We start from the raw sequence: 72,089 nt of genomic DNA, 5'->3' as shown, positions 1-72,089 counted from the left end.
TGTGCAAACATTTATACAGGTGGTGTGGGGAGGAGGGGGAGAGGAAGGAGGGGGGCTCAGTCTGGGAAGGCCTCCTGGAGGAGGTGAGCTCTCAGTAGGGCTTTGAAGGAAGACTCGGACTTCCCAAGCGCTTAGTACAGTGCCCTGCACACAGTAAGCGCTCAATAAATACGACTGAATGAATGAACAGGTATCCAGCTTTGTCATCCTATGATTGCAGTCTTGATTAAAAAACAGCCACTCGGCTTGACTTCTTTTCCTCCTCCTCCCTTGACGGAAACAGCGTGGGAAGGCCTCCTGGAGGAGGTGAGCTTTCAGCAGGGCTTTGAAGGGAGGAAGGCTTGGACTTCCCAAGCGCTTAGTACAGTGCCCTGCACACAGTGAGCGCTCAATAAATACGACTGAATGAATGAACAGGTAGCAACTCAATAAATACGATGGAATGAATGAATGAAAGGATCCAACTTTGTCATCCTACGATTGCACTCTAGATTAAAGAATAAGCGCTCAGCTTGACTTCTCTTCCTCCTCCTCCCCTGAAGGAAAGGAGAAAGGATCATCCAACTTTATCATCCTAAAATTGCACTCTAGATTAAAGAATAAGCACTCAGCTCGACTTCTCTTCCTCCTCCTCCCCTGAAGGAAAGGAAAAAGGACACTTTATCATCCTAAAATTGCACTCTAGATTAAAGAATAAGCACTCAGCTTGACTTCTCTTCCTCCTCCTCCCCTGAAGGAAAGGAGAAACGATCATCCAACTTTATCATCCTAAAATTGCACTCTATATTAAAGAATAGGCACTCAGCTTGACTTCTCTTCCTCCTCCTTCCCTGAATGAAAGGATCATCCAACTTTATCCTAAAATTGCACTCCAGATTAAAGAATAAGCACTCAGCTTGACTTCTCTTCTTCCTCCTTCCCTGAAGGAAAGGAGAAAGGATCATCCAACTTTATCATCCTAAAATTGCACTCTAGATTAAAGAATATGCACTCAGCTTGACTTCTCTTCCTCCTCCTCCCCTGAAGAAAAGGAGAAAGGATCATCCAACTTTATCATCCTAAAATTGCACTCTAGATTAAAGAATAAGCGCTCAGCTTGACTTCTCTTCCTCCTCCTCCCCTGAAGGGAAGGAGAAAGGATCATCCAACTTTATCATCCATAAATTGCACTCTAGATTAAAGAATAAGCGCTCATCTGGACTTCTCTTCCTCCTCCTTCCCTGAAGGAAAGGATCATCCACCTTTATCATCCTAAAACTGCACTCTAGATTAAAGAATAAGCACTAAACTTGACTTCTCTTCCTCTTCTTCCCCTGAATGAAAGGAGAAAGGATCATCCACCTTTATCATCCTAAAATTGCACTCTAGATTAAAGAATAAGCACTCAGCTCGACTTCTCTTCCTCCTCCTCCCCTGAAGGAAAGGAAAAAGGACACTTTATCATCCTAAAATTGCACTCTAGATTAAAGAATAAGCACTCAGCCTGAAGGAAAGGAGAAACGATCATCCAACTTTATCATCCTAAAATTGCACTCTATATTAAAGAATAGGCACTCAGCTTGACTTCTCTTCCTCCTCCTTCCCTGAAGGAAAGGATCATCCAACTTTATCATCCTAAAACTGCACTCTAGATTAAAGAATAAGCACTAAACTTGACTTCTCTTCCTCTTCTTCCCCTGAAGGAAAGGAGAAAGGATCATCCAACTTTATCATCCTAAAATTGCACTCTAGATTAAAGAATAAGCGCTCAGCTTGACTTCTCTTCCTCCTCCTCCCCTGAAGGAAAGGGGAAATGATCATCCAACTTTATCATCCTAAAATTGCACTCTAGATTAAAGAATAAGCGCTCAGCTTGACTTCTCTTCCTCCTCCTCCCCTGAAGGAAAGAAGAAAAGATCATCCAACTTTATCATCCTAAAATTGCACTCTAGATTAAAGAATAAACGCTCAGCTTGACTTCTCTTCCTCCTCCTTCCCTGAATGAAAGGATCATCCAACTTTATCATCCTACAATTGCACTCTAGATTAAAGAATAGGCACTCAGCTTGACTTCTCTTCCTCCTCCTTCCCTGAATGAAAGGATCATCCAACTTTATCCTAAAATTGCACTCCAGATTAAAGAATAAGCACTCAGCTTGACTTCTCTTCTTCCTCCTTCCCTGAAGGAAAGGAGAAAGGATCATCCAACTTTATCATCCATAAATTGCACTCTAGATTAAAGAATAAGCGCTCAGCTTGACTTCTCTTCCTCCTCCTCCCCTGAAGGAAAGGAGAAAGGATCATCCAATTTTGTCATCCTAAAATTGCATTCTAGATTAAAGAATAAGCACTCAGTTTGACTTCTCTTCCTCCTCCTCCCCTGAAGGAAAGGAGAAAGGATCATCCAACTTTATCATCCTAAAATTGCACTCTAGATTAAAGAATAAGCACTCAGCTTGACTTCTCTTCCTCCTCCTCCCCTGAAGGGAAGGAGAAAGGATCATCCAACTTTATCATCCTAAAATTGCACTCTAGATTAAAGAATAAGCGCTCAGTTTGACTTCTCTTCCTCCTCCTCCCCTGAAGGGAAGGAGAAAGGATCATCCAACTTTGTCATCCTACGATTGCACTCTAGATTAAAGAATAAGCGCTCAGCTTGACTTCTCTTCCTCCTCCTCCCCTGAAGGAAAGGAGAAAGGATCATCCAACTTTATCATCCTAAAATTGCACTCCAGATTAAAGAATAAGCGCTCAGCTTGACTTCTCTTCCTCCTCCTCCCCTGAAGGAAAGGAGAAAGGATCATCCAACTTTATCATCCTAAAATTGCACTCTAGATTAAAGAATAAGCGCTCAGCTTGCCTTCTCTTCCTCCTCCTCCCCTGAAGGAAAGGAGAAAGGATCATCCAACTTTATCATCCTAAAATTGCACTCTAGATTAAAGAATAAGCACTTAGCTTGACTTCTCTTCCTCCTCCTCCCCTGAAGAAAAGGAGAAACAGCTGCACCAAAAGCACATTTACCAACCTGCTTCACGATCAGAGAAAAAAATCCTCCGCCTCCTCCACGTGGTTTTCGTCTTTTACAGCTTCCAATCTCACGTGGCTCAGTGGAAAGAGCCCGGGCTTTGGAGTCCGGGGTCATGGGTTCGAATCCCAGTTCTGCCAATTGTCAGCTGGGTGACGTTGGGGAAGTCCCTTCACTTCTCTGGGCCTCAGTTCCCTCATCTGGAAAATGGGGGTGAAGACTGTGAGCCCCCCGTGGGACAACCTGATCTCCTTGTACCCTCCCCGGCGCTTAGAACAGGGCTTTGCTTTTTATTTTTATTTTGTTAATATGTTTTGTTTTGTTGTCCGTCTCCCCCTTCTAGACTGTGAGCCCTCTGTTGGGTAGGGACCGTCTCTATATGTTGCCAAATTGGACTTCTCAAGCGCTTAGTACAGTGCTCTGCACACAGTAAGCGCTCAATAAATACAATTGAATGAATGCTTTGCGCGTAGTAAGCGCTTAATACAATGCCATCAATATTATCTTCTGGACTGTGAGCCCGCTGTCAGGTAGGGACTGTCTCTATATGTTGCCGACTTGGACTTCCCAAGCGCTTAGTACAGTGCTCTGCACGCATTAAGGCTCAATAAATACGACTGAATGAATATATGTCGCCAACTAGTACTTCCCAAGCGCTTAGTACAGTGCTCTGCCCACAGTAAGCGCTCAATAAATACGATTAGATGAATGAATGCTTTGCACGTAGTAAGCGCTTAATACAATGCCATCAATATTATCTTCTAGACTGTGAGCCCGCTGTCAGGTAGGGACCGTCTCTATATGTTGCCAACTTGTACTTCCCAAGCGCTTAGTACACTGCTCTGCACGCAGTAAGCGCTCAATAAATACGATTGAATGAATATGTTGCCAACTTGAACTTCCCAAGCGCTTAGTACAGTGCTCTGCACACGGTAAGCGCTCAATAAATACGATTAGATGAATGAATGCTTTGCACGTAGTAAGCGCTTAATACAATGCCATCAATATTATCTTCTAGACGGTGAGCCCGCTGTCAGGTAGGGACCGTCTCTACATGTTGCCAACTTGTACTTCCCAAGCGCTTAGTACAGTGCTCTGCACACGGTAAGCGCTCAATACGATTGAATGAATGAATATATGTTGCCAACCTGTACTTCCCAAGCGCTTAGTACAGTGCTCTGCACGCAGTAAGCGCTCAATAAATACGATTGAATTTATGTGTTGCCAACTTGTACTTCCCAAGCGCTTAGTACAGTGCTCTGCACACGGTAAGCGCTCAATAAATACGATTGAATGAATGAATATATGTTGCCAACCTGTACTTCCCAAGCGCTTAGTACAGTGCTCTGCACGCAGTAAGCGCTCAATAAATACGATTGAATTTATGTGTTGCCAACTTGTACCTCCCAAGCGCTTAGTACAGTGCTCTCCCCACAGTAACCGCTCAATAAATACGATTGACTGAATGAATGAATATATGTTGCCAACTTGTACTTCCCAAGCGCTTAGTACAGTGCTCTGCACGCAGTAAGCGCTCAATAAATATGACTGAATGAATATGTTGCCAACTTGTACCTCCCAAGCGCTTAGTACAGTGCTCTGCCCACAGTAAGCGCTCAATAAATACGATTGAATGAATGAATATGTTGCCAATTTGTACCTCCCAAGCGCTTAGTACAGTGCTCTGCACGCAGTAAGCGCTCAATAAATACGATTGAATGAATATGTTGCCAACTTGTACCTCCCAAGCGCTTAGTACAGTGCCCTGCCCACAGTAAGCGCTCAATAAATACGATTGAATGAATGAATGAATGCCATTATTATTATTAGTAGTAAGCGCTTAACAAATACTATCATCATCATCATCATCCCCGCCCCCAAAGCACGTTCTGCGCCCTCAGAAAAACTACAGAGCCCTCGCGCGCATGCGCGGACACGCAAAGTCGTCAATTACCTGAAGTGCATCCCGCCCTGCCCGCCGGGGAGCACTTCCGGGGGACGTCTAGGCGGCAGGAGGCTTTGCTGTCTCTATGGTCGCCGGCTGCGGACGGCCCAAGGGGGCGGGCCTCAGCGCCCGGCTGCCCAATCGGAGCGGCCCCGCTCCTTCAACTTCCGCCGGAAGGGGGGGTGCGCGCGCGCGTGTGCGAGACGGGGTGTGCGCGCATGCGCGCTCGGTCGCCTGACGTCATCAGGGAGCCCGAGGTGGGGGGGGTAGCGTGGCTCAATGGAAAGAAGCCGGGCTTGGGAGGCCGAGGTCGTGGGTTCGAATCCCGCCTCCGCCACTTGTCAGCCGTGGGACTTTTTAACAATAATAATAATAATGATGGCATTTATTAAGCGCTTACTATGTGCCCAACACTGTTCTAAGCGCTGGGGAGGTTACAAGGTGATCAGTTTGTCCCATGGGGGGCTCACAGGCTTCACCCCCCTTTTACAGATGAGGGAACTGAGGCCCAGAGAAGTCAAGTGACTTGCCCAAAGTCACACAGCCGACAACTGGCAGAGCCAGGATTAGAACCCATGACCTCTGACTTCAAAGCCTGTTCTCTTTCCACTGAGCCACGCTGCTTCACTTCTCTCTGGGCCTCAGTGACCTCATCTGGAAAATGGGGATGAAGACTGGGAGCCCCACGGGGGACAACCTGATCACCTTGTAACTCCCCCAGCGCTTAGGACAGTGCTTGGCACAGAGTAATACGATTTAATGAATGAATACTACAGAATAAATGAATGAATAGATCAGTGCTTTGCACATAGTAAGCGCTTAATAAAGGCCATTAAAAAATAATAAGTGCTTAACAAATACCATCATTATTCTTCTTCTTCTTCTCTGTGCCTCAGTGACCTCACCTGTAAAATGGGGATGAAGACTGTGAGCCCCACGTGGGACAACCTGATCACCTTGTATCTACCTCAGCGCTTAGAACAGTGCTTAGCACAGAGAGTAATACGATTGAATGAATAGTTCAGAATAAATGAATGAATAGAATAGTGCTTTGCACATAGTAGGCGCTTAATAAATGCCATTAAAAAATAATAAAAGTGCTTAACAAATACCATCATTATTCTTCTTCTCTGGGCCTCAGTGACCTCATCTGGAAAATGGGGATGAAGACTGTGAGCCCCACGGGGGACAACCTGATCACCTTGTAACCTCCCCCAGTGCTTAGAACAGTGCTTAGCACATAGTAATACGATTGAATGAATGAATAATACAGAATAAATGAATGAATAGATCAGTGCTTTGCACATAGTAAGCGCTTAATAAATGCCTTTAAAAAAATAAGTGCCTAACAAATACCATCATTATTATTCTTCTTCTCTGGGCCTCAGTGACCTCATCTGGAAAATGGGGATGAAGACTGGGAGCCCCATATGGGACAACCTGATCACCTTGCAACCTCCCCCAGCACTTAGAACAGTGCTTAGCACATAGTAATACGATTGAATGAATAGTTCAGAATAAATGAATGAATAGAATAGTGCTTTGCACATCATCATCAATCGCATTTATTGAGTCCTTACTATGCGCGGAGCACTGTACTAAGCGCTTGGAAAGTCCAAGTTGGCAACATCTAGAGACAGTCCCTACCTAACAGTGGGCTCACAGTCTAAAAGGGGGAGACAGAGAACAAAACCAAACACACTAACAAAATAAAATAAATTAGTAAGCGCTTAATAAATGCCATTAAAAATAATAAGTGCTTAACAAATACCATCATTATTCTTCTTCTTCTCTGGGCCTCAGTGACCTCATCTGTAAAATGGGGATGAAGACTGGGAGCCCCATGTGGGACAAGCTGATCACCTTATAACCTCCCCCAGCGCTTAGAACAGTGCTTAGCACATAGTAATACGATTGAATGAATGAGTAGTACAGAATAAATGAATGAATAGAACAGTGCTTTGCACATAGTAAGCGCTTAATAAATGCCATTAAAAAATTAGTAAGTGCTTAACAAATACCATCATTCTTCTTCTTCTTCTCTGGGCCTCAGTGACCTCATCTGGAAAATGGGGATGAAGACTGTGAGCCCTCCGTGGGACAACCTAATCACCTTGTATCTCTCCCAGCGCTTAGAACAGTGCTTGGCACATAGTAATACGATTGAATGAATAGTTCGGAATAAATGAATGAACAGAACAGCGCTTGGCACATAGTAATACGATTGAATGAATGAATAGTACAGAATAAATGAATGAATAGAACAGCGCTTTGCACATAGTAAGCGCTTAATAAATGCCTTTAAAAAATAAGTGCCTAACAAATACCATCATTATTATTATTCTTCTCTGGGCCTCAGTGACCTCATCTGGAAAATGGGGATGAAGACTGTGAGCCCCACGGGGGTCAACCTGATCACCTGGTAACCTCCCCCAGCGCTTAGAACAGTGCTTAGCACATAGTAATACGATTGAATGAATGAATAGTACAGAATAAATGAATGAACAGAACAGCGCTTGGCACATAGTAATACGATTGAATGAATGAATAGTACAGAATAAATGAATGAATAGAACAGCGCTTTGCACATAGTAAGCGCTTAATAAATGCCTTTAAAAAAATAAGTGCCTAACAAATACCATCATTATTATTATTCTTCTCTGGGCCTCAGTGACCTCATCTGGAAAATGGGGATGAAGACTGTGAGCCCCACGTGGGACAACCTGCTCACCTTGTATCTCCCCCAGCACTTAGAACAGTGCTTAGCACATAGTAATACGACTGAATGAATAGTTCAGAATAAATGAATGAATAGAATAGTGCTTCGCACATAGTAGGCGCTTAATAAATGCCATTAAAAAATAATAAGTGCTTAACAAATACCATTATTCTTCTTCTTCTCTGGGCCTCAGTGACCTCATCTGTAAATTGGGGATGAAGACTGTGAGCCTCACGTGGGACAACCTGATGGCCTTGTATCTACCCCAGTGCTTAGAACAGTGCTTGGCACATAGTAAGCGCTTAACAAATTCATTCATTCATTCAATCGTATTTACTGAGCGCTTACTGTGTGCAGAGCACTGTACTAAGCGCTTGGGAAGTCCAAGTCGGCGACATATAGAGACGGCCCCTACCCAACAGCGGGCTCACAGTCTAGAAGGGGGAGACAGACAACAAAACCAAACATGTGGACAGTTGTCAGGTTGTCAGAATAAATAAAAATAAAGCTGGATGCACATTATTAACAAAAGAAATAGAATAGTAAATATGTACAAGAAGTTCAGTTCAGCCATCTTAATTACTAAAGGACTTGGACTTCCCAAGCGCTTAGTACAGTGCTCTGCACACACAGTAAGCGCTCAATAAATACGATTGAATGAATGAATGAAAAGGACATGCTTAGCTGGGATGGCAAAGTGCTTTGGAAAAAAATATATAATAATAATAATAAGAAGAAGAAGAATGGCATTTATTAAGCACTTACTATGTGCATAGCACTGTTCTAAGCACTGGGGAGGTTACAAGGTAATCAGGTTGACCCACGTGAGGCTCACAGTCTTCATCCCCATTTTACAGATGAGGAAACAGAGGCCCAGAGAAGTGACGTGACTTGCCCAAAGTCACCCAGCTGACAATTGGTGGAGCCGGGATTTGAACCCATGACCTCAGACTCCAAAGCCCAGGCTCTTTCCACTGAGCCATGCTACTATATATATATAGTATATATATATACTTTGTATACATATATATAGTATCTATATAAAGTATATATATAAAGTTTATAAAATATACTATAAAATATATAAAATATACTATAATATATAAAATATACTATATTATACTATAAAATACATAAAGTATATATATAGTATATATATGCTATATATATACTAGTATATATATATGCTTTGTATATATAGTATATATAAAGTATACGTATATAAAGTATATAAAATATACTATAAGATATATAAAATATACTATACTATATAAAATATACTATATTATACTATAAAATATATAAAGCATATATATAGTATATATATGCTATATATATACTAGCATATATATCAGCGCTTAGAACAATGCTTTGCACATAGTAAGTGCTTAACAAATATGCTATATATACGATTCACACAGTGCCTTACCTCTTAAACCAGATTTAATATATATATATATATATATATTAGGTTCACACAGTGCCTTACCTCTTAAACCAGATTATTTGGAAAAGTAAGCTTTTTAGTCGTCCACTGGGGTGTAACTTGGTGGAAATGTAAGTTTGGTGAGCCATCCTAAGCAACACAATTTGGAGCTGGCAGAGACCGCCTCGCCTCACCAGAAATAATAATAATAATAATAATAATAATAATAATAATAATAATAATAGTGGCATTTATTAAGCGCTTAGAAATGTTGGGGCAACTGTCCACGATGAGGAACTTCACTTCTCTGGGCCTCAGTTCCCCCACCTGTAAAATGGGGATAAATAAATAATAAATAATGATGGCATTTGTTAGGCGCTTACTATGTGCCAAGCACCGTTCTAAGCGCCCGGGGGGCTACGAGGTGATGAGGTTGTCCCACGGGGGGCTCACAGTCTTCATCCCCATTTGACAGATTCATTCATTCATTTATTCAATCATATTTATTATAATAATGATGGCATTTATGAAGCGCTTACTCTGTGCAAAGCCCTGTTCTAAGTGCTGGGGCGGTGACAAGGTGATCAGGTTGTCCCACGGGGGAGCTCCCAGTCTTCATCCCCATTTTCCAGATGAGGTCACTGAGGCCCAGAGAAGTGAAGTGACTTGCCCAGAGTCACCCAGCCGACAAGTACAAGCCAACCTGGACTTCCCAAGCGCTTAGTACAGTGCTCAGCGCTCAATACGATTGATTGATTGGTGGAGCGGGATTCGAACCCATGACCTCTGACTCCCAAGCCCGGGCTCTTCCCACTGAGCCGCGCTGCTTCCCTGGGATGAAGACTGTGAGCCCCCCGTGGGCCTACCTGATCACCTTGTAACCTCCCCAGCGCTTAGAACAGTGCCTGGCACATAGTAAGCGCTTAACAAATCCCATCATTATTATTATTACAAGATTATTATTAAAAGAGAAGCAGCGTGGCTCAGTGGAAAGATCACGGGCTTTGGAGTCAGAGGTCATGGGTTCAAATCCCAGCTCTGCCAACTGTCAGCTGTGGGACTTTGGGCAAGTCACTTCACTTCTCTGGGCCTCAGTTACCTCATCTGGAAAATGGGGATGAAGACTGTGAGCCCCCCGTGGGACAACCTGATCACCTTGTAACCTCCCCAGCGCTTAGAACAGTGCCTGGCACATAGTAAGCGCTTAACAAATCCCATCATTATTATTATTACAAGATTATTATTAAAAGAGAAGCAGCGTGGCTCAGTGGAAAGATCACGGGCTTTGGAGTCAGAGGTCATGGGTTCAAATCCCAGCTCTGCCAACTGTCAGCTGTGGGACTTTGCGCAAGTCACTTCACTTCTCTGGGCCTCAGTTACCTCATCTGTAAAATGGGGATGAAGACTGTGAGCCCCCCGTGGGCCAACCTGATCACCTTGTAACCTCCCCAGCGCTTAGAACAGTGCCTGGCACCTAGTAAGCGCTTAATAAATGCCATCATTATTATTATTACAAGATTATTATTAAAAGAGAAGCAGCGTGGCTCAGTGGAAAGATCACGGGCTTTGGAGTCCGAGGTCATGGGTTCAAATCCCAGCTCTGCCAACTGTCAGCTGTGGGACTTTGGACAAGTCACTTCACTTCTCTGGGCCTCAGTTCCCTCATCTGGAAAATGGGGATGAAGACTGTGAGCCCCCCCGTGAGACAACCTGATCATCTTGTACTAATTCCATGATTATTATTAGGCGATTAGTACAGTGCTCTGCACATAGTAAGCGCTCAATAAATACGATTGATGAGGATTATTATAAATACGGATGAACAACCTTGGTGACGTTGTAACCCCCTCCACCCCCCCCGGGCCGCCAGGGGGCGCGAGACCGGAATAGACGGCACCTCCAGAAGGGCGCGCGACCGGAAGGGGCGGGGCCTCGTGAGGGGCGCGCGCGACCGAAAGGGTCGGGGCCTCGTGCGGTGCGCGCGACTGAAAGGGGCGTGGCCTGCTCGCGAGACGCCTGGGGGCGTGGCCCGCGCATGCGCACCCCGACAGCGGGGCCTGTGAAAGGAGGACGAGCCTTCTTTTTCCTGAGGAGAGCAGACATGGCGGCCTTTGTTCCCGGCAGCCTCCACTGCCCTCCCTGTGGGGATAATAAAAATAATAATAATAATGATGGCGTTTGTTAATTGCTTACTAATGCTATTATTATTATTATGTGCAAAGCACTGTTCTAAGCGCTGGGGGATACAAGGTGATAATAATAATAATAATGATGATGGCGTTTGTTAAGTGCTTACTAATGCCATTATTATTACTATTATTATTATTATGTGTAAAGCACTGTTCTAAGCGCTGGGGGGATACAAGGTGATAATCATAATAATGATGGCATTTGATAAGCGCTTACTAATGCCATCATTATTATTACTATTATTATTATGATGTGCAAAGCACTGTTCTAAGCGCTGGGGGGATACAAGGTGATAATAATAATAATGATGGCGTTTGTTAAGCGCTTACTGATGCCATCATTATTATTATTATGTGCAAAGCAGTGTTTTAAGCACTGGGGGGGATACAAGGTGATAATAATAATAATAATGATGGTGTTGTTATGCGCTTACTAATGCCATTATTATTATTATTATTATGTGCAAAGCACTGTTCTAAGCGCTGGGGGGATACAAGGTGATAATAATAATAATAATGGCGTTTGTTAAGCGCTTACTAATGCCATTATTATTATTATGTGCAAAGCACTGTTCTAGGCTCTGGGGGATACAAGGTGATAATAATAATAATAATGATGGCGTTTGTTAAGCGCTTACTAATGCCATCATCATTATTATTATTATTATTATTATGTACAAAGCACTGTTCTAAGCGCTGGGGGGATACAGGGTGATAATAATAATGATGGCGTTTGTTAAGCGCTTACTAATACCATCATTATTATTATTATTATGTGCAAAGCACTGTTCTAAGCGCTGGGGAGGATACAACGTGATAATAATAATGATGGCGTTTGATAAGCACTTACTAATGCCATCATTATTATTATTATTATTATGTGCAAAGCACTGTTCTAAGCGCTGGGGGATACAAGGTGATAATAATAATAATGATGGCGTTTGTTAAGTGCTTACTAATGCCATCATTATTATTAGTATTATTATTATTATGTGCAAAGCACTGTTCTAAGCGCTGGGGGGATACAAGGTGATAATAATAATAATGATGGCGTTTGTTAAGCAGTTACTAATGCCATCACTATTATTATTATTATGTGCAAAGCACTGTTCTAAGCGCTGGGGGGATACAAGGTGATAATAATAATGATGGCGTTTGTTAAGCACTTACTAATGCCATCATTATTATTATTATTATTATTATTATGTGCAAAGCACTGTTCTAAGCACTGGGGGATACAAGCTGATAATAATAATGATGGCGTTAAGCGCTTACTAATGCCATCACCATTATTATTATTATTATTATTATTATGTGCAAAGCACTGTACTAAGCGCTGGGGGATACAAGGTGACAATAATAATAATGATGGCGTTTGTTAAGCGCTTACTAATGCCATCATTATTAGTATTATTATTATGTGCAAAGCACTGTTCTAAGTGCTGGGGGGATACAAGGTGATAATAATAGTAATGATGGCGTTTGTTAAGCGCTTACTAATGCCATCATTATTATTATTATTATTATTATGTGCAAAGCACTGTTCTAAGCGCTGGGGGGATACAAGGTGATAATAATAATGATGATGGCGTTTGTTAATTGCTTACTAATGCCATTATTATTATTATTATGTGCAAAGCACTGTTCTAAGAGCTGGGGGATACAAGGTGATAATAATAATGATGGCATTTGTTAAGCGCTTACTAATGCCATCATTATTATTATTATTATTATGTGCAAAGCACTGTTCTAAGCGCTGGGGGATACAAGCTGATAATAATAATGATGGCGTTAAGCGCTTACTAATGCCATCACCATTATTATTATTATTCTTATGTGCAAAGCACTGTTCTAAGCGCTGGGGGATACAAGGTGACAATAATAATAATGATGGCGTTTGTTAAGCGCTTACTAATGCCATCATTATTAGTATTATTATTATGTGCAAAGAACTGTTCTAAGTGCTGGGGGGATACAAGGTGATAATAATAATGATGGCGTTTGTTAAGCGCTTACTAATGCCATCATTATTATTATTATTATTATTATGTGCAAAGCACTGTTCTAAGCGCTGGGGGGATACAAGGTGATAATAATAATGATGATGGCGTTTGTTAATTGCTTACTAATGCCATTATTATTATTATTATGTGCAAAGCACTGTTCTAAGAGCTGGGGGATACAAGGTGATAATAATAATGATGGCATTTGTTAAGCGCTTACTAATGCCATCATTATTATTATTATTATTATTATGTGCAAAGCACTGTTCTAAGCGCTGGGGGGATACAAGGTGATAATAATAATACTAATGGCATTTGTTAAGCGCTTACTACGTGCAAAGCACTGTTCTAAGCGTTGGGGGGATACAAAGTAATCAGGTTGTCCCACATGGAGCTCACAGTCCTAACCCCCATTTTCCAGATGAGGGGACTGAGGCCCAGAGAAGTGAAGTGACTTGCCCAAGGTCACACGGCTGACAAGTGGCAGAGCAGGGATTCGAACCCGTGACCTCTGGCTCCCAAGCCCGGGCTCTTTCCACTGAGCCACGCGTACTTCCCAAGCGCTTAGTCCAGTGCTCTGCACACAGTAAGCGCTCAATAAATACGACTGAATGAATGAACAGATGAGGGAACTGAGGCTCGGAGAATCATCATCATAATAATGATGGCATTTGTTAAGCGCTTACTATGTGCCAAGCACTGTTCTAAGCGCTGGGGGGATACAAGGTGATCAGATTGTCCCACGTGGGGCTCACAGTCTTCATCCCCATTTTACAGATGAGGGAACTGAGGCACAGAGAATACTACTACTAATAATAATGATGGCATTTGTTAAACACTTACTACGTGCAAAGCACTGTTCTAAGCGCTGGGGAGGTTACAAGGTGATCAGGTTGTCCCACGTGGGGCTCACAGTCTTCATCCCCATTTTACAGATGAGGGAACTGAGGCTCAGAGAATAATAATAATGGCATTTGTTAAGCGCTTACTATGTGCAAAGCACTGTTCTAAGCGCTGGGGGGATACAAGGTGATCATGTTGTCCCACGTGGGGCTCACAGTCTTCATCCCCATTTTATAGATGAGGGAACTGAGGCTCAGAGACCAGTAAGTGTAAGTCTCACACTTACGTCCACCTTTAGCACTTTTATATGTATATATAAATATACATATAGGGACTATGTGTATGTGTATATATATATAGGGACCGTCTCTATATGTTGCCAAACTGTACTTCCCAAGCGCTTAGTACAGCGCTCTGCACACAGTAAGCGCTCAATAAATACGACTGAATGAATGCCGCCATTATTATCGTCATCATCTCAAGTGTGTAACAAACACAATTATTAATCATATAACAGTAGCTTTGAGAGCTAGTGGAGTGCTCCGCATTTAGAAAGTGTATTTGTTGAGCACATTATAATACAATTATTTAGACAACATTTAGAGGTTGTCTTTGTTGAGCACGTTATAATACAATTATTAATCATATAACAGTAGCCTTGAGAGCTAGTGGAGTGCTCCGCATTTAGAGGTTGTCTGTTGAGCACGTTATAATACAATTATTAATAATATAACAGTAGCTTTGAGAGCTAGTGGAGTGCTCCGCATTTAGAAGGTGTATTTGTTGAGCACGTTATAATCCAATTATTAATATTATAACAGTAGCTTTGAGAGCTAGTGGAGTGCTCCGCATTTAGAAAGTGTATTTGTTGAGCACATTATAATACAATTATTAATAATATAACAGTAGCTTTGAGAGCTAGTGGAGTGGTCTGCATTTAGAAAGTGTATTTGTTGAGCACGTTATAATACAATTATTAATAATATAACAGTAGCTTTGAGAGCTAGTGGAGTGCTCTGCATTTAGAAAGTGTATTTGTTGAGCACGTTATAATACAATTATTAATAATATAACAGTAGCTTTGAGAGCTAGTGGAGTGCTCTGCATTTAGAGGTTGTATTTGTTGAGCACGTTATACTGCAATTATTAATAATATAACAGTAGCCTTGAGAGCTAGTGGAGTGCTCCGCATTTAGAGGTTGTCTTTGTTAAGCACGTTATAATGCAATTATTAATAATATAACAGTAGCTTTGAGAGCTAGTGGAGTGCTCCGCATTTAGGTGTCTTTGTTGAGCACGTTATAATACAATTATTAATAATATAACAGTAGCTTTGAGAGCTAGTGGAGTGCTCCGCATTTAGAAAGTGTATTTGTTGAGCACATTATAATACAATTATTAATAATATAACAGTAGCTTTGAGAGCTAGTGGAGTGCTCCGCATTTAGAGGTTGTATTTGTTGAGCACGTTATAATACAATTATTAATAACCCGCATTTAGAAGGTGTATTTGTTGAGCACGTTATAATGCAATTATTAATAATATAACAGTAGCTTTGAGAGCTAGTGGAGTGCTCCGCATTTAGAAAGTGTATTTGTTCAGCACATTATAATACAATTATTAATAATATAACAGTAGCCTTGAGAGCTAGTGGAGTGCTCCGCATTTAGAAGGTGTCTGTTGAGCACGTTATAATACAATTATTAATAATATAACAGTAGCTTTGAGAGCTAGTGGAGTGCTCCGCATTTAGGTGTCTTTGTTGAGCACGTTATAATGCAATTATTAATAATATAACAGTAGCTTTGAGAGCCAGTGGAGCGCTCCGCATTTAGAAGGTGTATTTGTTGAGCACGTTATAATCCAATTATTAATATTATAACAGTAGCTTTGAGAGCTAGTGGAGTGCTCCGCATTTAGAAGGTGTCTCTTTGTTGAGCATGTTATAATACAATTATTAATAACCCGCATTTAGAAGGTGTATTTGTTGAGCACGTTATAATGCAATTATTAATAATATAACAGTAGCTTTGAGAGCTAGTGGAGTGCTCCGCATTTAGAAGTTGTCTTTTTTGAGCACATTATAGTACAATTATTAATAATATAACAGTACCTTTGAGAGCTAGTGGAGTGCTCCACATTTAGAGGTTGTATTTGTTGAGCATGTTATAATGAAATTATTAATAATATAACAGTAGCTTTGAGAGCTAGTGGAGTGCTCCGCATTTAGAAGTTGTCTTTTTTGAGCACGTTATAGTACAATTATTAATAATATAACAGTACCTTTGAGAGCTAGTGGAGTGCTCCGCATTTAGGTGTCTTTGTTGAGCACGTTATAATGAAATTATTAATAATATAACAGTAGCTTTGAGAGCTAGTGGAGTGCTCTGCATTTAGAAGGTGTATTTGTTGAGCACGTTATAATACAATTATTAATAATATAACAGTAGCCTTGAGAGCTAGTAGAGTGCTCCGCATTTAGAGGTTGTCTTTGTTGAGCACGTTATAATACAATTATTAATAACCCGCATTTAGAAGGTGTATTTGTTGAGCACGTTATAATACAATTATTAATAATATAACAGTAGCTTTGAGAGCTAGTGGAGTGCTCCGCATTTAGAAGTTGTCTTTGTTGAGCACATTATAATACAATTATTAATAATAATAATAGTCTTATAGACTGTGAGCCCACTGTTGGGTAGGGACTGTCTCTATATGTTGCCAACTTGGACTTCGCGAGCGCCAAGTCACCATCATCATCATCAATCGCATTTATTGAGCGCTTACTGTGTGCAGAGCACTGGACTAAGCGCTTGGGAAGTCCAAGTTGGCAACCTATAGAGACAGTCCCTACCCAACAGTCTAAAAGGGGGAGACAGAGAACAAAACCAAACGTATTAACAAAATAAAATAAATAGAATAGATATGTACAAGTAGAATAAATAGAGTAACAAATATGTACATATTACATTACATATATGCATATATACAGGATATATATATATATAAGTCCAGTGCTTATATATATATACATACTATATATATATATATATACATATATATATATATATATATATACACACACACACACACACACACACACGTACAAAACGGGGAGACAGAGAACAAAACCAAATGTACTAACAAAATAAAATAAATAGAATAGACATGTACAAGTAGAATAGAGTAACAAGTATGTACATATTACATTACATATATACATATATACAGGATATATATATATATAAGTCCAGTGCTTATATATATATATATACATACTATATACATATATATATACACATACAAAACAGGGAGACAGAGAACAAAACCAAACGTACTAACAAAATAAAATAAATAGAATAGACATGTACAAGTAGAATAAATAGAGTAACAAATATGTACATATTACATCACATATATACAGGATATATATATATATATCTCCAGTGCTTATATATATACATACTATATACATATACATATATATATATATATACATACAAAACGGGGAGACAGAGAACAAAACCAAACGTACTAACAAAATAAAATAAATAGAATAGATATGTACAAGTTGAAGAAATAGAGTAACAAATATGTACATATTACATTACATATATACATATATACAGGATATATATATATATATAAAAGTCCAGTGCTTATATATGCATACATACAATATACATATACATATATACATATATACACACACACACACACACACACACAAAACGGGGAGACAGAGAATAGAATATATATTCTATATATATATATGTATATATATATATATATATATATATATATATATACATATATATATATATACAAAATGGGGAGACAGAGAACAAAACCAAACATACTAACAAAATAAAATAAATAGAATAGATATGTACAAGTAGAATAGAGTAACAAATATGTACATATTACATTACATATATACATATATACAGGATATATATATAAGTCCAGTGCTTATATATATATACATACTATATACATACATATATATACATACATACACACATATATATATACTTATACATATATAAGTCCAGTGCTCTGCACACAGTAAGCGCTCAATAAATCCGATACAATATACAACACAAATAAATAAATACGACTGATGGATTGATTGATTAATAATATAACAGCAAAATAACGTGCTCAACAAAGACAACTTGTAAACGCGGAGCGTCCCGCTCGCTCTCCAAGAGCTCCCTATGTCTTAGGGGAACACGGCCGTCCTTTGGACACGGAGGGACGGGGATTGTGCGACACGGGCCCGTCCGAGGAGCGGGAATCCCCCGACAGCCAGGAGAAGGATCGGAAAGAAACCGGCCTCCGGATTTCCTCCGGGAAATGCCGAATCCCGGGCCGGACGGAATGCCGAATCCCTCTCCCTTCTCCATGGCGGGGGGTGGGTCTCTTTTTTTGACCATCAAACTCTACCTTCCCCATCTCCTCTACAACTTTTGATCATTTCCAGGGACCCGGCGGGTCGCAACGGGCGGGCGTAACGGATGGCAGAGCCGAGGACCGGACTTTCCCGATGGTCATTACGCTGCTTTTGTGCCTTTCCCATTCCCTCTCTGATGGGAGAGAAAATGCAGAGCACGCGCGGGGATACGTGACGATTCCGGGGGCGAGGGCACCCCTTGGCCCGCGCCCTGTGACGGCACAAAAGGAAAAATAATTCACCTTTCTCTAGCTTGTGTCGAATGCACGGCGCTTTCTTCAACAGAGAAGCAACAACCAGCGAGCTTTCAAAAAATTACACAGGGAAGCGCTGCAAAGACAAGGTATTTAATGTCGGGTTGTTTTTTTAACTTGTACATAAGTAGAATGTGAACATTGAAAATTATACTTTAATTTACCGCCAGCGCGTGTCTCTATAAATAGCACTACAGCCGGCCTTTCTGTTATTCCTTTAGTCATTTTCACTTCAAGGTCGTAGCATTGCTTTAGGAGTAATGAAAACATTGACACACAAACACACACACACACACGGTTTGGTTCAGCGCTCAGCACACGGTGAGCGCTTAATAAATGCTATAATAATCACGGCAAGGTTTTATCCGAGCTAATTCAAGATCGTCGCCCATGTTTCTTTTTTTTTTTTAAAAAAAAATAACAAAAAAATAAACAGCCTGGACCCTGGGCAGGTCCCTTTCCTGTCCGGGTCGCCGCCGCTGCGTTTGCTGGCCGCGCCACAGGGCCTTTGGGTGTCAGGGGGGTCTTTTGTGGGCCTTGGGTGGGGGGGAGTGTGGCGATGTAGGACAGAACGGGGTGGAAAATCCGATTAAAACTCGAAGATGGGTCTTGTAGAGATGTGAATGACCATGTGAAGAGGCCCTTGGAGTACGGAAATTAAGGCCTGCGGGGGAAAAACGGGCCGATCTACGACGCACGGCCGTGAACGAGCAACCTCGGTAACGGGTCGGATAAAGATGTGTCGGAGATATGTCGCCGACAGACGAGAGATTAGCAGCACGAGGTGCGGGGAGACGGCACCGCCGACGCCATTCCTGGAACCGGGAGGTGGGGAAAGAGCCTCGTCCCCGGCATTTTCGGGCCGCCGAGCTTGAAGAGGAGGAAGAAAGGGAAGGCGGGGGCCCGGGAACGCAACCGCGAATCCGGAGTTCGGCTGCGCGGAACCGCGGGGGCCGACGACCTCTCGGGAGGAGAACGGGCTGGAGAGACGAGATTCCCGGGAGGAAACCCAAGTTCAAGGACGAGGAGAAGTGGAGGAACCAGAGGAAGGGACCGTTGGGGCCGGGGAATGTGTCTACTAGCTCTTTTATACTGTCAATCGTATTTATTGAGCGCTTACTGCGCGCAGAGCACTGTATTACGCGCTTGGGAAGTCCAAGTTGGCAACATAGAGAGCCGGTCCCTACCCAACAGCGGGCTCTGCCCTCTCCCAAGCGCTTAGTACAGTGCTCTGCACGCGGTAAGCGCTCAATCAACTGACCGGAAAAGCAGCGGAGAGATTTGAGGACGAGTAAAGTGCAGTGTTTCCGAAATGTAGTTTCAAGGGTACACGCGGGACGGGCGACATTATGAAAAAGGACGGAGGGAATGGAGTCGGCGGGTAAATAATATGGATAATAACTGCGGTATTCGTTAAGCGCTTACTACGGGCCGGGCGCTGTACTAAGCGCTGGGGTAGGTACGAGATAGTTGGGGTGGACGCAGTCCCTGTCCCACAGGGGGCTCCCAGTCTTAACCCCCATTTTACAGATGAGGCAACTGAGGCCCGGAGGAGCGAAGTGACTTGCCCGAGGTCACGCAGCAGACAGGTGGCGGAGCCGGGATTAGACCCCAGGGAATAATAATAATGCTGGCATTTGCTGAGCGCTTACTATGTGCAAAGCGCCGTCCTAAGCGCTGATCAGGTTGTCCCACATGGGGCTCACAGTCTTCATCGCCATTTTACCGATGAGGTAACTGAGGCTCAGAGAAGTGACTTTCCCAAGGTCACACAGCAGACACGTGGCCGAGGCGGGACTCGAACCCACGACCTCGGACTCCAAAGCCCGGGCTCTTTCCACTGAGCCACGCTGCTGCTCAGGCCCCCGGGGGTCAGAAAGCCCCTTAACCGAACGTACGCTTTATTCAAGACCGTGAGCCCGCTGTTGGGTAGGGACCGTCCCTACAGGTTGCCAACTTGGACTTCCCAAGCGCTCAGTCCAGTGCTCTGCGCACAGTAAGCGCTCAATAAATACGACTGAATGCATGAATTCAAGTAGCGTTAGACGACAACGGCCCGAGCCGCACGGTGCAGGACGATATTTAGGCGCCCAAAAGGGTTCCCTAACACCAGTTTACGAGAGCGGTTAAAAGGAAACTACAGCAACGGGCCGTAAATACCGCGCGCTCCAAGACGGGGGAGATGAGGGTGGGAAATGTAATGGTGCCTTTCCCGCACCTCGATTATTTCCGTAACTGACAGCGAGCGGGCTCTTCACGGAAATTTATGGCGATAAGACAGCCACCTGCGCGAGGGCTTTGGACGGGACCGACGGAAAACGGCAGAGAGGGAGACGATGGGCGAAGAGCCACTCGTTCCCAATCTGCCGCTCCCCAAGCGACGTCGCGTCCCGTCGCTGAGGGACTCCCCAAGCGCTCAGTACAGTGCTCTGCGCATAGTAAGCGCTCAATAAATACGACTGATGACGATGAGGGAGGACATCACCGCTCCTCGCCGCCATTTCCTAGCGACAGCGGGGCGGCGTTCACGAAGGTTGATAATCTTCTCCTTTCCCTCCCTCTCCTCACCGGGGGGGAGGACATGACAGTACCCACCATAGGCGGTGGTGGTTCTTTGCCCCCCAGATCCACCAGCGAAGGCGAGGAGGCCCCGTGGGTCTCCCCGCACGGATGGGTCCTTCCTCCCCATCCCATTTCCCGGCCCGATCCGTCCTTCCCCGGCCCGTGGCCGGCAACGGGTTCGGCCCGAGGATTTCCCTCCCGTCGGCCGACGACGTGAGCGGTGGGTCTCACTCCAGCATACTTATTGAGCGCTTACTGTGTGCAGGGCACTGTACTACGCGCTTGGGAAGTGCAAGTCGGCAACACGTAGAGACGGCTAGAGTCCTCTGAGGCAGGGAGACCCTCCTGGGGGTCCCTCCGACCCCTTTTCCACCTTCTCTATCCCACACGGCAGTCCCGACTCCTTTCTATACTCTAGACGCCCTCTCTCCCCACCTTCACGGCCTTATTAAGGTCACACCTCCTCCAGGGGGCCTTCCCCGATTATCCACGCCCTGCCCGGCAGAAGCCTCACGGTGGGCCGCCCATTGCCGAATCCCGGCCCTCCGTCCCTCACGAACAGCAGTAAGGATAACGACGGCATTTACTGAGCGCTTACTACGTGCAGAGCACCGTCCTAAGCGCCGGGGAGGTGACGAGGTTGCTCCCGGTCTTCACCCCCGTTTTCCAGATGAGGGGCCCGGGGAAGCCGAGCGGCCCGGCCGGAGTCGCCGGGATTTGAACCTGTGACCTCTGACCCCCAAACTCCGGGCTCTTCCCACTTGAGCCCCGCCGCTGATGGGTTGGCTCGGTTTGCCGGGGCTTTTAGGTGGGTTGTGCGTCGCGCACAACAGCAGCACTAAACCTGCTCGGGGTGGGTGGGTGGGGGGGAGAGGGAGGTGGTGTTTGTGTGCGCGTGTGCGTGTGTGATGGAGGGGCCGGATAACGCCCCAACAGTCACAGGTTGCCGGCCCGGCTCCGGTTCGGGACGCGACGGCGGGCCACCTCACCCCCTCGGCGTCCGAACGAGGCCGGAGGTGGAGCGGCGACGGTGGCAACGGGGTGAGCCCCGTCCTTACCTGGCGCCCGCGGGGGCTGCGCCGCCGCCCCCGTCCCCCCGTCCCCCGCCTTCAGCAAGCGGTGAGAGCACCAAAAAAGCGGGCCGGTCGAGCCGCGATCCAGACGGACGACAACACGGACACAAAGGCAGCCTCCGGCCGGGCCGGGCAGCGGGAGAGGAGAACCCCGCCGCCGCCGCCTTTCTCCTTCTCACCGGAGCTGGAGAGGGACGGTCCCCTCTGCCCCTCCTCGAGGACCGGCCATTGGCTCACCTTACCCCGGGCCCGGGGGTGGTCTCCGTTCCGGCCCCCGGCCGTCCCCCGACGAGGACTCGGCCGCTGCGCTGCCGGGCTCTTGTCCGGCGGGCCCGGGCGCGAGATCGCGTGAGCCGGCGCCGCCCGATGTGACGCGACCGGCGACTCCGGGCAGATTCCCGGCGGCTGGACGGCTCCTTCCGACGGGAATTTGGAGCGGGGATGACAACCTCTTCTTTTTCCCCGGGCGCCCCTAAATGCCATCCTCCGCCCCTTCTCCCCCGAGCCACCCGCGCCCACCCAATGCCGGCGAGACCCCAGAAGTAGCGTCGGAGGAGGGGGGGACCCGGGAGTACCTTTTTCTTCCTCGGCCTCCGCTCCCTCTTTCCTGGCCCTCTCCCCACTCGGCGCCCCGCCCCGCCGCTCCAGACGGAAACCACGCGCCCCTAACTGGGATCCTGGAGTCCGATTTCCCCCGCCGCCTCGTCTAAAAGGAGCGTGGCCGGTACGGACGGCCGAACGGGCCGAAGGTTTCGGCCTTCCTCCGGCCTTTGGCCTCAACCTGTTGCCGAGCTCGGGGATCCGCCGCCCGTTGTCGGCACGAAGGCGTCCCGGAGCGGCCCGCGGCGGGAGACGGGCGGCGTCCCGGGACCCTGTCGTTGGGGGCCAGCTCAGGGGTCACATCTGAAATGACTAAAAACCGGCCTCTGGCCAATAAATAGGAGAACCATGCTACTTACTTGTCCGATCAAACCATCGGATGAATGTTCACTGCGCATCACTGCTCGTCTCGGTAAATCAACAACACCCGGTCCGCTCTCACGCCCGGTTGCCAACATATCCTATTTCGATTTAGCTTTCTGGTTTTCTTAGACAGTGTACGTAAAATTAGCTTATAATTCACCTGCAAACGAAAACTAGGCCCTTCGCCGTCAAGCTGGTCTTGACGGGACGGCCGACCAGCCGTCTTCGGGGTCTCTCGGAAGCGTCCGCTCTCCGACGACGGGCAAGCAGCCGGTTCTCAGGGGAAGGTGCCCCACCTCGACGGCGTACGCGAGTCTCCGGTGCTTAACGCGTCGTGAGCTCCGGGCGCAGGCTAATTTCGAAGAATCAGGCGTCACTAGTTGGAAGGCCAAGGGGTGAAGCGAAGGGTACGGACCGGGCTCATCCGTCTCACCGGGAGGGTAACGGGCATCCGCTGCAACCCGAAGCGGATCGTTCTCGGGCGATCGGAAAGAAGTTCCTTCTCGCGGCAGGCTACGGGGGAGGAAGTGCGGGCCACCACGTTGGCGGCTTCCCGAAGGGCCTGAATCGATGCATAGACGCTGCGTCCGCAATTAATCGCTCCAGTGAAAGTTCAGGACGGCGGGCCGCCCTTCCCCGACCGCTGAAGGTCAGGCAGGGCGTCCACGCTGTTCCTCTTAGCATCCCGTCATCGTTGCCGAAGACAAAATATTAGGTTGGGTAAACCGTTGGCCGAGAAAAAAAAAAATCTACAAACAGTCTCTAGTACAAAAGGGACTGAGTAAGGGCTCGTAGGGTTGCTTTTCATTCACAATTCTTCTCTTCTTCTTGATTTTTCAATGGTGCTCGCTAAACTACGTGGCAAGGACTACTCTAAGTGCTGGGGTAGCTAGAAGGACATCGGGGCGGACGCAGTCCCCGTCCCACTGGGGCTAAGACGCGGAGAGGAGGACTTAATCCTCACTTTCCAGATGAGGTAACCGAGGCACAGAGAGAGTTATACGGCTCGCCCAAGGTCGAGCGGCAAGCAGCCGGCGGGGCCGGGGTCAGAACCCGGGTCCTCCGCCTCCCGGGGCTTTTCCAGTGGGCCACGCTGCTCCTTCTGATGAAGAAGTTAACGCTAAGACTACGCTAATGCCATTCGCATGGTTTCTCTGTAGTGCGTGTTTTCTAAACGTTAAAAAAAACAGTTCTAACTAGGGTTCGTCCTTATCGTCCCTTCGTTCATCTAGAGGACGTGAAAATGTAAACGTTCCCGGAACCTAGGGTGTGAATGATTATGGAGGAGTGTTGGAAGGGAATGCCCTCTACGTGCGTATGCCACTCTCCCGAGCCGGCTTTAAGCTACGGGTGGGCACTTGGCCCGCTCTGAACCCTAAACGGGCAAAGAGCGGTTCGACGTCGGAAAAATCTCTTCGGGCCCGGGAGATCCCCGGGGCACCGGACCCCGGGCACCCGGCCCACCCCCGGTAGTGTTTTTTACATCTCACGCTCCGGCTCTCCCGAAAAGCACGCCAACTCAGAGGAACGGATAGGAGGCCCCGAATCCGGGCGCGTTGGCGGGGTTTCGATCCATGAGGATGTTGAAGAAGGACTGGGCGTTGACCGCCGGCATCCCCGCGTTCATGATGTTCGTGGGGTTTCGGTCCATTAGGAAGTCGCTGATGTTCAGCAAGGGCGGGGCGGCGGCCGAGACCATTTCGTGTCCGACGTACTGGAAGGGTTTCTTCCCCGTATGAATCTTCTGATGCCGAATGAGGGCCGAGTACTGGCTAAAGGCCCTTCCGCACTGGTTACATACATAGGGCTTCTCCCCGGTATGAGTCCTCAGGTGCACGATGAGGACGGAGTGCAGGCTAAAGGCTTTTTCGCATTCGGTGCACTTGTACGGTTTCTCCCCGGTGTGAATCCTCTGGTGCCCGATGAGGGCCGAGTGCAGGGTAAAGGCCTTCCCGCAGTCATTGCATTTGTAGGGCTTCTCTCCCGTATGGATTCTCTGATGCACCATCAGGTTGGAGTGTCGACTGAAGGCCTTCCGGCACTCGCTGCACTTGTACGGCTTCTCCCCGGTGTGCATCCTCCGGTGATCGGTGAGGCCCGAGAGCTGGCTGAAGGCCTTCCCGCACTCGTTACAGTGGTAGGGTTTCTCGCCGGTGTGGACCCTCTGGTGATTATTCAGGTTCGAGTGGTCGCTGAAGGCCTTCCCGCACTCGTTACACTGGTAGGGCTTCTCTTCGGTGTGAATCCTCTGGTGAATGACGAGGGTGGAGTTGTGCGTGAAGGCCTTCCCGCACTCGTTGCACTTGTAGGGCTTTTCTCCGGTGTGGATCCTCTGATGGACGATGAGGGTGGAGTGGCGGCTGAAGGCTTTCCCGCACTCGTTGCACTGGTACGGCTTCTCGCCGGTGTGGATCCTCTGGTGCTCGATGAGGGCCGAGAGCTGGCTGAAGGCTCGCCCGCACCCGTTGCACTGGTAGGGCTTCTCCCCGGTGTGGACCCGCTGGTGATTGATCAGGTTGGAGTGGTCGCTGAAGGCTTTCCCGCAGTCGTTGCAGTGGTAGGGTTTCTCCTCGGTGTGGATCCTCTGGTGGATGATGAGGGTGGAGTGGTGGCTGAAGGCCTTCCCGCAGTCGTTGCACTTGTACGGCCTCTCCCCGGTGTGGATCCTCTGGTGGACGATGAGGGTCGAGTGGCGGCTGAAGGCCTTCCCGCACTCGTTGCACTTGTACGGCTTCTCGCCGGTGTGCATCCTCTGGTGCTCGATGAGCGCCGAGAGCTGGCTGAAGGCCTTCCCGCACTCGTTGCACTGGTAGGGCTTCTCCCCGGTGTGGATCCTCTGGTGGTTGATGAGGTTGGAGTGGTCGCTGAAGGCCTTCCCGCAGTCGTTGCACTGGTAGGGCTTCTCTCCGGTGTGGATCCTCTGGTGTCTGATGAGGGTGGAGTGGTGGCTGAAGGTCTTCCCGCACTCGTTACACTGGTAGGGCTTCTCGCCCGTGTGGATCCTCTGATGCACGATGAGGGTGGAGTGCCGTCCGAAGGCCTTCCCGCACTCGTTGCACTGGTACGGCTTCTCCCCGGTGTGCATCCGCTGATGCTTGATAAGGGCCGACTGGTGACTGAAGGCTTTCCCGCACTCGCTGCAGATGTAGGGCTTCTCTCCGGTGTGGATTCTCTGGTGTTCGATGAGGCAGGAGCTGCGCTTGAAGGCCTTCCCGCATTCGTAGCACTTGTAGGGCTTCTCTTCGATATGGAGGCGCTGATGGTCCAGGTGGAAGGAGCTCCACTCGAAAGCTCGCTCGTAGTCGTACGGCGCCTTGTCCGGGGAGGCCTTGTAATGGAACTCCTTGAAGGTCCTGCCCTCGTTCTCGTAGGCATTCCCATCCCCGGCAGCCACGAGGACGTTCTGCGGGCGTCTCGCCGACAACGGCCGGCGGAAGTCCCCGTCTTCGTAAAGGTCCTGCTTTGTGATAATCGACTCGGCCTCAGTTCCTGGCCTACGATCTAAAATAAACGGAAAACCCGAGCATCAGCCACCTCTGGGCTTCCGCGCGCTGGGCGGATGACCGACGGAGATGGATCGGGGGGGGGGAGAGTCCGCCAGCTGCTGGGATGCCCTTCCTCGGGATACTTTCCTGGCTCGAGACTGGCATGCCGTCTTCCAAGTGGAAGATACGAGGGATGGGGTAGGAATGGAGGGGGTCCGGATCCTCGGAGAATCAAGGAGTCAGCAAAATAAATCCCAGCTTTTCGCTTTTCCAGCTGCTCAAAGATCACACGCTAAAGAGAGAGAAACCCTTTCGGATCGCGCTCTTCTCGGTCCCTCATTAGATTTATCGTTATTATTATTATTATTATTTTCCTTAGGAACTAAAGGAAAGACGGTTGTGTTTGACAGACACTGGGTTGGTTGGCAGTCAGGGGAGGAGAAGTCATAATCGATAATAATTACGGTGTTTGTTAAGTACAGTGCCAAGCACTGTATTAAGTCCTGGAATAGATACCGGATAATCAGGTCCCTCAGTAGATTTATCATTATTATTATTATTATTTTTCTTAGGAACTAAAGGAAAGACGGTTGTGTTTGACAGACACTGGGTTGGTTGCCAGTCAGGAGAGGAGAATTAATAATCGATAATAATTACGGCGTTTGTTAAGTACCTCCTAGGTGCCAAGCACTGTATTAAGTTCTGGAATAGATACCGGATAATCAGGTCCCTCAGTAGATTTATCATTATTATTATTATTATTTTCCTTAGGAACTAACTAAAGGAAAGACGGTTGTGTTTGACAGACACTGGGTTGGTTGGCAGTCAGGGGAGGAGAAATAATAATCGATAATAATTACGGCTGTTTTTAAGTACCTCCTATGTGCCAAGCACTGTATTAAGCCCTGGAATAGATACCGGATAATCAGGTCCATCAGTAGATTTATCATTATTATTATTATTTTCCTTAGGAACTAAAGGAGAGACGGTTGTGTTTGACAGACACTGTGTTGGTTGCCAGTCAGGGGAGGAGAAATAATAATCGATAATAATTACGGTATTTGTTAAGTACAGTGCCAAGCACTGTATTAAGTCCTGGAATAGATACCGGATATTCGGGTCCCTCAGAAGATTAATCATTATTATTATTATTTTTCTTAGGAACTAAAGGAAAGACGGTTGTGTTTGACAGACACTGGGTTGGTTGCCAGTCAGGGGAGGAGAAGTAATAATCGATAATAATTACGGCGTTTGTTAAGAACCTCCTATGTGCCAAGCACTGTATTAAGTCCCGGAATAGATACCGGATAATCAGGTCCCTCAGTAGATTTATCATTATTATTATTATTATTTTCCTTAGGAACTAAACGAAAGACGGTTGTGTTTGGCAGACACTGGGTTGGTTGCCAGTCAGGGGAGGAGAAGTAATAATCAATAATAATTACGGCGTTTGTTAAGTACCTCCTATGTGCTAAGCACTGTATTAAGCCCTGGAATAGATACCAGATAATCGGGTCCCTCAGAAGATTTATCATTATTATTATTATTTGCCTTAGGAACTAAAGGAAAGACGGTTGTGTTTGACAGACACTGGGTTGGTTGCCAGTCAGGGGAGGAGAAGTAATAATCGATAATAATTACGGCGTTTGTTAAGAACCTCCTATGTGCCAAGCACTGTATTAAGTCCCGGAATAGACCCGGATAATCAGGTCCCTCAGTAGATTTATCATTATTATTATTATTATTATTTTCCTTAGGAACTAAAGGAAAGACGGTTGTGTTTGACAGACACTGGGTTGGTTGCCAGTCAGGGGAGAAGAAGTAATAATCGATAATAATTACGGCGTTTGTTAAGTACCTCCTATGTGCCAAGCACTGTATTAAGTCCTGGAATAGATACCGGATAATCAGGTCCCTCAGAAGATTTATCATTATTATTATTATTTTCCTTAGGAACTAAAGGAAAGATGGTTGTGTTTGACAGACACTGGGTTGGTTGGCAGTCCAGGGAGGAGAAATACTAATCGATAATAATTACGGTGTTTGTTAAGTACAGTGCCAAGCACTGTATTAAGTCCTGGAATAGATACCAGAAAATCGGGTCCCTCAGTAGATTTATCATTATTATTATTATTTTCCTTAGGAACTAAAGGAAAGACGGTTGTGTTTGACAGACACTGGGTTGGTTGCCAGTCAGGGGAGGAGAAGTAATAATCGATAATAATTACGGCATTTGTTAAGTACCCCTTATGTGCCAAGCACTGTATTGAGTCCTGGAATAGATGCCGGATAATCGGATCCCTCAGTAGATTTATCATTATTATTATTATTTTCCTTAGGAACTAAAGGAAAGACGGTTGTGTTTGACAGACACTGGGTTGGTTGCCAGTCAGGGGAGGAGAAGTAATAATCGATAATAATTACGGCGTTTGTTAAGTACCTCCTAGGTGCCAAGCACTGTACAGTCATTCATTCATTCATTCAATCGTATTTATTGAGCGCTTACTGTGTGCACAGCACTGTACTAAGCGCTTGGGGAGTACAAGTTGGCAACATATAGAGATGGTCCCTACCCAACAAACGCATTTACTGAGTGCTTAGTCTGCGCAGAGCCCTGTACTAAGCGTTTGGGAGAGTGCAATATAACAGTAACGGATACATTCCCTGCCCACAAAAGAATAAATACAAAATCACCAGGCAAGGTTGTTGTTGGTTGTAGGACTCTTGAGACGGGCAGGGTCAGATCACGATGGAAATAAAAGAATTCAAAGCTTGCCACGGGTATCCCATCCCGCGACGGTGAGAGATAGCTTCACCTAGGAATGCTTGGCTAATCCGGATCCTTCGGGGATCGGGATGATGTGGATGATTCCCTTTTATATCCTATTTTATTCGTCCTGTTAGCTATGCGCACGGGAACCTCTGGTCAGGCACTCTAACGCGACGCACTTGGGAGATCAAATAGAAATAAAAGACGTGATTCCTGCCCTCAAGGGTCTCGCAGTCTTATGGGGAAGGCAGACACAAATTACTGGCAGGTAGTGGGAACGGGACGGGGAAGAAAGGAGCTACAACAGAAGGAACAAAGTATGGAAAAACGGACTAAATGACCAAGGAAAGTACATATAAATGACACAAGGTAATGGAAACTGACTGGAGAACAGAGAGAAGGGTTTTTGAGAGGGTTTTGAAGGTGGGGAGGGCGGTGGTTTGGTGGATTTAAAAGGAGAGTGAGGTTTTGGAGGGGAAAATGGGGTGAGTAACGGTCGGAGGCAGAAGTTGAGGTCTTGAGTTGGGGAGTAGAGGGGAAAGAAAGCAGACGGGCAAGAGGGAGCGAGACGGCGGAGAGCCGACGACGGGGAATTTCATTTTGCCGTCACTCCCACCCTCTCCTTTGCTCACTCACCTGTGTAGGGGTCTCTCAGGGTCTCCCTGTTGTCAGTTTCCTGAAGAACCAGGCCCCACAGGTCTTTCCCTTCCTCCAGCTGAGAAATCACTTCAGGTTTGGGAACTGGACATCCAGCTTTGGGGAAAGAAATGACACATGATGGGGGATATTAGTCCCCCAGGTTCATCCCTGAGAGCTCAGTCAATCAATCAATCAATTGTATCTATTGAGCGCTTACTGTGTGCAGAGCACTGGACTAAGCGCTTGGGAAATACAAGTCGGCAACATCTAGGGACGGTCCTTACCCGACAGCGGGCTCACAGTCTAGGAGGGGGAGACGGACAACAAAACAAAACGTATTAACAAAATAAAATAAATAGAAGAAATATGTACAAGTAAAATAGGGTAATAAATCTGTACAAATATATGTATACGTATATATATACATATAGACACATATATTCATTCATTCATTCAATCATATTTATTGTGCGCTTATTGTGTGCAGAGCACCGTACTAAGCGCTTGGGAAGTACAAGTCGGCAACATCTAAAGGCGGTCCCTACCCGACAGCAGGCTCACAGTCTAGAAGGGGGAGACAGACAACAAAACAAAACGTATTAGCAAAATAAAATAGAAGAAATATGTACAAATAAAATAGAGTAATAAATCTGTACAAATATATGTATACATATATATACACATATATTCATTCATTCATTCAATCGTATTTATTGAGCGCTTACTGTGTGCAGAGCACCATACTAAGCGCTTGGGAAGTCCAAGTTGGCAACATCTAGAGACGGTCCCTACCCAACAGCGGGCTCACAGTCTAGAAGGGGGAGACAGACAACAAAACAAAACGTATTAACAAAATAAAACAAATAGAATAAATATGTACAAGTAAAATAGAGTAATAAATCTGTGCATATATATACAGACATATATATACGCACACATATATGCATATATATGTATATGCATATATGTGTGCGTATATATACATATATATACAGGTGCTGTGGGGTAACCTGTCCTTCCCAAGTGGTTAATCCAGTGCTCTGCACACAGTAAGCGCTCAATCAATACAATTGAATGAATGAATGAATGAATGATGAGAAGGAGGTAAGGCGGGAGGGATGGGGTTACTAGTACTGCACATTCAATCATTCATTCAATCGTATTTATTGAGCGCTTACTCTATGCAGAGCACTGGACTAAGCGCTTGGGAAGTCCAAGTTGGCAACATATAGAGACAGTCCCTACCCAACAGTGGGCTCACAGTCTAGAAGGGGGAGATGGAGAACAAAACCAAACATATTAACAAAATAAAACAAATAGAATAAATATGTACAAGTAAAACAGAGTGATAAATCTGTACATATATATACAGACGTATATATACACACACATATATGTATACATATATGCATATATGTGTGTATATATATGTGTGTGTGCATATATATACGTGTGTGTATATATGTGTGTACATATATGTGTGCATATATATGTATACACACGTATATACGTGTGTGTATGTATGTGTGTGTGTGTGTATATATATATATATATATACACATATATATACAATCAATCAATCAATCGTATTTATTGAGTGCTTACTGTGTGCAGAGCACTGTACTAAGCGCTTGGGAAGTACAAGTTGGCAACATAGAGGGGCAGTCCCTACCCAACAGCGGGCTCACAGTCCAAAAGGGGAAGACAGAGAACAAAACCAAACATACTAACAAAATAAAATAAATAGAACAGATATGTACAAGTAAAATAAATAAATAAATAGAGTAATAAATATGTACAAACATATATACATATATACAGGTGCTGTGGGGAAGGGAAGGAGGCAAGATGTGGGGGATGGAGAGGGGGACGAGGGGGAGAGGAAGGAAGGGGCTCAGTCTGGGAAGGCCTCCTGGAGGAGGTGAGTTCTCAGTAGGGCCTTGAAGGGAGGAAGAGACCTAGCTTGGCGGATGGGCAGAGGGATTGGGGGCATTCCAGGCCCGGGGGAGGACGTGGGCCGGGGGTCGATGGCGGGACAGGCGAGAACGAGGCCTAACGGTGAGGAGATCAGCGGCGGTGGAGGAGCGGAGGGTGCGGGCCGGGCTGGAGAAGGAGAGAAGGGAGGTGAGGTAGGAGGGGGCGACGGGATGGATGGACAGCCTTGAAGCCCAGGGTGAGGAGTTTCTGCCTGATGCGCAGATTGATTGGTAGCCACTGGAGATTTTTGAGGAGGGGAGGAACATGCCCAGAGCGTTTCTGGACAAAGACAATCCGGGCAGCAGCGTGAAGTATGGACTGAAGTGGGGAGAGACACGAGGATGGGAGATCAGAGAAGGCTGATGCAGTAGTCCAGATGGGATAGGATGAGAGCTTGAAGGAGCAGGGTAGCGGTATGGATGGAGAGGAAAGGGCGGATCTTGGCAATGTTGCGGAGCTGAGACCGGCAGGTTTTGGTGACGGCTTGGATGTGAGGGGTGAACGAGAGAGCGGAGTCGAGGATGACACCAAGGTTGCAGGCTTGTGAGACGGGAAGGATGGTAGTGCCATCAACAGAGATGGGAAAGTCAGAGAGAGGGCAGGGTTTGGGAGGGAAGACGAGGAGTTCAGTCTTGGACATGTTGAGCTTTAGGTGGTGGGCAGACATCCAGATGGAGATGTCCTGAAGGCAGGAGGAGATGCGAGCCTGGAGGGAGGGGGAGAGAGCAGGGGCAGAGATGTAGATCTGGGTGTCATCAGCGTAGAGGTGATAGTTGAAGCCGTGGGAGCGAATGAGGTCACCAAGGGAGTGCGTGTAGATCGAGAACAGAAGGTGACCAAGCACTGAACTTTGGGGAACCCCCACAGTAAGAGGATGGGAGGGGGAGGAGGAGCCTGCAAAAGAGACTGAGAAAGAACAACCGGAGAGACAAGAGGAGAACCAGGAGAGGACGGAGTCTGTGAAGCCAAGGTCGGATAGCGTGTTGAGGAGAAGGGGGTGGTCCACAGTGTCGAAGGCAGCTGAGAGGTCGAGGAGGATTAGGACAGAGTAGGAGCCGTTGGATTTGGCAAGCAGGAGGTCATTGGTGACCTTTGAGAGGGCAGTTTCCGTGGAATGTAGGGGACGGAAGCCAGACTGGAGGGGGTCGAGGAGAGAGTTGGTGTTGAGGAATTCGAGGCAGCGCGTGTAGACAACTCGTTCAAGGAGTTTGGAAAGGAATGGTAGGAGGGAGATGGGGCGATAACTAGTAGGTGAGGTGGGGTCGAGAGGGTTTTTTTAGGATGGGAGAGACGTGGGCATGTGTGAAAGCAGAGGGGAAGGAACCAGTGGAGAGTGAGCGGTTGAAGATGGAAGTTAAGGAGGGGAGAAGGGATGGAGCGAGAGATTTCATGAGATGAGGGAATGGGGTCAGAAGCACAGGTGGCCAGAGCAGCACTTGACAGGAGGGAGGAGAGCTCCTCTGAGGATACTGCTGGGAAGGATGGGAGAGTAGCAGAGAGTGTTGAGAGCCGGGGGGTTGGAGAAGTGGGGGAAGTGACTTTGGGGAGGTCGGACCTGATGGATCTAATTTTGTTAATGAAGTAGGAGGCCAGATCGTTGAGGGTGAGGGAAGGAGGAGGGGGAGGAACTGGGGGCTTGAGAAGGGAGTTGAATGTATGGAACAGCTGGCGGGGGTGATGGGCATGGGTGTCGATAAGGGAGGAGAAATAGTTTTGTCCGGCAGAGGAGAGGGCTGAGTTAAGGCAGGAAAGGATAAACCTGAAGGGAACGAGGTTGGCATGGTGTTTAGACTTTCGCCAGCAGCGTTCGGCAGCTCGAGCATAAGAGCGAAGGAGGCGGACAGTGGCAGTGATCCAGGGCTGTGGGTTAGTGGTGCGAGAGCGGTGAAAGGAAAGGGGAGCGAGTGAGTCTAGCTGAGTAGAAAGGGTAGAGTTGAGAGCAGTAATCTGATCATCAAGACTGGGTAGAGAGGAGAGGGCGGCGAGGTGGGGTGTGAGGCGCTCCGAGAGATGGATGGGGTCAAGAGAGCGGAGATCTCTGTGAGGGAGTAATATGGATTTACAGGGGAGAGGAGCGTGAGTGAGGAGGCAGGTGAGAAGATTATGATCAGCGAGAGGGATTTCAGCCATTTCCAATGGCTTCTTCCCCATTGACCTCAATTAGGCTTATGTCTCCCCATCCTAAAACCCCCCTCCCTTGACCCCAGGGCTCCCTCCAGCTATCGCCTCATCTCCCTCCTCTCCAAACTCCTTTGAGTCATCTTCACCCACTGTATCATCTCTCTCTGACCCCTCCACTCCTTCCCCTTCACTCCGCAGAAACCGCCCCCTCAAAGGCCACCGATGACATTCTTCTTGCCAAATCCAGCGGCGTCTCCTCCATTTTAATCCCCCTAGACCGCTCAGCTGCCTTGGACGCTGTGGACCACCCCCTTCTCGAAACGGTATCCAACTTCACTGACTATCCTCTCCTGGTTCCCCTCATCTCTCTGGCCGCTCAGTCTCGGTCTCCCACCCCCTAACTGTGGGGGTCCCTCCAGTTCTCGGTCCCCTCCTGTTCTCCATCTACACTCATTCCCTCGGGGAAATTCACTCCCACGGCTTCAATTTCCACGTCTAGTCAGGTGATACCCAAGTCCGCATCTCCAGCCCTGACCTCTCTCCCTCTCTCCAGGCTCACACCTCCTCCTGCCTTCGAGACATCTCTCCTTGGCTGTCCTCTCGTCACCTCAAGCTTAACATGTCCAAAACAGAGCTCCTTATCCTCCTCTCCCTGACTGTCCCATCTCTGTAGAGATCAATCAATCAATCGTATTTATTGAGCGCTTTTCTGTGTGCAGAGCACTGGACTAAGCGCTTGGGAAGTCCAAGGTGGCAACGTATAGAGCCAGTCCCTACCCAACAGTGGGCTCACAGTCTAAAAGGGGGAGACAGAGAACAAAACCAAACGTACTAACAAAATAAAATAAATAGAATAGATAGGTACAAGTAAAATAAATAAATAACAATAAGGATGGTATTTGTTAAGCGCTTACTAGGTGCAAAGCACCGGCACCACCATCCTTCCCATCTCACAAGCCCGGAAACTTGGCGTCACCCTTCACTCCTCTCTCTCATCCAACCCCCGTATTCAATCCTTCACCGAAATCCTGACGGTCCCACCTTCACGACATCCTCTCCATCCAAACTGCTCCCACATTAGTACGGTCACTCATCCTATCCCGCCTAGACTACCGCATCGGCCTCCTTTCTGACCGCCCAGCCTCCTGCCTCTCCCCAATCCAGTCCATGCTTCGGTCTGCTGCCCTGATTATCTTTCTACAGAAACGTTCAGGACATCACCCCCCTCCTCAAAAACCTCCAGCGGTTGCCTATCCACCTCCGTATCAAACAAAAACTCCTCCCTCTCGGCTTCAAGGCGGTCCATCCCCTCGCCTCCTCCTACCTCACCTCCCTTCTCTCCTTCTACAGCCCAGCCCGCGTACTTTGCTCCTCCGGTGCTAAACATCTCACCGGGCCTCGGTCTCGCCCGCCTCAAAAGCCTGGACCGCCCTCCCTCCTCAAATCCGACAGACGACTTTCCCTGCCTTCAGAGCCTTATTGAAGGCCCGTCTCCTCCACTTTTCCTCACCTCCCGCTCCCTTCTGCGGCGCCCTGTCTTGCTCCCTCTGCTCTTCCCCTCCCCGCGGCCCCGCGGCGCTTATGTAGGTAGTTTTATTTATTTGTAGTGACGTCTTTTTATTTCGAACGGTGGCTGCCCCACCCCCTCTAGACCGCGAGCCTGTTGTGGGCAGGGACTGTCACTGTTTATTGTGGTGGTGTACTTTCCCAAGTGCTTAGTACAGTGCTCTGCACATAGGAAGTGCTTAACGAATATAAGTGGAGGAATAATCGACCCCATACAATCTAGGGATTTAGCCGTTACCGCTTGGCACCTTATCCCAGGTCCCAGGCGTCCCCAATACGTACAACTCGGGGAAACCTTAGCCCCAATTAAACCGCTTCACAATCCAAGGACCTCGGGAATACGACTTACACCGTCTGATGCCTTCTGGATGATGATTCAGCCGAGCGGCTCGCTAAGAAAACCCTTCCCCACCAGGGCTGAGATTAAGACCTCGGGAGAAGATCCTCCCACCGTTCCGGAGCCAGATTTTCAAGGCCTAATTAACAGTGACCCCCTCAGTGAATAACCAAAGAAGCTGCTGAACTGGGGACGCAATCAAATCGGGCGGCGGACGATATGGATGTTGGGGAATTAACCGAACCTGCTCTAATCATCCGCAGCAAGGAAGGCGTTCCGTTTCCGCGCTGCAGTTCGTCACTGCAGAATACCCAAACCCAGGAAGTAGGAGAGGGAGTGGAGCTACTCTCTCCGTCCCAGCAGAAAAAAAAAATCTGGGATTTAAGGCGTGCATCGATTTTCAAGGAGGATGAAATGATAAAAAATATCTGACGAACTCCGATCCAGAGAGTTCAAAGGTGTGCAGAAGGAAACTCCGCTAAAAGGTACCGTATGAAGACAAGAAAGCTGCTCGATTGAAACTGGACTTCACCAAGTTCAAAACCCCACTTACACAGCTCTAGCCAATTGTCAGCTGTGTGACTTTGGGCAAGTCACTTAACTTCTCTGTGCCTCAGTTCCCTCATCTGTAAAATGGGGATGAAGACTGTGAGCCCCCCGTGGGACAACCTGATCACCTTGTCACCTCCCCAGCGCTTAGAACTGCGTATAGTAAGTGCTTAATAAATGCCATCATTATTATTATTATTACTGGCTGAGCCCGATGAAACCCAGGATGCCGCTGTCACCTCCATCCAACCCATCAGAATCCATCAGTCGTATTTATTGAGCGCTTCCCGGGTGCAGAACACTGGACTAAGCGCTTGGGAAGTCCAAGTTGGCAACACATAGAGACGGCCCCTACCCGACAGCGGGCTCGCGGTCTAGAAGAACCAGAAAGGGGTGACTGGCAGGAAGATACCTCAATCAATCAATCGATCAATTGTATTTATTGAGCGCTTACTGTGTGCAGAGCACTGGACTAAGCGCTTGGGAAGCCCAAGCTGGCAACATATAGAGACGGTCCCTACCCAACAGTGGGCTCACAGTCCTCGTGGCTAAACGTACGGTGGCCTGGGCCGCCCCTCGAGCCGCCCCGTGCCTTTACAGCGGAGGAAATGAAACCCTTTTAACTCACTCACTCAATCGTATTTATTGAGCGCTTACTGTGTGCAGAGCACCGTACTAAGCGCTTGGGAAGTACAAGTCGGCAACATATAGAGACGGTCCCTACCCGACAGCGGGCTCACAGTCTAGAAGGGGGAGACGGACAACGAAACGAAACATATGAACCAAATAAAATAGATAGAATAAATATATACCAGTAAAATAAATAGAGTAATAACTCTCCGATACTGATCCCAAGGAGGCAAAACACTCACCTAGAGAGGCCAGGTTTCCGTAATTTTCCAGCATCACGTCCCAGTACAGGTTGCACTGGGCGGGATCCAAATGCTTCCACTCCTCCGGGGTGAAGGACACGGCCACGTCCTCAAACGTCACCAGGCCCTGAAACACCGGGAGGCCTCCGGTCAGATCCTCGCGATCCCGGAGCCGGCCCTTCCTCCGGAGGGGCGGCCGGGGGAATGGGGAGGAAACTGAAACGGGCTTTGGGTCGGGCAACGGGAATGGGGTGGGATTCCCGGCCGGCGGAAGAGGCCGGAGGGAAGTCGAGAAAGGTGGAAGGAGCCCCGGCTTCTCCGTACTCCCCCGTGGCCGAGGGAACGTGGAGCAAACGAAAACGGGATTCCGGTCGGGCAGAGGGAATGGGGTGGCTTTCCCGGCCGGAGGGAAGTCGAGAAAGGTGGAAGGAGCCCCGGCTTACCTGAGCCCCGGCTTTCGGCGGCGTGCCCGCCATTGCCCGATCGCTGTACTCCCCTCTCGGGGAAGCGCAGGCTCATATGGAGCGGGCGGAGCTGAGGGGGGAGAAAAGAGCGACCGAGTGAGACCACACATATATATGTATATATGTTTGTACGTATTTATTACTCTATTTATTTATTTATTTTACTTGTACATTTCTATTCTATTTATTTTATTTTTATTTTGTTAGTATGTTTGGTTTTGTTCTCTGTCTCCCCCTTTTAGACTGTGAGCCCGCTGTTGGGTAGGGACTGTCTCTATAGGTTGCCACCTTGTACTTCCCAGGCGCTTAGTACAGTGCTCGGCACACAGTAAGTGCTCAATAAATATGATTGATTGAATGAATGAATGAATAAATATGATTGATTGAATGAATGAATAAATACGATTGAATGAATTAATTAATTTTGTTAATACATTTTGTTTTGTTGTCTGTCTCCCCCTTCTAGACTGTGAGCCCACTGTTGGGTAGGGACCGTCTCTAGATGTTGCCAACTTGGACTTCCCGAGCGCTTAGTCCAGTGCTCTGCACACAGTAAGCTCTCAATAAATACGACTGATTGATTGATTGACCAGTGCGCACCTCTGAGCCTGCTCCTCCCCCTGGAGTGTTTATTTTTTGACACTGGTATGTACCATTCAGAGGATATTTGTTACCTCATCTCTAAAATGGGAACTGAGGCCGTATGGAACAAGGACTGTGTCCAACCCAAATTGCTCGTGTCCACCCCGGCGCTTAGTACAGTCCCTCCTCCTCCTCCCCATCCCCCCCACCTTACTTCCTTTCCCTCCCCACAGTACCTGTATATATGTTTGTCCATATTTATTACTCTATTTTACTTTTACATGTATAAATGTATACATGTTTGTCCATACTTATTACTCTATTTATTTATTTTACTTGTACATATCTATTCTATTTATTTTATTTTGCTAGTATGTTTGGTTTTGTTGTCCATCTCCCCCTTCTAGACTGTGAGCCCACTGTTGGGTAGGGACCATCTCTCTATGTTGCCAACTTGGACTTCCCAAGCGCTTAGTCCAGTGCTCTGCACACAGTAAGCGCTCAGTAAATACGATTGATTGAATGAATGAATAAATACGATTGATTGAATGAATGAATAAATACGATTGAATGAATGAATTAATTTTGTTAATATGTTTTGTTTTGTTGTCTGTCTCCCCCTTCTAGACTGTGAGCCCGCTGTTGGGTAGGGACTGTCTCTATATGTTGCCAACTTGGACTTCCCGAGCGCTTAGTCCAGTGCTCCGCACACAGTAAGCGCTCAGTAAATACGACTGATTGATTGATTGACCAGTGACCACCTATGAGCCTGCTCCTCCCCCTGGAGTGTTTATTTTTTGACACTGGTATGTACCATTCAGAGGATATTTGTTACCTCATCTGTAAAATGGGAATTGTTACCTCATCTGTAAAATGGGAACTGAGGCCGTATGGAACAAGGACTGTGTCCAACCCAATTTGCTCGTGTCCACCCCGGCGCTTAGTACAGTCCCTCCTCCTCCTCCCCATCCCCCCGCCTTACTTCCTTCCCCTCCCCACAGTACCTGTATATATGTTTGTCCATATTTATTACTCTATTTTACTTGTACATGTATATATGTATATGTGTTTGTACGTATCTATTACTCTATTTATTTTACTTGTACATATCTATTCTATTTATTTTATTTTGATTTTATTTTGTTAGTATGTTTGGTTTTGTTCTCTGTCTCCCCCTTTTAGACTGTGAGCCCACTGTTGGGTAGGGACTGTCTCTATATGTTGCCAACTTGGACTTCCCAAGCGCTTAGTACAGTGCTCTGCACACAGTAAGCGCTCACTAAATACGATTGATTGATTGATTGATTGATTGACCAGTGACCACCTCTGAGCCTGCTCCTCCCCCTGGAGTGTTTATTTTTTGACACTTCAGAGGATATTTGTTATCTCATCTGTAAAATGGGAACTGAGGCCGTGAGCCCCATGTGGAACAAGGACTGTGTCCAACCCGGCGCTTAGTACAGTCCCTCCTCCTCCTCCCCATCCCTCCGCCTTACTTCCTTCCCCTCCCCACAGTACCTGTATATATGTTTGTCCATATTTATTACTCTATTTTACTTGTACATGTATATATGTTTGTCCATATTTATTACTCTATTTTACTTGTACATGTATATATGCATATGTTTGTCCATATTTATTACTCTATTTTACTTGTACATGTATATATGTTTGTCCATATTTATTACTCTATTTATTCATTTTACTTGTACATATCTATTCTATTTATTTTATTTTTATTTTATTTTGTTAGTATGTTTGGTTTTGTTCTCTGTCTCCCCCTTTTAGACTGTGAGCCCACTGTTGGGTAGGGACTGTCTCTCTATGTTGCCAACTTGGACTTCCCAAGTGCTTAGTACAGTGTTTTGCACACAGTAAGTGCTCAATAAATATGACTGATTGAATGAATGAATAAATATGATTGATTGAATGAATGAATAAATACGATTGAATGAATGAATTAATTTTGTTAATATGTTTTGTTTTGTTGTCTGTCTCCCCCTTCTACACTGTGAGCCCACTGGTGGGTAGGGACCATCTCTATATGTTGCCAACTTGTACTTCCCAAGCGCTTAGTCCAGTGCTCTGCACACAGTAAGCGCTCACTAAATACGATTGATTGATTGATTGATTGACCAGTGACCACCTCTGAGCCTGTTCCTCCCCCTGGAGTGTTTATTTTTTGACACTTCAGAGGATATTTGTTACCTCATCTGTAAAATGGGAATTGAGGCCGTGAGCCCCATGTGGAACAAGGACTGTGTCCAACCCAATTTGCTCGTGTCCAACCCGGCGCTTAGTACAGTCCCTCCTCCTCCTCCCCATCCCCCCGCCTTACCTCCTTCCCCTCCCCACAGTACCTGTATATATGTTTGTCCATACTTATTACTCTATTTTACTTGTACATGTATATATGTTTGTCCATATTTATTACCCTATTTTACTTGTACAAGAAGCAGCGTGGCTCAATGGAAAAGAGCCCGGGCTTTGGAGTCAGAGGTCATGGGTTCAAATCCCGGCTCTGCCAATTGTCAGCTGTGAGACTTTGGGCAAGTCACTTAACTTCTCTGTGACTCAGTTACCTCATCTGTAAAATGGGGATGAAGACTTGTGAGCCCCACGTGGGACAACCTGATTACCTTGTAACCTCCCCAGCGCTTAGAACGGTGCTTTGCACATAGTAAGCGCTTAATAAATGCCATTATTATTATTATTACATGTACATATGTAGATGTTTGTCCACATTTATTACTCTATTTATTTATTTATTTTACTTGTACATATCTATTCTACTTATTTTTTTAGTATGTTTGGTTTTTTCTCTGTCTCCCCCTTTTAGACTGGGAGCCCACTGGTGGGTAGGGACTGTCTCTCTATGTTACCGACTTGTACTTCCCAATAATAATAATAATAATAATAATAATAATAATGTTGGTATTTGTTAAGCGCTAACATAGTGTTGTGATGACCCAGCCAAGAGGTAAAAGTCTCAGTTGTATTTTCAACACAGAGAACTGTACGTGCCCAGGCTTTAGGATTGAGGAACCATCCATGAATGCCTTCTGCTGTACTCTATAGACAAGAAGCTCTTTGTGGGCAGGGAATGTGTCGACCAACTGTGCTGTACTGTGCTCTCCCAAGTGCTTAGTATAGTGCTCTGCATACCGTAAACACTCAATCAATCAATCAATCGTATTTATTGAGCGCTTACTGTGTGCAGAGCACTGGACTAAGCGCTTGGGAAGTCCAAGGTGGCAACATCTAGAGATGGTCCCTACCCAACAGTGGGCTCGCAGTCTAGAAGGGGGAGACAGACAACAAAACAAAACATATTAACAAAATAAAATCAATAGAATAGATATGTACAAGTAAAATAAATAGAGTAATAAATACGTACAAACATATATACATCTATACAGGTGCTGTGGGGAAGGGAAGGAGGTAAGGCGGGGGGGCTCAATACCACTTCTTCGTCACGGAGTTTGCCTTAAAGCCGCATAACCATTAATCAGTTTGTCTTTAACAAAAGGAAAAGGGTACATAATAATTACAATAATGATGGCATTTATTAAGCGCTTACTATGTACAAAGCACTGTTTTAAGCGCTGGGGAGGTTACAAGGTGATCAGGTTGTCCCACGGGGGGCTCACAGTTTCAATCCCCATTTTCCAGATAAGGGAACTGAGGCCCAGAGAAGTGAAGTGACTCGCCCAAAGTCACCCAGCCGACAAGTGGCAGAGCCGGGATTCGAACCCATGACCTCGGACTCCAAAGCCCAGGCTCTTTCCACTGAGCCACGCCGCTTCTACATCATAATAATGATGGCATTTGTTAAGCGCTTACTATGTGCAAAGCACTGTTCTAAGCGCTTTCTACATATATAGTATATGTATATATGTTTGTACGTATTTATTACTCTATTTTACTTGTACATATCCATTCTATTTATTTTATTTTGTTAATATGTTTTGCTTTGTTCTCTGTCTCCCCCTTCTAGACTGTGAGCCCACTGTTGGGTAGGGACCGTCTCTATGTGTTGCCAACTAGGACTTCCCAAGCGCTTAATAAATACTCAATAAATACGATTGATTGATTGAAAGCAGGAATGGTCTAATTATGACACAAAAAGTGTGACAAGTCAAGTACGAACAGTCAGCCATCTCTGCTTCAAGCAAAATGCCAACCCATGTACTCCAACACGATAAACCCTTAGGCTTCTCGAGCTTTCTGAGACGGGATTATTAATCGCAGCTCAGAATCTGTGTATATACGTTTGTACATATTTATTACTCTATTGATTTTACTTGTACAAATCTATTCTATTTATTTTATTTTGTTAACATTTTTTGTTTTGTTCTCCGTCTCCCCCTTTTAGACTGTGAGCCCACTGTTGGGTAGGGACCGTCTCTAGATGTTGCTAACTTGTACTTCCCAAGCGCTTAATAAATACTCAATAAATACGTTTGATTGATTGATCGATTGAAAGCAGGAATGGTCTAATTATCACACAAAAAGTGTGACGAGTCAAGTACCAACAGTTAGCCATCTCTGCTTCAAGCAAAATGCCAACCCATGTACTCCAACACGATGAGCCCTTAGGCTTCTCGAGCTTTCTGAGACGGGATTATTAATCGCAGCTCAGAATTTGTGTATATACGTTTGTACAGATTTATTACTCTATTTATGTATTTTACTTGTACAAATCTATTCTATTTTATTTTGTTAACATTTTTTGTTTTGTTCTCTGTCTCCCCCTTTTAGACTATGAGCCCACTGTTGGGTAGGGACCATCTCTATGTGTTGCCAACTTGGACTTCCCAAGCGCTTAATAAATACTCAATAAATATGACTGATTGATTGATTGATTGACTGATTGAAAGCTGGAATGGTCTAATTATCCCACAAAAAGTGTGACGAGTCAAGTACGAACAGTCAGCCATCTCTGCTTCAAGCAAAATGCCAACCCATGTACTCCAACACGATAAGCCCTTAGGCTTCTCGAGCTTTCTGAGATGGGATTATTAATCGCAGCTGAGAATTTGTGTATATATGTTTGTACATATTTATTACTCTATTTTACTTGTACATATCTATTCTATTTATTTTATTTCGTTAATATGTTTTGCTTTGTTCTCTGTCTCCCCCTTCTAGACTGTGAGCCCACTGTTGGGTAGGGACCGTCTCAATGTGTTGCCAACTTGGACTTCCCAAGCGCTTAATAAATACTCAATAAATATGATTGATTGATTGATTGACTGATTGAAAGCAGAAATGGTCTAATTATCACACAAAAAGTGTGACAAGTCAAGTACAAACAGTTAGCCATCTCTGCTTCAACCAAAATGCCAACCCATGTACTCCAACACGATAAGCCCTTAGGCTTCTCGAGCTTTCTGAGACGGGATTATTAATTGCAGCTCAGAATTTGTGTATATACGTTTGTACATATTTATTACTCTATTTTACTTGTACATATTTATTCTATTAATTTTATTTTGTTAATATTTTTTGTTTTGTTCTCCGTCTCCTCCTTTTAGACTGTGAGCCCGCTGTTGGGTAGGGACCGTCTCTAGATGTTGCTAACTGGTACTTCCCAAGCGCTTAATAAATACTCAATAAATACGTTTGATTGATTGATTGATTGATTGAAAGCAGGAATGGTCTAATTACCACACAAAAAGTGTGACGAGTCAAGAACGAACAGTCAGCCATCTCTGCTTCAAGCAAAATGCCAACCCATGTACTCCAACACGATAAGCCCTTAGGCTTCTCAAGCTCTCTGAGACGGGATTATTAATCGCAGCTCAGAATTTGTGTATATACGTTTGTACATATTTATTACTCTATTTTACTTGTACAAATCTATTCTATTTATTTTATTTTGTTAACATTTTTTGTTTTGTTCTCTGTCTCCCCCTTCTAGACTGTGAGCCCACTGTTGGGTAGGGACCGTCTCTATGTGTTGCCAACTTGGACTTCCTAAGCGCTTAATAAATACTCAATAAATACATTTGATTGATTGATTGATTGACTGAAAGCAGGAATGGTCTAATTATCACACAGAAAGTGTGACAAGTCAAGTTCGAACAGTCAGCCATCCCTGCTTCACGCAAAATGCCAACCCATGTACTCCAACACGATAAGCCCTTAGGCTTCTCGAGCTTTCTGAGACGGGATTATTAATCGCAGCTCAGAATTTGTGTATATACATTTGTACATATTTATTACTCTATTTTACTTGTACAAATCTATTCTATTTATTTTATTTTGTTAACATTTTTTGTTTTGTTCTCTGTCTCCCCCTTCTAGACTGTGAGCCCACTGTTGGGTAGAGACCGTCTCTATGTGTTGCCAACTTGGACTTCCCAAGCGCTTAATAAATACTCAATAAATACGTTTGATTGATTGATTGATTGAAAGCAGGAATGGTCCAATTATCCCACAAAAAGTGTGATGAGTCAAGTACCAACAGTTAGCCATCTCTGCTTCAAGTAAAATGCCAACCCATGTACTCCAACACGATAAGCCCTTAGGCTTCTCGAGCTTTCTGAGACGGGATTATTAATCGCAGCTCAGAATCTGTGTATATACGTTTGTACATATTTATTACTCTATTTATTTTACTTGTACAAATCTATTCTATTTTATTTTATTAACATTTTTTGTTTTGTTCTCCGTCTCCCCCTTTTAGACTGTGAGCCCGCTGTTGGGTAGGGACCGTCTCTATGTGCTGCCAACTTGGACTTCCCAAGCGCTTAATAAATACTCAATAAATACGTTTGATTGATTGATTGACTGAAAGCAGGAATGGTCTAATTATCACACAGAAAGTGTGACGAGTCAAGTACGAACAGTTAGCCATCTCTGCTTCAAGCAAAATGCCAACCCATGTACTCCAACACGATAAGCCCTTAGGCTTCTCGAGCTTTCTGAGACGGGATTATTAATTGCAGCTCAGAATTTGTGTATACACGTTTGTACATACTTATTACTCTATTTATTTTACTTGTCCAAATCTATTCTATTTATTTTATTTTGTTAATATTTTTTGTTTTGTTCTCTGTCTCCCCCTTTTAGACTGGGAGCCCACTGTTGGGTAGGGACTGTCTCCAGATGTTGCCAACTTGGACTTCCCTAGTCCAGTGCTCTGCACACAGTAAGCGCTCAATAAATACGATTGATTGATTGATTGATTGACTGATTGAGAAGCCACAGACAAGTCACAGAGCAGAAGCAGAATGGGCTGGACCTCGGAGACGCCCAATCAATCAATCAGTCGTATTTAGTGAGCGCTTACTGTGTGCAGAGCACTGGACTAAGCGCTTCGGCAAGGACTAAAAGCTACACAACTCCAGAGAGGCAATCTCCAAGTCCATCGAAACGGCACATCCATTACGTTTGCTTCATCCCACTTATCACAAGGACTTGGCTCGCCTAATGACAACTCAACGAACGATAATTACGTATACGCGGCCATGAGGGCGGGAGAATGTTTTCTTTGGCGCCTAATGAATTCAAATCAGATGCTGTACCTGCTTGCTCTCCTCCTTGATCCGCCACTCCCCAAACGATAATAATAGTAATTCTGGTACTTGCTCAGCGATTTTTACGTGTCGACTGAACCGAACGCCGGGGCGGAAACGGGATAATCGGGTCGGACGCGGTCCCTGCCCCACAGAGCAGGAGGGAGAACAGGCATTTCATCTCCATTTAACGTCTCTCTGTGTGGCCAACTCGTACTTCCCCAGCGCTTTGCACAGAGGAAGCGCTCAACAGATACGACTGAAGGAATGAATTTAACAGCTGAGGAAACTGAGGCGGAGAGAAGCGACTTGGCCAGGGAGGAGGCAGAAATGGGATTGGAACCCACTTTCTCCGACCTCCGGGCCTGTGGTGGTGGCACTACGGCGTGTCGCTTCTCTACGGACGAATTCACACCCCTCAGGATGTGTTTCACTTGAAGCGGAGGGGACGATGAAGCGGAAATGACCTGAAAACTTATATATGTATAAGTATATATATGTATATATATGTATATAGTATATACATATATATATATATAAGCACTGGACTTATATATATATAAGCACTGGACTTGTGTGTATATATATATATACACACACACACACACATATACATATATACACATATATACATATATATATACATATATCCTGTATATATGTTTGCACATATTTGTTACTCTATTTTACTTGTACATATCTATTCTATTTATTTCCTTTTGTTAGTACGTTTGGTTTTGTTCTCTGTCTCCCCCTTTTAGACTGTGAGCCCACTGTTGGGTAGGGAGTGTCTCTAGATGTTGCCAATTTGTACTTCCCAAGCGCTTAGTACAGTGCTCTGCACATAGTAAGCGCTCAATAAATACGACTGATGATGATGATGATGATGATGAAGAAAACAGGGAGAAATACGGAACAGAAATTCCAGCCAAAGGCCTACTTAGACCGGGAACCTCATATGGGTCAGGGGATCAATCAATCATATTTATTGAGCGCTTACTATGTGCAGAGCACTGTACTAAGCGCTTGATGGTATCTGGGGTTGGTATCTGACCTGATTTTAACGTCTATCTAGTCCGGTGGTTACGACAGCGCTCGGCACGTAGCGAGCGCTTAAAAGGCCAAAGGCGGACGGCGTGACTTGGTGGGGCAGGGTTCTAATCCCACATCTTCCGACTCCGCCACGTATCCGCTGTGTGATCTTGGGCAAGTCACTTACCTTCTCTGGGCCTCAGTTCCCTCATCTGTAAAAATGGGGATTAAGACTGGGAGCCCCGCGTGGGACAACCTGATCACCCTGTATCCTCCCCAGCATTTAGAACAGTGCTTTGCACATAGTAAGCGCTTAATAAATGCCAAGTATTATTATTATTATCTTCCACTTGCCTGCTGTGTGACCTTGGCCGAGTCACTCGATTCATCTGTCACTCAAGCCCCCTTCTAGCCTGTGAGCCCGCTGTTGGGTAGGGACTGTATGTGTTGCCGACTTGGACTTCCCAAGCGCTTAGTACAGTGCTCTGCACACAGTAAGCGCTCAATAAATACGACTGATTGATTGATCTGCGCCTCAGTCACCTCATCCCCAAAACGGGGATTAAGGCGCTGAGCCCAACGAGGGACAGGGGCCGTGCCCAGCCTGATTAGCTCGTATCTACCCTGGCGATTAAAACAGAGCGCTTAACAAATACCATCATTACTATTATCACCCAAATCCATTTTTATTATCATTAAAGATCTACAAATCATCAGTGATCAAACCCACGGACGGCGAAGAGTTCGTGAGGGCTCGGGGAGAAAGGCAGACGTGGCATGGCGTGACGGACGGAGCACGGGCCTCGGCGTCAGACGCTCATGGGCTCCAAACCCAACTCCCTCGCTTGTCGGCTGTGTGACCCTGGGCGAGTCGCTTCACTTCTCTGTGCCTCAGTTACCTCATCTGTAAAATGGGGATTGAGACTGGGGGCCCTGTGTGGGACGGGGGCCGTATCCAACCCGCTTAGTAGGGTGCCCGGTGCAAAGTAAGTGTTTAACACAATTATTATCAGAGGGCACAGGAGAGAGTGCTGGATTTTTTCCGCAACAAAGGGGCGTGGGAATCAATCGATCGATCGTATTTATTGAGCGCTTACTGTGTGCAGAGCACTGTACTAAGCGCTTGGGAAGTCCAAGTTGGCAACATAGAGAGACAGAATCAGCAAAACACACAGAAAGAATGATCTGAGATGCACAGGCCCAAGTAGGAAACTCACAAGAGTATCAGGGGGCATCTCCACAAAATACGCTCTTGGTAAGCACGGATTGTGCTTGTGCCGTGCAATGCACTCGAAAAGTGTGTACTCTCACAACTGTCATCATCGATCGTATTTATTGAGCGCTTCCTGTGTGCAGAGCACTGGACTAAGCGCTTGGGAAGTCCAAGTTGGCAACGTATAGAGACGGTCCCGACCCAACAGTGGGCTCACAGTCTAAAAGAGTCTAAACTACAAAGGAGTGTAGACTGTAAGACCGCTGTTGGGTCGGGACCGTCTCTATATGTTGCCGACTTGGACCTCCCAAGCGCTTAGTACAGTGCTCGGCACACAGGAAGCGCTCAATAAATACGACTGAATGAATGGTGCGTAGTCAACAGCATTGAGAGTAGCGCAGCACACCAGAAGGGGAAGAAGAAAGAAGATGTCCATGGATTTGGAGAGAAGATTATGTACACATAAGAGTATGTATTTAAGCGCTTAGTACAGTGCTCTGCACACAGTAAGCGCTCAAGAAATATGATTGATTGATTATGTATCATATTATTATGAAGGGAAGCAGCGTGGCTCCAATAAATATGATTGATTGATTGATTATGTATCATATTATTATGAAGGGAAGCAGCGTGGCTCCAATAAATATGACTGATTGATTGATTATGTATCATATTATTATGCAGGGAAGCAGCGTGGCTCAGCGGAAAGAGCCCGGGCTTTGGAGTCAGAGGTCACGGGTTCAAACCCCGGCTCCGCCACTTGTCAGCTGGGTGACTTTGGGCAAGTCACCTCACTTCTCTGGGCCTCAGTTCCCTCATCTGTCAAATGGGGATGAAGACTGTGAGACAACCTGATCACCTTGGAACCTCCCCAGCGCTTAGAACAGTGCACTGCGCGTAGTAAGTGCTTCATAAATGCCATTATTATTATTATTAGACCATAAATCAATATGTGAGCCCCCCAGGGGACAACCTGATCACCTTGGAACCTCCCCAGCGCTTAGAACAGTGCACTGCACGGAGTAAGTGCTTTATAAATGCCATTATCATTATTATTAGACCCTAAATCAATATTAATATCACTTAATACATAATATATCAAACTGAAAGCTACCAATGAGAAAATCTGGGGGGGAGGCTCTGTAAGGAAGTACAAGAAATACCTTTAAGGAGTCAAAAATCCATACTTAGCCATAAAAAAAGGACTGACTCTATAGTCACAGTTTTTAGACTGTGAGCCCACTGTTGGGTAGGGACTGTCTCTATATGTTGCCAATTTGTACTTCCCAAGCGCTTAGTACAGTGCTCTGCACACAGTGAGCGCTCACTAAATACGATTGATGATGACTCTACGTTATCTGAAGGGCCTCAAGACAGAGCTCTGGACAACTATTCCCTCACGTCACTTAACCATAGTGCGGCAGGAGCCAAAAGATTCCCCCACACCCTGGATATCATCGGGATCACGGGAAACGGGAAAAAAACCTTCCGTTAAATGCGACCAGAGACTATCCGGACTTGGTGTGCTTGTACATATCTATTCTATTTATTTTATTTTGTTAGTATGTTTGGTTTTGTTCTCTGTCTTCCCCTTTTAGACTGTGAGCCCACTGTTGGGTAGGGACTGCCTCTATATGTTGCCAATTTGTACTTCCCACGCGCTTAGTACAGTGCTCTGCACAGAGTAAGCGCTCAATAAATACGCTCAATAAATGATGATGATGACCGGAGACTATCTGGACTTGGGGTGCTAGGGGCAGGTACCGTCAATCAATCAATTGCATTTACTGAACGCTCAACTGCGCTCAGAGCAGTTTTCTAAGCGCTTGGGGAGAGATCTTGGAAAAAACAAAATCATCCCACGGTTACGACTGAGCAGAACTGGAGGAGGGGAACTAAAATGGTCAGAGGCACGGAAACCTTCCATCATCATCATCAATCGTATTTATTGAGCGCTTACTGTGTGCAGAGCACTGGACTAAGCGCTTGGGAAGTACAAATTGGCAACGTACAGAGACAGTCCCTACCCAACAGCGGGCTCACACACAAGGAAGACTCAGAGGGAAGGGAGGAGGGAGGGACCACGAGCCGAAAGGCATCGAACTCGGTACCTTTTGGTGAGGATCGGCCTCGGAGCGGAGAACAACTCGAACTGGTCCCGGGATGCTCGGTCAAGTGCACTTCCCACCCGGCTGCGCAGGCCAGGACCTGAGGCGGAGAGGGTTTGAGGGAATTAAACCGGGAATCGCCTTTTAATTTACGATCTCAGACTGGATAACATTCAACATTCCCCACCAAAGGAGAGCAGAAAGGAGCACCAGGGACTCACTCCTGAGAGCGGAGGGCATCAGGGACTGCCTGGAAAACTCATTTGCTGCCAAGGTTTCAACTCTCCTCTCTGGGTGGTTGATTCCCAAACCTACGTTTCCGACACTGATCTTTTTCCTTAATATCTTATTATTATTATTATTTCCTTCTCTGGAGTCTCAAGTTTCCTGCTGCCTTCCGGACATCCCACCAACGCCTCAACCTTAACACGTCCAAAACGGAACTTCTCATCATCCCACCCTAACCCTCTCCTCCCCCTGACTTTCCAGTCACTGAAGAAAACACCACTACCAGCTTTTTCCTTGACTCATCTCTCTCCTTCGACCCACATTTTCGGCCTGTTCTCAAATCCCGTCGGTTCTCCCTTCACAGCATCTCCAGGACCCGGCTCTTCACCTCCATCCAAACTGCTCCCGTTCCTGTCCAAGTATATATTCATTCATTCAATCGCATTTATTGAGCGCTTACTGTGTGCGGAGCACTGTACTAAGCGCTTGGGAAGTCCAAGTTGGCAACCTAGAGAGACGGTCAGCTTATGATTTGGGAAGGGAGACCAGCTCTAGAGTAAAATATAATGGGGGGAGCAGGAAGGTGTCTGATCTACACACCACATCCCTTGGGAACAGACAGACAAATAGTCAGACAGACAGACAAACAGTCTTTTAGACTGTGAGCCCACTGTTGGGTAGGGACTGGCTCTATATGTTGCCAATCTGTACTTCCCAAGCGCTTAGTACAGTGTTCGGCACACAGTCAGCGCTCAATAAATACGACTGATTGATTGATTGATTGACAGGGAAGAAGCAGCAGCCATGGAGCAAGTGTCCTTTTGCTTGCTTTGAAAACATTTTGGTTTTCATGCAATGGGTGGTTTGGGCCCAGCACCACCTAGGCAGGGCCCAGCAGACCTCTCAAATGTTTCCTTTGCATATACGGCTCACGCTTTCTTTAAAATTATATTTGTTAAAGCATTTACTATTTGCCAGGCCCTGTATTAAGCACTGAAGGAGAGAAGTGATAATGTTGTATATCTCGTGCCCCACCTCGACTATCGTATCAGCCTCCTCGCTGACCTCCCTGCCTCCAGTCCAGGCTACACTCTGCTACCCGGATCATTTTTCTAAATACAAGTTTCACGCTTGACACCCCGCTTCTCAAAAACCACCAACGGTTGTCCAACCAACTACTCACCATCACCCTTAAGGCACTCCATCGGCTTTCCCTCTCTGATTAAACCTCGCTCATCTCAACCCTCACGCTCTGCTCCTCTAATATTAACCCCCCGTGCCTCCAACTCATCTTTTACACCGCTGAATTCTTCCTCACGTCGGCCCTCGGGCTTGGAACTCCCTCCCCTTCCACCACCCTCTTCATCTTCACCCAGACTGAGCCCCCTCCTTCCTCCTTCCCTTCCCCACAGCACCTGTACAGATGTTTGTACGCATTTATTAATCTATTTATTTATTTGTACATATTTATTCTATTTATTTGATTTTGCTAATATGTTTTGTTTTGTTCTCTGCCTCCCTCTTCTAGACTGTGAGCCCACTGTTGGGTAGGGACCGTCTCTATATGTTGCCAACTTGGACTTCCAAGCGCTTAGTACAGTGCTCTGCACAATAAATACGATTGACTGATTGATTGATTGATCTTCAAAAACCTTTCCTTCAGTAAATCTTCCCCACTAAGCTCTCTTTTCCCCACTCTAGTCACTCTCCCTTCTGCATCGCCTGTGTACTTTGGTCCGTTCCCTTTAATCACTCTGATATTCACCCCACCTCCAGCCCCACGACACTTACGAACACACTCTGCCCCTTTCCCTAACTGTAATTTCTTTTCTTGTCTCCTCTATTAGATTGTAAATTCCTGCAGGACAGGTATCAAACCTACCCACTCTGACGTACCCCCAACTGCCTAGTTCAGCGCTCCGCACGGAGGAAGCGCTCAGTAAATACCACTGACTGACTGGGAAGTCCAAGTTGGCAACATCTAGAGACGGTCCCTACCCAACAGCGGGCTCACAGTCTAGAAGGGGTGACAGAGAACAAAACCAAACATATTAACAAAATAAAATAAATAGAATAGATATGTACAAGTAAAATAAATCAATAAATAGAGTAATAAATATGTACAAACGTATATACATATATACAGGTGCTGTGGGGAAGGGAAGGAGGTAAGATGGGGGGATGGAGAGGATTCATTCATTCATTCAATCGTATTCATTGAGCGCTTACTGTGTGCAGAACACTGCACTAAGCGCTTGGGAAGTCCAAGTTGGCAACATATAATAATAATAATGATGGTATTTGTTAAGCACTTACTATGTGCAAAGCACTGTTCTAAGCGCTGGTGAGGTTACAAGGTGATCAGGTTGTCCCACGGGGGGCTCACAGTTTTTTTTTTTAATCCCCATTTTCCAGATGAGGGAACTGAGGCCCAGAGAAGTTAAGCCACACAGCTGACAGTTGGCGGAGGCGGGATTTGAACCCATGACCTCTGACTCCAAAGCCCGGGCTCTTTCCACCGAGCCACGCTGCTTCTCCAAATCATACAGCTGGTCCCTACCCAACAGTGCTTAGTCCAGTGCTCTGCACACAGTAAGCGCTCAATAAATACGACTGATTGATTGATTGAATCAGAGGGTGATGCACGGAGAAGGCTGGAAACCAAAACTTCCTGCCCTCGCTCCCGCTTTCTTTTTCTGAGCAATGGGTCCCCAACAACTTTAACCTCCGAGGGACTGTCACCTGGAGAAACGAAACAGCTCCGGAAGGAAATCCGGGAAAGGGGTAACCCTTCCTTACGCAGCGGGGGGGCCGGGGGGCCACGAGCGGTTTCCCCCGGCTCTGCTTCTCTGAAAACAGGCCAAAACACCACCAGTGAGCCCCATTCATGTCCAGACTTGTTCATTCTCCTTCCCGCCCGGGGCTGCCCTGCCTTTCCGGGCTTCGCTGCGGCCCACGACGGCGGAATCGCGGTGCTATGAAGGAGGGCAGTGCTGGCAAGCAGGGTGGAACGGTTTCTGGTACATATTTATTACTCAATTTATTTATTTATTTATTTATTTATTTATTTATTTATTTTACTTGTACATTTCTATCCTATTTATTTTATTTTGTTGGTATGTTTGCTTCTGTTCTCTGTCTCCCCCTTTTAGACCGTGAGCCCGCTGTTGGGTGGGGACTGGCTCTATGTGTTGCCAATTTGTACTTCCCAAGCGCTCAGTACAGTGCTCTGCACATAGTAAGCGCTCAATAAATACGATTGATTGATTGATTGGTCCCCAACTCCCCGGTGGTCCATTCACCTCGCTCCCCCCCGCCCCACTCTCGGGCTTTTTTAGGGATCACCACCGGCTGGGTGGCGCGATCCAGTCACTTACCAGCTCGGGCCAAGTTGGGCTCCCAAGGGGTCAGCATGCGGTAGTGGGCCGTCTCCTAGCGAAACCTAGCAGGGGGTCGGCGTTCAGTACGCAATCAATCAATCAATCGTATTTATTGAGCGCTTACTATGTGCAGAGCACTGTACTAAGCGCTTGGGAAGTACAAATTGGCATCACATAGAGACAGCCCCTACCCAACAGTGGGCTCACAGTCTAAAAGTCTTTATTACGCAGGCTTAATAAAGATCTTATTAACGACCCCAAAGAGGCGGTGGCCTCTCGTGCGAGACGCCCCTCCGCCCCCCGTCGGACCCTGCTCCGGCCCGGAAGGGCTTGATGAGCCGCTGCCCGGATCGTTTTCCGATAAAATAATTCCGCACCCATCTCCCCACTCCTCAAAGAGTGGTCTCCCATCCATCTCCGCATCAAATAGAAACTCGCCGTCGGCTCTCCCTCCTCCTCCAACACAGCCCAGCCCGCGCACTTCATCCCTCTAACCCCAATCTACTTTTTGTGCATCGCTCTCATCATCATCAATCGCATTTATTGAGCGCTTACAGCGTGCAGAGCACTGCACTAAGCGCTTGGGAAGTACAAATTGGCACCACTCTCATCTTCAAAGACCTACTCGAAGCACATCTCCCCAAGGAAGCCTACCCTGACTGAGCTCTCATCCTCCCATGCCTTCTGCGGTCCTTACCCCCGAGCACTCTGATACGCTCACCGCAACCGCCCGGGCACTTAAGTACTCGGTTGTTTCCCGTTCGTTCACTCGATCGTATTATCGTATAATCGTATTATCGATAAATCGTATTTATCGAGCGCTTACTTGCGTGCGCAGCATTTTCCTAAGAGCTTGGGAAAGTACCCTATAACAATAAAACCCTCTCTATAATTCAGTTTACTTTCCCTCTGACTAGACGGCACGCTCTTTTTGGGCAGGAATCGGGTCTACCATCTGCACCGTACTTTCCCTCGCGCTCAGTACAGGGCTCTGCACAGAGTCACTGCTGCACAAATACCACTGATCGCTTGATTTGACATGGCAGGTTTACCACAATTACCGCAGCTGTGACTTCAGTGACTGTTGGCCTGAGCTCTGAGGAGCGAGAAGCAGCGTGGCTCAGTGGAAAGAGCCAGAGGTCATGGATTCGAATCTCAGCTCCGCCACACGTCTGCTGGGTGACCTCGGGCAAGTCCCTTCACTTCTCTGAGCCTCAGTACCCTCATCTGGAAAATGGGGATGAAGACTGTGAGCCCCATGTGGGACAACTTGATCACCTTGTATTCCCCCCCCCAGCGCTTAGACCAGTGCTCTGCACATAGTAAGTGCTTAACAAATGCCATCATTTCTTTCTTTCTCTTGCTCCTTTCATATTTCTCATCTTCCCTCAAGTGCATCACCAACCCCCTCCGCCCCCCACGCTTCCATTGGGGGCCAGGGACCGTATCTGTATTTTATCCAGGTATTCCTTTCCCAAACGTTTAGCCCTGGGTTTTGCCCACGGTAAACCCTTATATACTCTAACTACTACTCTTTTCCTTTCCTCATGTACATTTCTTCATCCAAGAACTTCCAAGTCCCGGGAGTGATCACATTCAGCTTTCCCCTGTAAGGTTCCCCCGCTGATTTCCTCTCTGCCCTCACCCCCTCGGGCTTCTCCGACCTCAGGGCCCCGGATTTAAGTCACGCTACCTCTTCCTCGAAGTCGTCTTCTGGAGTGGATTCCTTATTTTCCGCCCTGGTCCCAGCACCTGATTCAACAGAGAGAACGTACTCGTCACCTGTTCTTTGTGCTGAGAGAAAGGCAACCGCTAGCTGGGGAACGGGATCGTTTCAAGTCAGCTAATCACCACCGGGGCTTCAATACGTGGCTTGGAATAGCTGCAGAATACTCCTGCAGTGTGGACAGAAACAAGCAGGAGCAGATTTCAGTGGTGGAGACAAAGACGGGAAAGCCAATCGAGGGCGGTGGGGAAAATAATCCAATGTCTACTGCTCAAGAGAGGCTCCATAACGCCAGCCCATAAGATCCGTACGACACGGATACGGTATGAAAGAAATAACTGGGAATATTGAGGTTGCTCCCAGTGAAATAATTCTGTTGCCAAATTGCATTTTCCAAGCACTCAGTACGGTGCTCTGCACACATTAAGCGCTCAATAAATGCAGCTGAATGAATGCGGCTCGGTAGTTCATTTTCTCCCAACTTTTCATTTTAAAACACTACTTCCCCCTGGGCGTTGCTTGGGAGAAGGAAAGAGAAGCACGCTGGGTGGATGGGGGAAAAAAAATGAGATGAAAGGCCAAGAAGAAAAGGATTTTTAAGGGGGTAGAAAGAACCACAGGAGGGTCGGAGGAAAGCAGGGAATGGGTAAAAGAGGCAGTTTTCCAAGCGTAGGCGGATTTAGGGGGAGCGCTGAGAAACACACACATTCCCTCACAAAGAAACTTCACGGGAACACACGGTCACACACAAAAGGGAGAGAAAAGGAACCACATGCTCCTCCTGCGGCTGGTCGCGGGCACCAGTTTGGCTCTGAAGAGAAAGAGGAGGAGGAGGGAGGAAGGGGGTGGGGAGGGAAAATGGAAGGAAAATTTTTAAAAAAGGTGAAGAAAGCGGGGAAGGGGACGGTGGAGCCAAGGGGTTCCCGATCGGTCCATAAGTGGCCCCAAAAGATCCCGGATTGAGCATCTAATAACGCGTATGGGCAGGGACCGCGTCAGCTAATGCCGCTGCGGTGCGCTTTCCCGGGCGCTCGGTCCAGCGCCCTGCAGACTGTAAGCGCTCGATTAATCCCACTGATCGATTCCAGATCTCGCCATCCAAACGGGATCTGGGGAGCGAAGAAATCCGATCGGAAAGGAGATGAAGGGGGACAATGGTGGGGGGTGGAGGTGATGGGGTTGTCCGGCATTCCGGGCCCTGAGCTGCTGGCGGGGGGGCGGGGGGGAGGGAGGAGCCACCGGGCTGCAGCTGCACAAACGAATGAATGAACAAACGAACGAATGAAGGAGAAAAGTCATTCATTCAGTCGTATCTACTGAGCACTTGCTGTGTGCAGGCGCTGTACTGAGCGCTTGGGAAGTACCAGTCGGCAACAGGTCGAGACGGCCCCGCACCCAACAACGGGCTCCCGGTCTAGAAGGGGGGAGACGGGCAACAAAACCAAAGAAGTGGACAGGCGTCAAAACCACCAAAATAAATAAAATTAGAGGTATATCCACCTCATAAATAGAGTAATAGGTAGGTACAAATAGAAACAAGGGCTGTGGGGAGGGGAAGAGAGGATGGGGGAGCTCAATCTGGGAAGGCCTCCTGGACTGAATTCATTCAGTCGTCTTCATTCATTCATTCATTGAATCGTATTTATTGAGCGCTTGCTGTGTGCAGAGCACTGGACTAAGCGCTTGGAAAGTACAAGCCGGCAACATACAGAGACGGTCCCGACCCCACGACAGGCTCCCAGTCTAGAAGGGGGGAGGCAGACGGCTGGACAAAACGAGTAGACGGGCAGCGCTACCATCAAAATAAATGGAATTATAGCTACAGACACCTCGTTGATAAAAACAGAGTAATAAATACGTACAAATAAAATAAACAGAGTAATATATATGGACAAAAAGACACAAGTACTGTGGGGAGGGGAAGGGGATAGGGCAGAGGGAGGGAGGGGAAGAGAGGATGGGGGAGCTCAGTCTGGGAAGGCCGCCTGCATTGAATTCATTCATTCATTCATTCACTGAATCGTATTTATTGAGCGCTCACTGTGCGCAGAGCATTGGACTAAGCGCTTGGAAAGTACAATTCGGCCACAGGTAGAGACAATTCCTGCCCAACAATGGGCTCCCAGGCCAGAAGGGGGGAGACAGACTGGAGAACAAAACAAGTAGACAGGCGTCGGTACCATCAAAATAAATGGAATTATAGCTATAGACACCTCATTGATAAAAAATAGAGTAATAAATATGTGCATATAAAACAGAGTAATAAATATGTGCAAATAGACAAGTACTGTGGGGAGGGGAAGGGGATAGGGCAGAGGGAGGGAGGGGAAGAGAGGATGGGGGAGCTCAGTCTGGGAAGGCCGCCTGCATTGAATTCATTCATTCATTCATTGAATCGTATTTATTGAGCGCTCACTGTGTGCAGAGCACTGGACTAAGCGCTTGGAAAGTATAATTCAGCCACAGATAGAGTCGGTCCCTACCCTATAATGGGCTCCCAGTCTAGAAAGGGGGAGGCAGACAGCGGAACAAAACATGGAGACAGGCGTCGATTCCATCAAAATAGGATTATAGCTGCAGACACCTCGTTTATAGAATAGAGAAATAAATGTACAAATAAAATAGAGGAATAAATCTGTACAAAGAGAAGATCTGTGGGGAGGAGAAGAGAGGCTGAGGGGGGCTCAGTCTGGGAAGGCATCCCGCACTGAATTCATTCATTCATTCGTTGAATCGTATTGATTGAGCGCTTACTATGTGCAGAACACTGGACTAAGCGCTTGAAAAGAACAGTTTGGCCACAAATAGAGGCAGTTCCTGCCCTATAACACCGCATATTTATGGAATAGAGGAATAAATGTGTGCAAATAAAATAGAGGAATAAATCTGCACAAAGAGGAGACCTGTGGGGAGGGGAAGAGAGGCTGAGGGGGGCTCAGCCTGGGAAGGCCTCCTGCACTGAATTCATTCATTCATTCATTGAATCGTACTGATTGAGCACTTACTATGGGCAGAACACTGGACTACGTGCTTGGAAAGAACAGTTTGGCCACAAACAGAGGCAGTCCTTGTCCTATAATGGGCTCCCAGCCTAGAAGGGGGGAGGCAGACAGCAGAACAAAACATGGAGAGGCGTCGACCCCCTCAAAATAAATAGGATTATGGCTACAGACGCCTCATATTTATGGAATGGAGGAATAAATGTGTGCAAATAAAAGAGAGGAATAAATCTGCACAAAGAGAAGATCAGTGGGGAGGGGAAGAAAGGCTGAGGGGAGCTCAGTCTGGGAAGGCCTCCTGCACTGAATTCATTCATTCATTCATTCATTGAATCGTATTGATTGAGCGCTTACTATGTGCAGAGCACTGGACTAAGCGCTTGGAAAGAACAGTTTGGCCACAAATAGAGGCAGTTCCTGCCCTATAACACCTCATATTTATGGAATAGAGGAATAAATGCGTGCAAATAAAACAGAGGAATAAATCCGCACAAAGAGAAGATCTGTGGGGAGGGGAAGAGAGGCTGAGGGGGGCTCAGCCTGGGAAGGCCTCCTGCACTGAATTCATTCATTCATTCATTGAATCGTATTGATTGAGCGCTTACTATGTGCAGAGCACTGGACTAAGCGCTTGGAAAGAACAGTTTGGCCACAAATAAAGGCAGTCCTTGTTCTATAATGGGCTCCCAGCCTAGAAGGGGGGGAGGCAGACAGCAGAACAATCCCATCAAAATAAATAGGATTATGGTTACAGACGCCTCATATTTACGGAATAGAGGAACAAATGCGTACAAATAAAACAGAGGAATAAATCTGTACAAAGAGAAGATCTGTGGGGAAGGGAAGAAAGGCTGAGGGGGGCTCGGTCTGGGAAGGCCTCCCGCACTGAATTCATTCATTCATTCATTGAATCGTAGTGATTGAGCGCTTACTATGTGCAGAGCACTGGACTAAGTGCTTGGAAAGAACAGTTTGGCCACAAATAGAGGCAGTTCCTGCCCTATAACACCTCATAATTATGGAATAGAGGAATAAATGCGTACAAATAAAATAGAGGAATAAATCCGCACAAAGAGAAGATCTGTGGGGAGGGGAAGAGAAGCTGAGGGAGGCTTAGTCTGGGAAGGCCTGCTGCACTGCATACATTCATTCATTCATTGAATCGTACTGATTGAGCGCTTACTATGTGCAGAACACTGGACTAAGCGCTTGGAAAGAACAGTTTGGCCACAAATAGAGGCAGTTCCTGCCCTATAACACCTCATATTTATGGAATAGAGGAATAAATGCGTGCAAATAAAATAGAGGAATAAATCTGCACAAAGAGAAGATCTGTGGGGAGGGGAAGAAAGTCTGAGGGGGGGTCAGTCTGGGAAGGCCTCCTGCACTGAATTCATTCATTCATTCATTGAATCGTACTGATTGAGCGCTTACTATGTGCAGAACACTGGACTAAGCGCTTGGAAAGAACAGTTTGGCCACAAACAGAGGCAGTGTTTGTCCTATAATGGGCTCCCAGTCTAGAAGGGGGGAGGCAAACAGCAGAACAATCCCATCAAAATAAATAGGATTATAGCTATAGACACCTCATATTTATGGAATGGAGGAATAAATGTGTGCAAATAAAATAGAGGAATAAATCTGCACAAAGAGAGATCTGTGGGGAGGGGAAGAGAGGCTGAGGGGGGCTCAGTCTGGGAAGGCCTCCCGCGCTGAATTCATTCATTCATTCATTGAATCGTATTGATTGAGCGCTTACTATGTGCAGAGCACTGGACTAAGCGCTTGGAAAGAACAGTTTGGCCACAAATAGAGGCAGTTCCTGCCCTATAACACCTCATATTTATGGAATAGAGGAATAAATCTGCACAAAGAGAGATCTGTAGGGAGGGGAAGAGAGGGTGAGGGGGGCTCAGTCTGGGAAGGCCTCCTGCACTGAATTCATTCATTCATTCATTGAATCGTATTGATTGAGCGCTTACTATGTACCGAACACTGGACTAAGCGCTTGGAAAGAACAGTTTGGCCAGAAACAGAGGCAGTCTTTGTCCTATAATGGGCTCCCAGCCTAGAAGGGGGGAGGCAGACAGCAGAACAAAACATGGAGAGAGGCGTCAATCCCATCAAAATAAATAGGATTATAGCTACAGACACCTCATATTTATGGAACGGAGGAATAAATGTGTGCAAATAAAATAGAGGAATAAATCTGTACAAAGAGAAGATCAGTGGGGAGGGGAAGAAAGGCTGAGGGGAGCTCAGTCAGGGAAGCCTTCCCGCACTGAATTCATTCATTCATTCATTGAATCGTACTGATTGAGCGCTTACTATGTGCAGAACACTGGACTAAGCGCTCGGAAAGAACAGTTTGGCCACAAACAGAGGCAGTCCCTGCCCTATAACACTCATATTTATGGAATAGAGGAATAAATGCGTGCAAATAAAACAGAGGAATAAATCTGCACAAAGAGAAGATCTGTGGGGAGGGGAAGAGAGGCTGAGGGGGGCTCAGTCTGGGAAGGCCTCCGCACTGAATTCATTCATTCATTCATTGAATCGTATTGACTGAGCGCTTACTATGTGCAGAGCACTGGACTAAGCGCTTGGAAAGAACAGTTTGGCCACAAATAAAGGCAGTCCTTGTCCTATAATGGGCTCCCAGCCTAGAAGGGGGGGAGGCAGGCAGCAGAACAATCCCCTCAAAATAAATAGGATTATGGCTACAGACGCCTCATATTTATGGAATAGAGGAATAAATGCGTACAAATAAAATAGAGGAATAAATCTGTACAAAGAGGAGATCTGTGGGGAGGGGAAGAGAGGCTGAGGGGGGCTCAGTCTGGGAAGGCCTCCTGCACTGAATTCATTCATTCATTCATTCATTGAATCGTATTGATTGAGCGCTTACTATGTGCAGAACACTGGACTAAGCGCTTGGAAAGAACAGTTTGGCCTCAAATAGAGGCAGTCCTTGTCCTCTAATGGGCTCCCAGCCTAGAAGGGGGGAGGCAGGCAGCAGAACAATCCCATCAAAATAAATAGGATTATGGCTACAGACACCTCATATTTATGGAATAGAGGAATAAATGCGTGCACACCTCATATTGATGGAATAGAAGAATAAATGCGTGCACACCTCCTATTGATGGAATAGAGGAATAAATGCGTACAAATAAAAGAGAGGAATAAATCTGCACAAAGAAAAGATCTGTGGGGAGGGGAAGGCTCAGTCTGGGAAGGCTGTGAGCCCACTGTTGGGTGCAGGTTGCCAACTTGGCCTTCCCAAGCGCTTAGTACAGTGCCCTGCACGCAGTAAGCGCTCAATAAATCCGACTGATTGAATGACTGGATGGATGAATGAATGAATGAATGAAGGAGGAGGGGCGGGCTGAGGCGGCGAGCGCCCCCCCCCGCCCCCACGCGGCCACACAATGGGCGGAAGTGGGTCCCGTCAGGCCGGGAGCGGCACTCACCCGGCCCCTCTAGGCCGCCGGAGGCCCCGCCGTCTCGGTGGTGGCTGGCTCCCGCGCCGCAGCCCGGGGGCGGGGAGGGGCGGGGCGGGCCCCAGCAGCCAGGGGGCGCTCCTTCTGCCCGTCCTCCCGCCGGGGGTCGGGGGAATCGGCGGACTGGGGGGGCCGGGGGACGGACGAAAGACCACCGTCCGCAGCGGTCCTCCCGGAGCGACTGAGCCGTCAAGGCGGATTACCAGCGCCTCGCGGGCCCCCCTCATTGTGACGTCACCGAGCGCCCCGGCCCCCCCAGGGGCGGAACCAATGAGCGGGCGCGGCCCGCGAGGGGGCGGGGCTTCGGAGGGCACGTTCCTCTGCTGCGCATGCGCGGAAGCCGGGGGTCGGAGGGGGGTCCGGGCTTCGGGGGGCACGTCCCTCTGCTGCGCAGGCGCCGGAGGGGGGCGGGGCTTCGCGGGGCACGTTCCTCTGCTGCGCAGGCGCCGGGGCGGGGAGGGGGGAAAGGGGGCGGGGCTTCGGAGGGCACGTTCCTCTGCTGCGCATGCGCCGCGGCGGGGGCCGGAGAGGGGAGGGGGAAGGGGCGGGGCTTCGGAGGGCACGTTCCTCTGCTGCGCATGCGCCGGGGCGGGGGCCGGAGAGGGGAGGGGGAAGGGGCGGGGGCTTCGGATGGCACGTTCCTCTGCTGCGCATGCGCAGAAACGGGGGCCGGAGAGGGGAGGGGGCAGGGGGCGGGGCTTTTCATTCATTCGTTCGTTCGTTCATTCATTCATTCAGTCGTATTTATTGAGCGCTCACTGTGGGCAGAGCACTGGACTAAGCGCTTGGGAAGTCCGAGTTGGCGACATCGAGAGACGGTCCCTACCCAAATTGGGCTCACAGTCTAGAAGGGGGAGACAGAGAACAAAACATATTAACAAAATAAAATAAATAGAATAAATATGTACAGATCAGAGTAATAAATACGTACCAACATTTATACGGGGCGGATTACCAGCGCCTCGCCGGCCCCCTCATTGTGACGTCACCGAGCGCCCCGGCCCCCCCAGGGGCGGAACCAATCAGCGGGCGCGGCCCGCGAGGGGGCGGGGCTTCGGAGGGCACTTCCTCTGCTGCGCATGCGCAGAAGCGGGGCCGGAGGGGGCGGGGCTTCGGAGCGCACGTTCCTCTGCTGCGCAGGCGCCGGGGCGGGGGCCGGAGAGGGAGGGGGCGTGGCTTTTCATTCATTCGTTCGTTCATTCATTCGTTCGTTCATTCATTCATTCAATCGTATTTATTGAGTGCTCACTGTGGGCAGAGCGCTGGTTTAAGCGCTCGGGAAGTCCAAGTTGGGGACATCTAGAGACGGTCCCTACGCAAATTGGGTTCACAGTCTAGAAGGGGGAGACAGAGAACAAAACATATTAACAAAATGAAATAAATAGAATAAATATGTACAAATCACATAAATAAATAGAGTAATAAATACGTACAAACATTCCTCTGCTGCGCAAGCGTCGGAGGGGGCGGGGCTTCGGAGGGCACGTTCCTCTGCTGCGCATGCGCCGGGGCTTGGGCCGGAGGGGGAAGGGGGTGGGGCTTTTCATTCATTCGTTCGTTCATTCATTCATTCAATCGTATTTGTTGAGCGCTTACTGTGTGCAGAGCGCTGAACTAAGCGCTTGGGAAGTCCTAGTTGGCGACATCTAGAGACGGTCCCTACCCAACAGCGGGCTCACAGTCTAGAAGGGGGAGACAGAGAACAAGGCAAAGTGTATTAACAAAATAAAATAAATAGAATAAATATGTACAAATAAAATAGAGTAATAAATATGTACAAACATGTTTGTATATATATGTATATGTATGAGCTCTGCACACAGTAAGCGCTCAATAAATACGATTGAATGAATGAATTACTCTTTATTTATTTATTTATTTTACTTGTGCATATCTATTCTATTTATTTTATTGTGTTAGTATGTTTGGTTTTGTCTCCCCCTTTTAGACTGTGAGCCTACTGTTGGGTAGGGACTGTCTCTATATGTTGCCCATTTGTACTTCCCAAGCGCTTAGTACAGAGCTCTGCACACAGTAAGCGCTCAATAAATACGATTGATGATGATGATGATGAATGAATGAATATACGGGGCTTCGGAGGGCACGATCCTCTACTGCGCAGGCGCCGGGGCGGGGGCCGGAGAAGGGAGGGGGGAAGGGGGCGGGGCTTCGGAGGGCACGTTCCTCTGCTGCGCAGGCGCGGAGGCGGTGGGGGCGGAGGGGGCGGGGCTTAGGAGGGGGCGGGGCTTCGGAGGGCGAGGGCACGTTCCTCTGCTGCGCAGGCGCCGTGACGAGAACGGAGGGGGGCGGGGCAGCAGCGTGGCTCAGTGGAAATAATAATAATAATAATAATAATAACAATAATAATAATAATGGCATTTGTTAAGCGCTTACTATGTTCAAAGCACTGTTCTAAAAGCTGGGGAGGTTACAAGGTGATCAGGTTGTCCCACAGGGCCCTCACAGTTTTAATCCCCATTTTACAGATGAGGGAACTGAGGCCCAGAGAAGTGAAGTGACTCGCCCAAAGTCACCCGGCTGAGCCTCCCCCTCTAGACTGGAAACTCATTGCAGGCAGGGTATATGTCTTTTTACATTACATTGTACTCTCCCAAGCACTTAGTTCAGTGCTCTGCACATAGTAAGCGCTCAATAAATATGACTGGATGAATAAACGAATGATCGAATTGTTCCACACAAAGCCTGACTGTTGTGGTACTGTCTTGTCTATTTTTTGCAATACCAGGCCATATTGTACCACACAAAGCCCAACTGTTGTGGTGCTGTCGTGTCTTATCATTTGCAGCGCCAGGCCGCATTGTACCACACAAAGCCTGTCTGTTGTGGTACTGTCTTGCCTATTTTGGGCAATACCAGGCCATATTGTACCACACAAAGCCTGTCTGTTGTGGTGCTGTCGTGTCTTATCGTGTGCAGCACCTGGCCTTGTTGTACCACACAAAGCCTGTCTGTTGTGGTACTGTCTTGTCTACTTTTTGCAATACCTGGCCATATTGTACCACACAAAGCCTGTCCATTGTGGTGCTGTCGTGTCTTATCGTGTGCAGCACCTGGCCTTGTTGTACCACACAAAGCCTGTCTGTTGTGGTACTGTCTTGCCTATTTTGGGCAATACCTGGCCATATTGTACCACACAAAGCCTGTCCGTTGTGGTGCTGTTGTGTCTTATCGTGTGCAGCGCCCGGCCGCGTTGTACCGCACAAAGCCTGTCCATTGTGGTACTGTCTTGCCTATTTTGGGCAATACCAGGCCATATTGTACCACACAAAGCCTGTCCGTTGTGGTGCTGTTGTGTCTTATCGTGTGCAGCGCCCGGCCGCGTTGTACCGCACAAAGCCTGTCCATTGTGGTACTGTCTTGCCTATTTTGGGCAATACCAGGCCATATTGTACCACACAAAGCCTGTCCGTTGTGGTGCTGTCGTGTCTTATCGTGTGCAGCGCCTGGCCTTGTTGTACCACACAAAGCCTGTCTGTTGTGGTACTGTCTTGCCTACTTTTTGCGATACCTGGCCATATTGTACCACACAAAGCCTGCCTGTTGTGGTGCTGTCGTGTCTTATCGTTTGCAGCGCCTGGCCGCGTTGTACCACACAAAGCCTGTCTGTTGTGGTATTGTCTCATCTATTTTTTTGCAATACCTGGCCATATTGTACCACACAAAGCCTGCCTGTTGTGGTGCTGTCGTGTCTTATCGTTTGCAGCGCCCGGCCGCGTTGTGCCACACAAAGGCTGTCTGTTGTGGTACTGTCTTGCCTACTTTTTGCAATACCTGGCCATATTGTACCACACAAAGCCTGTCCGTTGTGGTGCTGTTGTGTCTTATCGTGTGCAGCGCCCGGCCGCGTTGTACCGCACAAAGCCTGTCCATTGTGGTACCGTCTTGCCTACTTTTTGCAATACCAGGCCATACTGTACCACACAAAGCCTGTCCGTTGTGGTGCTGTCGTGTCTTATCGTATGCAGCGCCCGGCCGCGTTGTACCGCACAAAGCCTGTCCATTGTGGTACTGTCTTGCCTACTTTTTGCAATACCAGGCCATGTTGTACCGCACAAAGCCTGTCCGTTGTGGTGCTGTCGTGTCTTATTGTATGCAGCGCCCGGCCGCGTTGTACCGCACAAAGCCTGTCCATTGTGGTACTGTCTTGCCTACTTTTTGCAATACCAGGCCATGTTGTACCGCACAAAGCCTGTCCGTTGTGGTGCTGTCGTGTCTTATCGTGTGCAGCGCCCGGCCGCGTTGTGCCGCACAAAGCCCGTCCCTCGTGGCCCCATCACGTCTATTGTCTGCAGCGCTTGGCCACAATTTACCGCCGCAATTTACCGCAGTAAGCGGTTGTGGTGCTGTCACGTCCATCATCTGCAGTGTGCCGCACAAAGCCAGACTGTTGTGGAGTTGTCATGTCTGTTGTTTGCAGCGCCTGGAAATATTTTCCCTGTTGCCTTATGAAGATTCCCGGTAGGAGCCACGCCTGCCTTGACTGCAGTGCAACACGCTGGATTGTCGGCCGCAGTCCGCTCGCAATCAATCGATCGATCAATCGACCCAATTAATAAATATTTCAGGGCACCTAGTGTGTGCAGAACACCCAACTCAGCACCTAGGGAAGTACCTTGGGTTAGGAGCGATAATAATAATAATAATGGGAAGTACCTTGGGCTAGGAGCAATAATAATAATAATCATAATAATAATAATAATAACAATAAAGGGAAGTACCTTGGGTTAGGAGCAATAATAATAATAATAATAAAGGGAAGTACCTTGGGTTAGGAGCAATAATCATAATAATAATGGGAAGTACCTTGGGTTAGGAGCCATAATAATTAATAATAATAATACTAATAAAGGGAAGTACCTTGGGTTAGGAGTGATAATAATAATAATAACAATAATAATAATAATAATAGGAAGTACCTTGGGTTAGGAGCAATCATCATCATCATCATCATCATAATAAAGGGAAGTACCTTGGGTTAGGAGCAATAATAATAATAATAATAAAGGGAAGTACCTTGGGTTAGGAGCAATAATAATAACAATAATAATAATAATAAAGGGAAGTACCTTGGGTTAGGAGCAATAATAATAATAATAATAATAATAATAGTAAAGGAAAGCACCTTGGGTTAGGAGCAATAATAAAAATAATAATAATAATAGTGAAGGGAAGTACCTTGGGTTAGGAGCGATAATAATAATAATAATAGAGGGAAGTACCTTGGGTTAGGAGCAATAATAATAATAATAATAAAGGGAAGTACCTTGGGTTAGGAGTGATAATAATAATAATAATAAATAGAATGATAGGCAGTACCTTGGGTTAGGAGCGATCATAATAATAATAATAATGATAATGATAGGAAGTACCTTGGGTTAAGAGCAATCATAATAATAATCATAATCATAATAATAATAATAAAGGGAAGTACCTTGGGTTAGGAGCAATAATAATAATAATAATAATAATGATAATAATAATAAAAGGAAGTACCTTGGGTTAGGAGCAATAATAATAATAATAATAATAAAGGGAAGTACCTTGGGTTAGGAGCAAAAATAATAATAATAATAATAATAATAATAATAAAGGAAGTACCTTGGGTTAGGAGCAATAATAATAATAATAATAATAATAATAATAATAAAGCCTTGGGTTAGGAGTGATAATAATAATAATAATAATAATAATAATAATAATAATAATAGGAAGTACCTTGGGTTAGGAGCAATAATAATAATAATAGTAATAATAATAATGAAGGGAAGTACCTTGGGTTAGGAGCAATAATAATAATAATAATGGTAAGTACCTTGGGTTAGGAGCAATAATAATAATAATAATAATAATAATAAGGGAAGTACCTTGGGTTAGGAGCGATAATAATAATAATAATAATAATAATAATAATAATAACAACAATAATAATGGATTTGTTCAGCGCTTACTATGTGCAAAGCACTGTACTAAGAGCTGGGGGGATACTAGGTGATCGATGATCACCTTTTAGACTGTGAGCCCACTTTTGGGTAGAGACCGTCTCTAGATGTTGCCAACATGTACTTCCCAAGCGCTTAGTCCAGCGCTCTGCACACAGTAAGCGCTCAATAAATACGATTGATTGATTGATTGATTTGTACCTATCTATTCTATTTCTTTTATTCTGTTAGTATGTTTGGTTTTGTTCTCTGTCTCCCCCCTTTTAGACTGTGAGCCCGCTGTTGGGTAGGGACCGTCTCTATATGTTGCCAACTTGGACTTCCCAAGCGCTTAGTCCAGTGCTCTGCACACAGTAAGCGCTCAATACATACGATTGATTGATTGATTGATTGATTGTGGGGGTCAAGGCCTATCGTACGCGAAGGATTTCACCAGCAACGGTGATGGGAAAACAGGATGTGAGTTGGGAAAGAGATGGGTCAATCAATCAATCCTATTTATTGAGCGCTTACTGTGTGCACAGCACTGGACTAAGCGCTTGGGAAGTCCAAGTCTGTCAAAAGTGCCAGATCTGGTCAGGGACAAAGAAATTCATTCACTCAGTCAGATTTATTGAGCCCTCACTGTGTGCGTTCAGTACAGTGCTCTGCACACAGTAAGCGCTTAATAAATACTTTTCCTCCTTCAGTGCTCTGCGCAGAGCAAGCACTCCAGAAATGAAGCAGCGCGGCTCAGTGGAAAGAGCCCGGGCTTTGGAGTCGGAGGTCGTGAGTTCAAATCCCGGCTCCGCCAGTTGTCAGCTGTGGGACTTTGGGCGAGTCACTTCACTTCTCTGGGCCTCAGCTAACTCATCTGGAAAATGGGAATTAAGACTGGGACAACCTGATCACCTTGGAACCTCCCCAGCTCTTAGAACAGTGCTTTGCACATAGTAAGCGCTTAATAAATGCCATTAGAGCCCCCCGTGGGACAACCTGATCATCTTGTAACCTCCCCAGCGCTTAGAACAGGGCTTTGCGTCGTCATCAATCGTATTTATTGAGCGCTTACTATGTGCAGGGCACTGTACTAAGCGCTTGCGAAGTACAAATTGGCAACATATAGAGACGGTCCCTACCCAACAGTGGGCTCACAGTCTAAATGGTAGTCAACCTGATCACCTTGTAACCTCCCCAGCGCTTAGAACAGTGCTTTGCACATAGTAAGCGCTTAATAAATGCCATTAAAAAAAAAATTCCACTGATTGACATGGAGCAAACCCCACTGTCATTTTACTTGCACATATCTATTCTATTTATTTTATTTTGCTTCTGGGCAGCGTGGCCTAGTGGAAAGAGCACGGGTTTGGGAGTCAAAGGACGTGGGTTCTAATCCCGGCTCCCGGGTCAAAATCGTCAGAACAAATAGAATTAAAGCCTAATAAATATTTAAATAGATGAATAAATAATAATAGATAAATAATAAATAAATAAATAGAATTAAAGCTTTCTAGACTGTGAGCCCACTGTTGGGTAGGGACTGTCTCTATATCATCATCATCATCAATCGTATTTATTGAGCGCTTACTATGTGCAGAGCACTGGACTAAGCGCCTGGGAAGTACAAATTGGCAACATATAGAGACAGTCCCTACCCAACAGCGGGCTCACAGTCTAAAAGGGGGAGACAGAGAACAAAACCAAGCATACTAACAAAATAAAATGAATAGAATAGATATGTACAAATAAAATAAATAAATAAATAGAGTAATATATGTTGCCAACTTGGACTTCCCAAGCGCTTAGTACAGTGCTCTGCACACGGTAAGCGCTCAATATGATTGATTAATAATGATAATAATAATAATAATAATGGCATTTATTAGGAGCTTACTATGTGCAAAGCCCCGTTCTAAGCGCTGGGGAGTTTACAAGGTGATCAGATTGTCCCATGGGGGGGGAGCTCACAGTCTTCATCCCCATTTGACAGATGAGGGAACTGAGGCCCAGAGAAGTGAAGTGACTAGTCCAAAGTCCCACAGCTGACAAGTGGCGGAGCCGGGATTTGAACCCATGACCTCTGACTCCCAAGCTCTTTCCACTAAGCCACGCGGCTTCTCTATGTACATCATTAACAAAATAAATGGAACAGTAAATACGGACTAGTAAAATAGAGTAATCAATCTGTACAAATATATATACAGGTGCTGTGGGGATGGGAAGGAGGTAGAGCGGGAGGGATGGGGAGGAGGAGAGAGAAAAGGGATAATAATAATAATAATAATAATGGAATTTATTAAGCGCTTACTATGTGCAAAGCACTGTTCTAAGCGCTGGGGAGGTTACAAGGTGATCAGGTTTTCCCACGGGGGGCTCACTGTCTTCATCCCCATTTTCCAGAGGAGGGAACTGAGGCCCAGAGAAGTGAAGTGACTCGCCCAAAGTCACCCGGCTGACAACTGGCGGAGCTGGGATTTGAACCCATGACCTCTGACTCCCAAGCTCTTTCCACTGAGCCCCGCTGCTTCTCTGTGTACATCATTAACAAAATAAATGGAACAGTAAATATGGCCAAGTAAAATAGAGTAATAAATCTGTACAAATATATATACAAGTGCTGTGGGGAGAGGAAGGAGGTAGGGCGGGGGGGATGGGGAGGAGGAGAGAGAAAAGGGATAATAATAATAATAATAATTATGGAATTTATTAAGCGTTTACTATGTGCAAAGCACTGTACTAAGCGCTGGGGAGTTTACAAGGTGATCAGATTGTCCCATGCTCACAGTCTTCATCCCCATTTTGCAGAGGAGGGAACTGAGGCCCAGAGAAGTGAAGTGACTTCCCCAAAGTCACACAGCTGACAAGTGGTGGAACCGGGATTTGAACCCATGACCTCTGACTCCAAAGTCCGGGCTCTTTCCACTGAGCCCCGCCGCTTCTCTATGTACATCATTAACAAAATAAATGGAACAGTAAATATGACCAAGGAAAATAGAGTAATAAATTCTGTACAAATATATATACAAGTGCTGTGGGGACGGGAAGGAGGTAGAGCGGGAGGGATGGGGAGGAGGAGAGAGAAAAGGGATAATAATAATAATAATAATGGCATTTATTAAGTGCTTACTATGTGCAAAGCACTGTTCTAAGCACTGGGGGGGATACAGTGTGATCAAGTTGTCCCACGTGGGGCTCACAGTCTTCATCCCCATTTTTACAGATAATAATAATAATAATAATAATAATAATAACGGCATTTATTAAGCGCTTACTATGTGCAAAGCACTGTTCTAAGCGCTGGGGAGTTTACAAGGTGATCAGATTGTCCCATGGGGGGGCCTCACAGTCTTCAACCCCATTTTACAGATGAGGGAACTGAGGCCCAGAGAAGTGAAGTGACTCGCCCAAAGTCACCCGGCTGACAACTGGCGGAGCTGGGATTTGAACCCATGACCTCTGACTCCCAAGCTCTTTCCACTGAGCCCCGCTGCTTCTCTGTGTACATCATTAACAAAATAAATGGAACAGTAAATATGACCAAGGAAAATAGAGTAATAAATTCTGTACAAATATATATACAAGTGCTGTGGGGACGGGAAGGAGGTAGAGCGGGAGGGATGGGGAGGAGGAGAGAGAAA

General features: G+C 46.4%; 1 protein-coding gene across 1 annotated transcript; it reads right to left on the bottom strand.

Moving 5' to 3' along the window:
* Nucleotides 1–24,266: 24,266 nt before the first annotated feature.
* LOC119941886 (zinc finger protein 665-like) lies at nucleotides 24,267–57,109 on the bottom strand. The gene is given in 7 exon segments (XM_038762416.1): nucleotides 24,267–25,152; nucleotides 25,155–26,939; nucleotides 30,330–30,446; nucleotides 37,755–37,881; nucleotides 38,198–38,288; nucleotides 50,680–50,776; nucleotides 55,978–57,109. Coding segments are annotated over 5 exon segments (2,469 nt in total). The 5' UTR covers nucleotides 38,231–38,288; nucleotides 50,680–50,776; nucleotides 55,978–57,109; the 3' UTR covers nucleotides 24,267–24,745.
* Between the last annotated feature and the right edge of the window lie 14,980 nt (nucleotides 57,110–72,089).

This window comes from Tachyglossus aculeatus, chromosome 21 (assembly GCF_015852505.1).
Source record: "Tachyglossus aculeatus isolate mTacAcu1 chromosome 21, mTacAcu1.pri, whole genome shotgun sequence".
Lineage (NCBI taxonomy): Eukaryota > Metazoa > Chordata > Mammalia > Monotremata > Tachyglossidae > Tachyglossus > Tachyglossus aculeatus.
The sequence above is the reverse complement of the archived record's forward strand: the minus strand, read 5'-3'. Positions and strand labels throughout refer to the sequence as shown.